Source organism: Pecten maximus, chromosome 2 (genome assembly GCF_902652985.1).
Source record: "Pecten maximus chromosome 2, xPecMax1.1, whole genome shotgun sequence".
Lineage (NCBI taxonomy): Eukaryota > Metazoa > Mollusca > Bivalvia > Pectinida > Pectinidae > Pecten > Pecten maximus.
Genome location: NC_047016.1, coordinates 40356915 through 40429003, shown reverse-complemented (window position 1 = coordinate 40429003; position 72089 = coordinate 40356915). Strand labels below are relative to the sequence as shown.

The following is a 72089-nucleotide window of genomic DNA, read 5'->3' as shown; positions in this document are numbered from 1 at the left end:
GTGAACTATTCACCTTGTAAATAAGAAATAAACGGAGTCTTAAAACACCGGTAGTGTTCCCATAAGGAAATGTGCTACTAACATAGTTTGGTTTGTTTTGAATTAACTCCATGTGATCACCGGATATTTTTTTTAATGCTATCGCATTGCCCTCTCACAACAAGGGTATGGTATAGTATTGATAGAAAAATAAGTCAACCCCTACTCCTGCTATTTCAACATAAATATAGTAGTAGGGGCTAATATTTTTTTCTATAAATGCATGTGCCTGATCCAGAATCGGACATAGTATACTGACCATAGTCTTGAGCATCACCCATGAAAATAGAGACTTTGTCGCCGTTCTTACTCAACAGAGAAATAGAGTATATTATACGAATAAAACCCAGGATGAGTCATGTGTTATCATGCAAAAGGCTAAACATCCCCCTCTCAACACATACACACACTACCAATCATCCTAATATAGATGCTTGTCCCATAAATTTGTTGCTAAAGTGTTCTAAGTTCTAAATCCACTTTGGACTCCAAATTACGTCATTCCTTTTGTTTGTTGGTCACTCGGGTACAACATCATACTGTGTAAGCACTGTCATCATCGCCACCCCACCAATTGAATTAACAACAAATTTCCTAATATTGATATGACAGGTGATATTAATAGTGAACTCAAGTAACTATAATCATACTTATGTTAACTTAATGCACTGAAACATGCTAAATTCGATTTGATATGAACTAAGGGTATGTTTTTCATGGTCTATGACGTAATCACGATATATATATATTTACCCTAGCTATTCTTTATTTAGAATATGTTCTGATGTCATTTACAGGTGTTTAGTGTTTGTTTAATCAATTGACGAGACACGTAAACTCCACTGAGTGATAGCAGTAACTCAGTGACAAATGTTAAACATCTTGCCAATACACGATCATGCCATTACGAAATTATTTAACAGCAGATGTTATCGTGATAAGTACAGCATCTCGTTTACTGATTAACATAATCATCTTTTATTGTGAGATGCCTTCTTCATCAGACCATTATACATTGTTAAATGCAAACATGGCATTTGAAGAAGTGGTAAAATTAGTTAATTACGTTCGATAAAGATATTCCTTAACGATGCATAAGTAAATAAGTTGTCACCTTTAATACTGAAACGTAAGGAAAGAAAACATTACAAATGTCATTATCGTTTCATATTGCAAATCATGGACTAAAAAATATAAAAAAAATATCAGTCAGAATTGATTACGATTTCTGAAATGTCCGCGAGCCTTTCCCAATCTGACCAATGCAGTGTTAATGAAATGTGGTTGACATGATAATTATGTAAAATGTCATTTTCTACATACGTGTGTGTCTTACAGTGGACATTGGCATTATACAGTTACCACCTTAATCAGCATATTTGTAGTGTAGATGCCCTTAACTAAAAATATTCAGTCAAGTAGGAAAACGTCAGAGGGGTAACTAATGATGATGAATAAACACCAGTCCATCTAACATTTAATGCCCAGACTTTAAAAATCGACCTGTCTATGTGTATGCGACGATAGCTGGCTAGCGAGGTGATCAAGGAGTAGGAAGAATAATGTATGACAAACGATCTGTGTAACGTCACAATGTTTTACATCATATCATAGAAATCAGTTGACATGTCATTGGCTCAGTAGCGGAAACAGCGAACATCACTGTACAGGCTTCAGGGGATTAGTTACAAGCTTTTCTCTGACCATCTTGGTTAGCTTTTAACAACACGCTTAAAAGTTCGCTTTATACATAGTTTTTTCATAGTTGTATTTAAAAACTAAAATTCAAGTGGCATTTACAGATATTCTTTTTTGTTTTACTACTTTTGTATTTCTAATTAAGGATTAAGATGAAATTACAAAGATGAATTAGTGTCGCGCATGCTCACTTGACCGAATCTTGTATATCGTTCTTCCTCTTGTTTTACAGGAATCCAGCGGCCAAAGCCGATCCAACCTTTAGGATGTTGAATTCAAATTATAAAGTATTGGTGATTACATTAATTGGAATCTTTATCGGACAACATCCATCGGGTAAGTGATTATATTACTTGGTCCATATTATAGTGTTTAATTACATATAACATATGCCCTACAATAGAATTACGTTAAAATCTACTTTGCCATAGACTTCAGGTTATATATAGGTTACATTGTATAATATCGTATACAATATCGTGTAATATATATTATATATTAATGTGTCAATGTTCCTACCTGTACGACCTGTCTTTTGTTCAAGAACGTTTTTTAATCAGAACTTAAGTAAAAAAAATATCAGAAAAAGTCGCATGTGAAATTAACCATTGTTAAGAAATTAATGTTAATGCGAGTTGTAAGGATAACATGGCCATTAAAGTGTATGCAGATTCATAGAGCACAATTAGTGAAAACTTTATGTGTGACATATCGTACAAGAATATATATATGTAATTTGTCACCTTCACTTCTCAAGTGGCAGGTAAAATATATATACACAAAGGTGTAAAATTGGACAGAATGACTCTTCATTGGAGAAGTCGACTCGGCTGCACATTCAGCATATGGACACCTATATATTACCAAAGAGCGAAATGACAGTATAATTCACAAGTTTATTCGGCTACGTATTGTTCTGTACCTTGTCATCTTAATTAATGGATCCGCCAAAGTGCATCTAGATAGCTGTTATACTGCCCACGTATAATGTATTGGTTACACGATTCAGTTCACTTTGATATGAGCTTTAATACCAGGATATTTGGGGCTTCATAACTCTTGCTATGCTCGAGCAGTGTCACTATCCAATTGAGGGATGGATATTTGATCTTAAATGTAACGTTTCACCTGTAAAGGCCCTGTTCTAGCCTGTTTTCACTTTAAAGTTTGTTTGTTTTCGCTCTTGAGCCTCTATTCCTGTTTGTCGTCATTAAACTTACTTGTTTTTTTTTTGTTTTGTTTTTGCTATAATCTATATTGTCAACTCCTCGGTGTAGTCATCTTTGTGTAGCCGAATCGGCTTGTCATTTCGTACATTTATAAAGCTTGATGCACATACGCTTCGCCCAGTTATATTTGTCTGATGCCGAATAAACATTTACTTATGTATGCTTATATTTAGCAATTCTAAGTAGCTGCTTTAAAATATCATTACTCCGAAGAACACAAAAATGTTAATGTTTAGGAACGAGAGATTTATGGATTGACAAATGTATGCAAATCACAACCAAGCACAGATACACATTACAATAATGTAAATAATAAGATGATTATGTATCTGACTATAAAGGAGTCAGTCTATTAACTTGGTGAATTTATTATTTTTACGTAAAACATCGACCTATATACCAGGGAATCCATATCGGACAAGCATTTATCCTTATTTGGTTACGTTTTCGCTTCGAGTTTAAGACTTAAGATATTGTTTTTTTTTCTTTTTCTCCCGTTGCATGTACATATATATATAAGTGTATTAAAAGACAATGCTATGACTTAAATCATATGACGACATAATTTGCGGTTGTTTACGATTGTCAAGCGAATATAGCGATATTTCTTAAAACCCATCATAACACTTTAGAGCTATGGATGATCAATAAGTCGGGAAATTATTTAAATGGGGCTTTTATTCAGTCAAATAATTAGTTGATAATATTAGTTTGAAACAAGAAAGCCGAAGTCACACAGGTTTCAATGGACACTCTTGGCTACAAGTTAGATTGTGTTTTACGTTTTTAGTTTCAGTTATGTAATAACTGAACTTGAAACCATTAAGGTTCCTGACATTTTTATTTACGTTTTATTTTCAAATCGCTTCATATACAGGGAATATAGTTTGGAATAGTCATGCTTAAGGTCAAACAAAGTTCAAAGAGTTTGTAATATTAGTACATAAATCAGTATACCGTTGTTGTATGCTTAGAAAGGAATTCGGATGAATAAAACCGTCATAATAAAGACATCTTTTGCAAGAATACAGCTTATACATATAGGTCAAATGACAAACCTGACAAATAAAACTTACTCCAATTCAGCTCAACGTGTATGGTGTATCCATATTTCTTTACACTGTAGTCGCATTTTAAAGCATGTTAATCATGTTAGTCAATGAAAGTAGTAATTAGGCAACACTACTTAGTCTATATACAGCAAATGCTATTTAACCCAATTACTGAGGTGCCCCATGTTAATGATGTGTATCTCCAGCAAGACCGTTTGAAAACGACATTGTAGGTCAAAAAAGATAAGGTATATGTATGCTAGCATGCATTATTCTACATATAAATGTATAAGGGAGTCTCTGTGAAGGTATTGTCGTTACACCTGCGCTAATAATTGACTTTACCTTATACAAAAAATACCTGCTACAATTTCGAAAGCTAAACAAGTGGACAAAAGCTTAATTGTTAGATAATGGTGTTAATATGTCACTATATGTATATAACTATTAACTACCCTGTTAGCCGTGTAATCACACCCATTACATAGATATTTTTTAATAATACGTGAAATTACCCCTAATGATGATGACACTTCAATGATGGCGTTATATGCATTGTGACGTCACCTTGGAAGTGAATAACATTGTTATTTTGAATTTCATATTAAGTTTGATGAATAAATATATTTACAAATATTTTCTGAATTAGCCTTGTGATGTGTTTAACAGAATCTGAAATTCGTTTTGATTTCATACGATCTAAAATAGACTGAACCTACTATAACGTCATGTGAACTATATGAAATGCCTAGGGTATGCAAACAGATAGAAACTCAAAGTAATTCTTCCTTGTTTCTTTTTTCTGTATAGCTAGAAAATACAAAATACAAATAGCACCGATAAAATAACTCACTAGTTTTTCACCGTAATGGACTTAGTCATGGGTATCCCATTTATGTACCTTTGTACCATAACTACGTGATAGCTGGCATACCAAATGGAGGATATGCTTTCTTCCTCTGTATGTAGCTACCTGTCGATAATGTCACTTAAGTGTTTATCTTATAGCTAACCATTATCAAGACCATGCTCATCACACTTCAGCTTCCTTTTCTTGCTGTAATTGATGCTGTTGCAATTCTCTCACTTTATTGAGATGCGACGCTGTCCTCGTCAAATTACTTTTTCATCGACCTTGAATTGCGGCCTTGACCACAACAGCAATAGTCATAACTTTATCTTTTCACAATCGAATAAATCGTTTAGTCAAAAATAATTTCCGGGATTAATTTCTTCAATATTCCTAAGCTTAATATTTTCCATTGGAAAACATTGCAAAATCCTGGTCTAAGATTTTCTTTGCTTCATTACTAAGATTTTCTTTGCTTCATTTTAGCCGCACAGCAATTTGGCGGCGGTGGATTTCAAGGCCAGCAGCTTTTCCAAGGACTACAAGATGTACAGGGACTAAATGGGCGAAGATTTGGTGGAAACCAATTTGATGGACTGCAGCTTGGTGGCCAGTTGGGGGGCGGGCGAGGCCAGTTAGGTACACTTGGTACCAACGGTATCGGAATTGATCGCTTTGGTACAGGGGGGAATATTGCTGGTACTCGATTCGGAGACTCAGAGTTTGGCGGTCGCTTTGGAACTGGTATGACTGCCACAGGTACTGGTAGAACCCGTTTCCTTGGTGATACATTTCAAGGCGGTAGGGGAGCGACTGCTGCTCTTGGAGGAAACAGATTTGGCGGAAATGGTCTCCGCCTAGGTGCTACTGGCGTTAATGGAATAAATGGAATAGATGGGATGAGAGCAGCGACAGTAAGAGCCAGGCTAGGCGCTAGTAGGATGGGACAAACCTTAGGCGGTACCCGTCTCGGGACAGCAGGTACTGGACTTGGAATTAACGGTCTAGGAACAACAGGTCTTGGCACTAGATTCAACGGCGCCACTACTGCTCTTCAAGGAGGTATATTGGATGGTGGAATGAGAGACAATGCGTTAGCACGCCGCAGAATGCGTGCCAATCGTCTAGGAGCTAACGTGGGTGGTGGTGCTCAGCGAACCAGTCTTCTTGGAGGACTTGGTCAAGATGTTAATAATATGTTTGTTGATCCGATTACTTTCCAGCGCGTTAGGGTATTAAACACTAATGATGCTAGCAATATAATCGCTAGAAGAACTAATAACGAGCCTGCTTCACGTCGTAGAGCGACCAACAGACTTAACCTGGGTAGGACGTTGGGCAGGACGAGTGATGCTAATCGTATGCTTCGTGCCGGAGCTCCAGGTAGGCTGCTTATACATTAACGCCTAGTGAAATCGTCTAGTTAACTTTTTTTTTAGATTCAAGCGAGTTTTATTTTATTTGACAAATGTATCGCAGTGATTTTGTAATTTTCACCTGCAAGGTTTTTATATCAAAACGCAGTTTTGGTTTTATTTTGAAATGTTAAAGTTAAAGATCATAGCTATCCGATAGCATTTAATTTTCAATACTTTTCTATACACATATATAATTTTGAATTATAAAAATAATCATATAGTAATTTTATTTTATTTTAAACATACTTAGCGGCTAAAATAACAGCTGCTGTTATACACCTCAAAATATGGGAAACATCCAAATATAGAAGGATCGGATTTTGATGACATCAACCAACCAACTAGTAACTAGAGCATACAGTAGATGCATCTCGATATATTTATACATACTTATATGCGCTGAATGCTTATAGCTCAATATCTACAATTATGGGGGGTTTTGGGCAGAAGTCTATCTCATTTACTTTGGTTTCTCGGCTTTTTAGCCAACCTTTTCCCTTCAATCACCATGCCGGTTTAGGAGAGACAATTATAAAAAATCCTTTATTAAAGCACAGGTTTAATCGTATTTACAAAAGCTGAATAAATGTCTACTCCCAACTGTTATGACAATAATTGCAAAATAATGAGAAACCGAATAAATTGAGATAGATAGCTTAATCACCAACGACTTGAAACAAAAGAAATATATTTTTACTTTTGATTCCATTAAGATACTTTCAACTTATAATTTACATGGAATTAAGAATAGTGTTTGATCCTTTTCAATGATAATGAATTAGCATTTAAGTAAGCTAAGAACATAATTTAACTAAACAAGCTTATAATTGATTCGCTCTAATTATGTAGTTCGAATGCTATAAAACTAAGGATTTACATATCAAATCGTCTGAATTTTATTTGAAAAGACAAGCGATTTATCTAGATTATTTTGTTGAAATGGATTCGTATTCAAAATGAATAACAGTATGACTTTCAGCAAACATGGTTTCAACTTATAAACGTTTGTGTGAATCCATTCAGGTCGTTATATAAAGGTATATTTGAGCACTATGCGTCGCTAAGCGTATAAATATGACTGCTTATTATGTATGGTAATATTTGAGAGCTTAGAGCTTAATCTAATAACAAGCCGAATGCTTATATAATGTACTCATCTTCCACCTACCATATATCAATTCAGTGTATCTCAATAACAAATTTAACTAACAACTACAATATAACCGAATTTATAAGCATGTTTTTTTATATACATAAACAATGATGAGTTGATTTTATTATGCTTTAGAAAATAATATTATGTTCAATGGCAAATTACTAAAAAATAACTTCATTAACTACATATTAAAGTGATACAATTTCAATATATAAAGTCATATTCACGAAAATCATATTGTCAATTAATTGTTTAAAATAATGAATTATTTAACGACAAATTTGATATCCTTCTTTGTATTTTATTTTTATTTATTGTTTATTAAACCTAAAGCGATATTGGTAAGTATACACACGATCTAAAGTAAATCTCCTATAAATGAAACGACAAACTAGCGAAAAGTATATATATTGACAGAGTGCATAATTTTTGAAATATGTATTTATATATAAATGTACACGTATACATCAATTACTGAATTTTTCTTTAACTAACATTGGTGTTATTGTCATCACAAAAACAGTCCGAAGAATACCTACCACAAATACATTACGTAGAAGATTGGGGGCAGGCGCAGCTACCTCTCCTGTTGTAGCAACACGAGGCAGAGCAGGTAAGGTCCATTTTTTAACTTCTTCCCTTTTTTCTCAATGGTCTATTTTAACACCTCTGGTGATGGTCTATAATGCCTCGTAGATTTAGTTTGATTTTTCTTTCTAATCAATTTCGTATGGATTATTGATGCCGACAAGAAAAAAAAATAGATTTGTGCAATATTCTTTACACAGTTAATTATCTTGCACTATTATCCAGTGTCCTTCCAAGGCACACTGGTGTACCAAGTATCCAATTCGGATTACTTCCAGCACCATCCAACTCTTTTCCCGATATGACTGGTGGCTTTCCTGTACCGAGAGAATTTCAGGGACGACAAGGAAGCCGAATATCCCGACGACCTACACGAAATAGAGCCATGCAACGATCTAGTGTAAACAATGGACAATCTGACCCATTGTTATCTCAAACAAGATCGAGCACTAGACAAACCGATACTTTCCGTTCTCAGTCAAGTTCAAATGTCGACCGCACAGCACCTGGTGATAGGCAACCTACTAGACAATTTGGTAACGCGCAGTCTGGCCAGTCATCTGGACATGCGCGTGCAGTGCATACAGGATCAACCAGTGGACGAAACGTACCAACATCTGGACAGACCGTGCCAACTATGAGGAACATAAGCTTGTGCTATTTTGTAATCTCTATCGGTGATCGATATGCAGGAATAATATACATATATCTATACGATGATGTGGTCCCTGTCACCACAGAAAACTTCCGTACCCTTTGTACAGGTGCCAGAGGATTCGGATACTCTGGTTCCACCTTCCATCGCGTAATTCCTAGATTCATGATCCAAGGTGGCGATTTCACGGCAGGAAACGGTACGGGGGGTCGTAGTATATATGGGCGCCATTTCATAGATGAAAATTTTTCACTGAACCACACGCAGCCCGGTGATGTGGCGATGGCCAATTCTGGGCCGGATAGCAACGGATCTCAGTTCTACATAACAGTTGGGGACGCCTCCCATTTGAATGGCAAACATGTTGTGTTCGGCAAGGTCATAGGTGGAATGAACGTTGTAAGACAAATAGAGAGAGTTGGCAGTGTTCCATCTGGTGAAGTTGATCAAGCCAACACTGTTCGTATCACCCGTAGTGGTGAAACTTTCATTACTGTACCCATACGATAGTTTACAGACGATACAAATACATTTGTCTGTGATGTTGTATTTCAAAGAAAAACAAATTAGCTCAGATTTTTAAAATGATCTTTAAAGCAATTGTACTGGATAACAATCAACTCAATAGAAAATCATATCTTGAAAATGTGTAAACGAGATATTGTAATGTGGAAAAAATATTAAATTCTGTTTTTTAGAAAAAAGGTAAAAAAGTTCGGGTTATTTTTCCAATAATTTTACTTATTCTACCTTCGAATCGTCGTCACGAAATGGATACTAATTATCTATGCTAATTTTGCACCAGTTCTGTATTAGCGGCACGTGGTTCGAGGCACTGCTTTTCCTGCCTTTAGCCCGTTATCATAGCGCGCATCATAGATAGATCTTTAGTTGATTTCTTCGCTTTGGTAAATTGTTACTTACCTGCTTTTAGTTTTCTTTTAAATGGTTGCCCACATATTATTTCAATAACGCAAAATAGCAAAAGAGGACTGAATAAATCCCACAGTTTTGATACCTCTAGTCGTTTAAATTCTACCAATAGTGCGAACGTATTCATATTTTACACCCATTTTATGTTGAAGTGAATCAAAACATGTTGTTTTTTATACAGTACATTCATGTTCAATATTAAAAACAAATATGAACAAATGTTATTTTGCTACATATTTATTCCCCATGAATTTCGCCAAAACCCTAAATTTTTATTTTACCCCCAGTTTAGAATGAAAGGCAACCCATAGTGTCTTCAGCTTAAAGTATGTATCAATTAATGCTATAAACATTATAATGATCATATAGTCGCATTTAAGTAATCAGTTTAATAACTGCACTTGAGAATGTGGTTATACAATGCTAAATTCCATTGTACCCGTTCTTCACTTAAAACTTTGTTATATGTAATTTTGAATTGTGTATAAAAATTGTACATGGAAGATGTTGATAAAGTACTTGTAAATGACCACTAATATATCGCCATGTTTTGTTCTCTTATAATAGTGTCCAGTGCATTTCCTGTAAGGACTGGTGTTTCAAATGTACAATCCGGGGGATTTCTTATGCAAAATGGCATCCCAGCACGGTCTAGTACATTTCCTATTCAAAACAGAGCGTTTCGTGTTCAAAATGGAGTATTTCCCGGTCAAAATGGTGTCTTTCCTGGTCAGTTTGGCAATGTTCAATTTCCTGTACAGAATGGCGCGTTTTTTGTGCCAAATGGAGTTTTTCCACGAATTCAGAATGGAGTCTCTGCTGTTCAGATGGGTGCATTACAGGGTCAGAATCGAGTGCTTGCTCTTCGGAATGGCGCGGTACCTGTTCCAAATCTAATGTTCCCTGCTCAAAGTACTGTAGTACCTACAAACGCAGGTCCATTAGGTAATCCGACAGGAATGACGTCCTCAAGTCAGATGCTCCAGAGTCAGACTGGAGCTAGCAATGTACAGGGTGGAATACTTCACAATCAAATTGGTGCCTTTCCAGGTTTTGACGGTGTCGTTCAAGGTCAATCTGGTGTCATCGCTAGCCAGTCAGAAACACAAAACCCTGGTGATACTACCAGTACGATAACGGATGGTATAACGATCAGCTCAGAACCTACACAAAGTTCTTCAATCCTTCAATCCTTCAAAAACAGGAGTCTTTGTTATTTTGACATATCGATCGGTGGAAAACCTGTAGGGAAAATACTTATCTATTTATTTGATGACATTGTTCCTATCACTACTGCGAATTTCCGTGCACTGTGTACTGGGGAAAATGGATATGGCTATACCGGTTCTACCTTCCACCGTGTAATTCCTAAATTCATGATACAAGGCGGCGACTTCACAACCGGTGATGGTACAGGGGGACACAGCATATATGGAGGTACTTTCAAAGACGAGAATTTCATACTGAAACATAACAAAGCCGGGGTAGTTGCTATGGCAAATGCCGGGCCAGACACTAATGGGTCTCAATTCGCCATCACAATGGCGGAGGCGTCCTACCTGGATGGAACGCATGTAGTGTTTGGTGAAGTCGTACAAGGCATGGACGTGGCAAGGAAGATTGAGAGTGTAGGAAGTGCGGAAGGACAGGTTGATCCCGCCAACAAGGTTGTCATAACGCAGAGTGGTGAAGCCTTTATTGGTACAAAGTAGTCCTCTATTGGCAAATGGAGTTATATATACATAGTTCTACAAATACCCACTGGCGGGAGGGAAAACTTGCATCGGTACTGTTTTATAACATATTGTGCAATGGATATATTTTATATCTGTGATTTTAAAACTATTCTTAGTATGGAAGTACAGCACAAAGCAATAAATAAATTTGACTGGATGAAGATTTCCTATCAATGTTATGATAATTTTTTTCTCAAATATGTGGAAACAAGTGATGGCGTGGTGTTGAAATGATATATACATCGACTTTTTTTGCAGATTGAAATATAAGACAACAGCAATGAAATTTGTTGAAACCAAAATCAAACTGATTTGTAAATTACAAAATAATATTTCAATATTAAAAAAGCAGACGTTTCACAAAATATTTTTCAAATTGTCGGACTGTTGACAATGGTCGATGTATATATCTTTTAAAAAACAGCGAAAAGACACCAGTGTTACTAAACTACTTTTGAATGTCAATAGGTTATTACACCATGGCGTCTTTCTCCTCAACGTGTTGTTCACATACAAGAGTTTTTATGTAAATGAAATATAACATATCGGACTACTCCGTCATCGACAACTAAAGTCCTTTAACTGACTCACGGAAAAGTGTCATCAAATACATAACTGGACCAGGTGGTAACGCTCTAAGTCTTATCAGCTGCTTTACATTGTTAAGTCAGTCTGACACGTTATCTAAAACATGTACAAGCAAAAACTAAAATGTCATTTTCTCCGCTTACGATCCACGCTATGTGTATAGCTCTTTATATTATACAACCGGTAACTAAGTGTTTCTATTTTCTAGAAAATAATATTTCAACTTATGATAGTTACACTCTCTAAACCAAAAAAAAACTGCTAATGTGTGATATTTGCATTTATATATTTTTATGAACCATCAATCAACATCCGAAATTTACCGATTTGTATTTAAGTGAGTCCGTAATTGCGTACCGGATGTCCTTGTTGATTCTTTGTTTAGATGTTTCGTTTTTTTTCCCGAATAAAAAAAAATGCGATCTCGATGTAGTAAATGTGTCAGCTTTCTTTCCAAACTAAACGTATTTCCCAGCGTACCCCTAATGATACAGCGTTTCGTTCCTTTTCAATTTGTCATCACAAGCCGGTGAGGTTATTAAAAACGATGAAAAAGTCCTTTTGATCTAAGCATTAGACACACACAATTAACTCCTGAGATCCTACATTACTTGGTAAGGTATATATCGTATAAGGAACTTTTACTAAAATATCTGTTTACACATACAGTCGAACCTTGTTATCTCGAAGTTAGCGGGGTCACCTTCGAGTTATCACGAGGATTCGAGGTAACCAAGTTTATTTTATGTAGAGTTTTTACTGCAGTACTGAATTTTTGTCCTTCGAGTTAAGCAGGGTCTTCTAGTTACAGAGTTCGAGTAAACGGAGTTTTACTTTTTCATTTCGAAATACAGCTATTTGATTTGGTCTGTTGAATAGTTGCCGTTAATGAATAGAAAAAGTGGACAATTAAACGAAAAATCTACATAATGTTGTACGAAGCGAAAACAATGGTCCTAATATTGATACGTCGATTACAGATGCCGATGAGGAAGAGAACCTCACACCTGATCAAAGATTGGCCAGGCGACGCTTAGAAGCGTTAAACAACATATTTCAGCCAGGTTTGAGGGTGAACGATGCGTTTTCAGATTGCGTCATAGTTAGAGACTGCTTTTTCTGACCAGATCCATTTTGCATGTTAAATGGATTTTATCAAATAATGTAACGAAATGTGAGTTTGAAGTTAGAATCAACGCTCGCTAGATACAGAAAGCGCATGCCTACTCTGGCGGAAGTAGTGCCAGTATGACGTAGTCCTTAGATTGATTCAACTTCCGAACTGGCAGAGCAACATCTAGGAAGCGGCTCTAGAAGTATAGTCACGTGTTTATTGTAAGTAATACTTTCTGTGCTATAGAGTCAGTCATAGTGCATGTGCTCAAATGTGCAATTGTTTCGTCAACACTGATTTATTTATTACGATATTATTATTATTATGAACTATGTGAAAGCAGATTTGATCAGATGAGGCAAGTTTATTCACTGAATTATCAATTTCACAATTTTAAGGAAATATTATTTATCAACTTTAATCAAATGAAGGCAATGACTACTATCAGACCAGATATCTGTTTTACGATATGAAAAAACTTTTTTTTCAAAAACAATGCTAACAGAACAATGGCGATTATGTCGTCTAAGTTCAAAGCATAAAAATGCGCTTACATAAGGGTGTTGGGGTACATTTTGGATATGTAAATGGAAATAAATAGGTAAAATGTATCAAAGATATGCTACTGTAGTTGTTAAGCTGCTGCCAAATATAGAATAGATGTACGTCTGTAGCATGGAACAAAGGAGTACTGACGAAATATATATATGTCAGTTAGATTTAGTCGGCAGTATGCTTTTTATTAGAGAATTTTGCAGGTAGACATTGTCAATTCAGGTTTATTGTATTATAAAGTTAAACAATGATGATTAAGAAAAAAAATCTTATTCAGAAAAAAAAATCTAATTTCAAAACGTATAAACTTAACTGTCAATTTTTTAAAATGCTACTATAAATAGTAAAATCAATAGTTCTTAACTATCTAAATTAATTAAATACAGTGTCAATATCTGTGTTTATTCGTGTGTGTATCGTCTCTCTTCATACGCAGTGCCAGCTCCCCTGAGCTCAATGTTTGCGAATGCTGGGAACATGTCGCAGATCAACGTAGCTTTTGGCCTACCAGGTGGGCATTTTTTGAATTCAAACAATATTCAAATGATGAATAATCAATATATAAAGCTGTGAACTAACAAATTAAACATTAAACAAGAGAAAAATATGTCTATCACTAAAAATAAATAGCTCAGATGCGATAAAATATCATTGTTAACAGAATATTTATGTTTTACGATATGGTTGTTGACTACTGTGAACAGCTTACCCAACCAGTAGCACGACCAGTACCACTAGTACCACTACTACCACCACACCTAGTCCGATTGCTGGAAACTGGAGGGATTTTCTCAACAGGCCTCTACAGCCGCCCAGGAGTTTCAATGGTTGGTTGGTTTTATACACTTGTCTGTTCCGAAAATTCTTCTGTCATATATTTGCGTCAGGTTAGCCAGTGTTTATGGCATGTTATTCTATTGTTTAAACCATTGTTTGTGACGGTCTGCTGCTTTGTCTTTTTGTATTGTAGTGAAATATGTTTTGAGGAATTGTACATAGATGTTTTTATCTATATATATCTTACATATTACACAATATATTTCCTCATATCCTATAGATGTATGACTTTTAATTTTCAACTAAACACAAAATATTTTAACTGTTTATATTGCTATGAGCTATTGGTCTTTTCTTTTCAAACTGATTTGCAAGATATAACTTAAATTCCTAGAAAATGTATTTTTCTTTATCATATTAAAACATTTACAGAATAGACATAAAATTAGTTTTTAATTTGACAGGAAATATTGGAAGATCGTTAACTCCGTTTGGTACCCGGTTTAGTGGTTCACAACCTCAGGCATTTGGGAATAATGGTGTAGGTCGAAACGGTTTGTTTGTGACCTTTCTATCATTTGTTTTGTATATATATTTTGTATATATATATTGTATATATATTTTGTATATATATATATTGATATTAATCCAATTGTGTATATGGCTTGTACAAATCTTCAGAATATAAACTTCTAAAGCATTGAAAATGTCACAAATATTAATACAGTTCCTATTCACATTCTATTTTTTTTTTATTATCACTGATAAAATGTTATTGTGTCTGTTATATACTTGTGATAGATCAGTCATTGTTTGCGTCTAATTATCTTTTCATTCAAAAGATACAATAAGAACATTCATAATTTCTGCAACAGTTGTATATGACAACTTATAGAGAACGTATAATATTATACCATTATCATACCATGAAATAGTAATCAGCAGTGCAGCCGCCAGAAACATCATGCAGAATGTTTTAGGTAGAAGTGGAGCCGAACAGGCATTAACAGGGCTACCATCTTCCTTTCCCTCTGGTTAGTTACTTTGTTCTAATCATCATCTCAAGTGTTGTTTCTTCTGTCAAAATCTCCCCTCTTTGTATTCTTCTTATCTAATTATGCTTATCACAAGTTTCTCCTATTTCCGGAAGAACATTTATTCCGTTTCCAGCATCTGATTTGACATAATAAATTTACATCTAGAAATATATTTCAATGTGTGTAAACGATATTTGAAACGAAATTAATACATTAACTTAAATATTAGTTATGGAAATTTGTCATATCAACACAAAAATCGGATATATTATTCTAGGAGACCTGAACTCCATCGTAGCTAGTACTGCACAACGTTTTACCCAACCGAACGGAAACGCCAATTCCAATCGACAGGGCACCAATCAATTTCGTACTGATGTGAATCAACAAGTCAACAACCAGTTCCCTTCCTCGCAGATCCCGAGCGAGTGGTTCCGAACAAGGGCCACCAATTTTCAAATTCAGGATCCACCTTCTGCTATATCCGACCGTTCGGAAGTGATTAATACCTTTGTGAATCAATTTAATGGTCAACAACAGATTCAGCCAGATAGCATCAATACAGTGGCAGATTTTCCATTGTTAAATAGAATGGTTCAGCAAGGCGTCAATTCACAAATAGGAGGTGACGGGAACAGCCTTGCCTTTCAAATGACTAGCGAACCGTCTTCACAAATAAGTTCGTTCATGCAAGTCGCTCCTCAAAACTTCGAGGGAACGTCGTCTACAATAGACGTTTCACAGCTACCTCATGGAGAACAAATATTTCCTGCAAGACAACAAAGAAGAAATTTTGTTACTATCACAAGCAATGTCCCGTTTAGCAGTAGCATGTCTCAGGCTCACTCTAATTCTGGCACTTTGACAATCATGCCAAACATGCAGCAGACCATTACTTCAGGAAATAGCATTCCCTTCATGTCACAGACTAGTCCAACGGAAACATTCATAACAGAATCAGGTGCGTCCCAGTATTGATAAGTTATGAAATACATCAGATTAATTGGAAAAGTTGTCTATTTCATATATTGAAATTAAAATGATAAAAATTCAGTAAAGGAAAGAGATTCCTTAATTAAATATTTATCCATGGACATATGATGATTTTATACAATTCATATGTTTATATACAATGATTTCTTGAACAAGATCAGTATTATATATCATTATATGAATATGTTTATAATGCATTTACTATGTTCAGGATTTCCAATATCTGACGGAACTGTTACTATTCAAACTCTCCCTGACACCATGTGGATTCCTGGTAACCGTCAATTATTTTACTCTACATTGTGTTATATTTCATGCTTATACTGCAATAAAAATCATGCCTTGTATGCGCATGAAACATGCTTGCCTTTTCGTTTTAAACTAATCGGCGCTTCGATATGGCTTACCGTAAATATTTGCTTAGAACGAAAAGCTTGAAATGTTTGGTTTGCATAGTGTTTCAACAATATCAGCATCGATATATAGATTTAATTTATCATGCTTAATGCACTAGTTATCAAAGAAATAAAGAAAAATATCAGCATGAAACTTTCGCTTTATGTTGTATTTGCGACTTGCTTCCATATCTCGTTTGAAGTTTGCAGAACCAATCTTTGTTTCAGAATATATTCTATGTGCTTATTTGTTAATTTGTGTGTATTGAATTATGATGGCATTATTAATACATGTTGTCTGCATGCTTATAAATATACATTACCTGTTTTAACTATGTACAATATTCCACTTAACAACAATGCGTTCTTCCCTCTTAATCTATTACGTTGTTCCTTTCGAAATGAACACTAGCATGCACGTGCAACCACAATACATTGTTATGGTGACAGGTGATTCATTGTTATGAATGTTGTTTCCGGATACTTGTAAGACGTCTATGTACAATTAATATTGCATGTATCTTTATATACCTACATCATTACTTACACATCAACCTATGTTAATCTGACCCCTCACATTAATGCCACGCGCTGTGTCATGCTGAGTTTTTGCATTCAAACGCCGATATCGATTAATCAGTAAATATTACGATTTCACTGCTTTGCGGATGTATTTTCACATTACTATTTTTTTCTAACGGAATATTAATTTTAAAACATGTTATGGATCGTAGAACATTTAATTTTGTAACCTGATTCTATCGAATACTGCAAACCCACGTATTTTAGCTGTAATCTTGGTTTACCGATTTTCGTCTTGTAAACAATCCGCTTAATCATAATTGCGCTTATTCCAATGTCTAAATTTTGATTTGTACGGCAAGTCATATGAGTTCGCCAATTCATTCACCGTGCAAATATGTTTGAATTAGGTTATGCGCTAAAATTTTAGTGTGCGAAAATAGAAACGTTTTCATAGTACTAACAACTGCTTTGTAGATTTGCGCTATATATGTACTTACAGCGGCGCCCACCCAACAGCGACCATCGTCAGCATCCAACAGTGTAGACTGGGCTATGCTTGATGAACTTATGCAGCAGCAATCCCGCCAACAACGTGTCACTGAAACATTAACATCCAATAGGGCACCTGCCCCAGGTTAGAAATTTAACGAGATGATACTAACAATTCATAACTTCCTATCTTAGCGCTTAGCATAACATATAGGTAAATGAATAACCCATGTTTTCAGAAAAAGGAGTAAGTGAGAGTAAAGTAGCCAAACTTGCTATGTTTGGTGTTTTCATAAATCATAAATATTCATGGCACTGTCGTTTATGTTACACGCATGCGTTTCAGATATTTGTATTTCTTTTACAAATAAATTATCAATTTAGCAGTTCATGCAGTCATCGGCTATTGACAAAAGTATTGCTGATATTATTGATGATATAATCTTGATTCGAGGTAGATTAAGTTATATTAAATAATTCTTAATACTCATTCGATATGTTATAAGGGTAGAATGCATGCTTTAAAAACCTTATCCTGAATAGTTAGAGACAAAGCTGAGTTGACTAGTAGTAGAATTCATTGATTTCATTTAATTAATGTACAAATTGAGCATTTTGAGATCATTAAGAAAGTATTCATGGTTTTATCGGTTTCCTGTTTTTGCAGCAGCTAACAACCCCAATGATGGGTTTTCATTGAACCAGATTGATCTCTCCCAGTTTACTACCAACTTAGACGCCCTAGGAGGCACAGGTATAGTAGAATGAAACTATCTAAATAGGACTTACGGATTCTCTTATACTTATTGATATGTATTTAGATATACTGCATTATAAATGAATTATAAATTATGTAGTAGTAAAGTAGACTGAAAAATATTTAAGCATTTAACTGTTTTGATATGATATTTATAGTCAATATGAATGCCAGATATTTGCAGACAAACGCCATATTGCGTACTAGCATGAATGACAAGTATTTTAGCATTGAATCTAGTAGTAAGACACTTTCTTGAAATTAAACGATACTCATAGAAAGCAATATTTCAATAAGATGAAGCCAATAATTCAACTAAAGAGGTTCAGAAATTGATTCGTTAATTCTAGAGAGAAATCGATTTTCATTTTTAGATCATATTATTGAATAACATTGTTCACGACCTCTTTTGCAGGACTGGATGCACAACCATCAGGTCAGCTACGAACACAGCTATGACATGCTAACCGTGTCATTTAAAATGAACAATAACAACGGCACTAGTCAGTGTTAGCATGATAGTAGCACTGTAACAAAGTCTAATAACAGTGTGGACATATATATATATATATATATATATATATATATACGCTCTAACACGTGCCACAGTTGACTAAACTACATGTAATATCAGAATTGATATATGATTACAATTCTGATGTTCGAAGCACGCGAATATTCATACTATATTTTGTATGAGAGTTCTTACATGCTATTCATTATTTGAATTTTTTGAATTTGAATTATGATAGCATTTTTATATGGGTTCTACATAAAAGTCATGTATATATTACATGTATATATATTATATTACATAGCACATCATATGCTATTAACGCTTATTAATATCAATTAGGCGTTTTGAATGTAACTTAATATTGAATGATTAGCTTTTTCCTTGACAATTAATTTATTTTCTGTATTTCTTGTATTTGATACTAAGGTGACTAATATGTATAATATTCGTATTTTGTGATAAAGATATTTTCATGTCTCTCTCAAAGACATTAATCATTAACCGGTTAGTATGCTATTTAATCTCAATATTATAATGAATACATGTCTTTTAAAAAACTACTAATACGTGTAGCATTTTGAAGAATGTGGATAACAACACGATGTATTTCCCTGACTGTTGTATAGCTAGGGCTGCACTCGATTGAATTATTTATACTATTAAATAAATCAAACCTAACCAAAATTATATTGAAAACTCTTCCAAATCATTCTATTGAAACTCCATCTCATCTCTTTGACAAAATATCATATGATAATGCCTAAATACAAGACTAAGCCTGTAAATAGATAAAGATAATTACTTAACATAATGTTTCAGACTGTTAACTTATAACTTTTATGAATTTCATTGTCTAGTTTCTTTAGTCATTTTAAGGATAAATTTGCACTATGAAATACTATCGAGTTGAATATCGATAGCATATTTTTCATTTGTATTATAATATTGTGTGTTACTCCGATCTTAAGAATAGTTCTCTGTGTTTATGAGCAAACCAATTTAGAAACAAATAAAAAACAACAACAATATACTAGTATGTTTTATTGTTTTATATCAAGGGAATGCAACCTATCCAATTGCGGTTTTATGTATGCATTTTTTGTTTCACATCGTCAGCCATTGTCTATATCATATTCTTATCTGTGTATTATTCGTGAAACAAACCTCTTGAACAAAGAATATGAAAATTTGATCCCGACAAAATGTTCAAAATTTATTTAATGTTAACATAATTTAATATTAATTTCTTATTTAGAGCTCTTCTGCGAAAACAAAAAAGAAATCAACTTGAAGGAACATTGTGTTTCTTGTGTATATATTTAATTAAAGATACTCGTTAGATATATGTGTTACGCCTACCGACCCATTATACTAATTGAATTAATATATATCACACCGAGGTGCCGCTATTGCACTTAATCTCACAAACGCTCGCTCATTATATCAGTATTTATAAGTTGCACCTGCTTTAATAATCATACATTGCGCAGAAGTATATACAATTTTATATAATCTTGTACTAACCACATTGTTATTTGACCACACATATTGATAATTGGGCTGAACTCTTTTCTACATTATTGATCCTGCCTTAGTTTTGGGAACCTACCATATGTTTCAGCAATCGGAATTGTAAATATTAAGAGAACCTTGTTAATGTAAGGTCTAGGTGTGGAAATGTAAATATTGTACATATATCATTTACACAAGTGATTAACCCTTATCTTAGCAGTTGTAATTTAGTAAAGTAAGACAATTAATCCCAAAGAAAAATCCTTCTTAATAATCTAAACAAAACAAAAAACAAAACAAAAACAAACAAAAAAATGTAAGGAATTAGGATTTCAATTATTGAAAGAGAATCCAGAAAACCACTGTTTTCACTATACATTATTACTGAAATCGCAAAATACATGCTAGGCATATATGATTTATATGAGCAAAACAAAATGGCAAACAAATGTGAATTTGTAGTAATAATCCATACAGGTAATTTGGGTAACATCAAATTCCTTCTATGTATATGTCGTATCGGCAACATCGATGATGAGAAACTGCGGTCGAGTAGGAAGACAGTGAGTATATACCAATCTTTATCTACCTAGGGTGAGTATACTTGTATTGACCACTCAGTTATATGTGATATACAGCAGAATAGTATCTATAGTTCAAAAATTATATAGGAATATATTTATACATAGTTAAAACTGATAATATTTAAGGTTGATCTCATATAAATGCATGTCCTACTGAAAACACTCACTATAATGCATGCTAATCGTACTAATTTGAAATAACAACGCGTAACTGAATATATAAAGATAAGGACATTCAACAATGAAGCAATGAAGAAAATTAAAGATATCTGAAAGTCTCGCAGTAAATAATTTTTTTTATAACAAATAAATTAATCTATCAACATGTTCTAAACACAATCAGTAATAGTGATATATCAGCAAAACAATGTAGTGTATCCATTTTTATTGTTTTATTGTTGCTGTTTTAGTATTCATGCCAGCAGCAACTCTTCAATCATCCCAATCATCAACTGCTACGTTAGCAGCACAAGAAGCAGCAAGAGCAGCGGCAGCACAACAACGAATCGCCATCCTTAACGCTCGCAGGAACCAGATAGCTATAAATGCTGCTGCTGCCGCCGCCTGCCGCCGCAGCTGCTGCTAATGCAAGGTCCCAGACTGCAAGAACTGCTGTTGCAACACAGGCACAGGCTGAAAGGTCAGCAGCTGCAGCTGCTCAAGCTGCTAGGGCAGCTACAGTTGCCCAGGTTGGTATATCTGCTGGATCAACCCAATTCCTCAGACCAGTTGCAACCTCTCAAGGTACACTACAGCAGGGTATACGGACAGTTGCGACAGATTTGTCATCTGCAGCAGCAGGAAGATCGCTTACTGCGACTTTACCTGCACGGAGAAGAGGGCCGATCTTTGCAATTGTTCCGCTGACATCACGTGCAAATATCGATGACATGAGAAAGTTTGTACGGGAACTATCAGCATGTGAGTAACTTGTGCATATATTACGATTTACAAACATTTCCTATGGTATTGTTGATATGTTGGTTTTTTTAAAATAAATTTTAGTGTTAGGAATAAACCGTTTAACTGTTCAAGGATGTAACTAAAACCAAATCCTAGATTTACATAACGGAAACAGAAAAAGGCTACCTTTTCGGAACACATGTTTTTGTGCTTTTTTAATGGTCTCCATTTTTATCATTTTTTAATTTGATGGTTTCCCTTGCACGTCAGTATTATTTATTTATTTTAAAAATGCATTCCTTATTTTAAATTATTTTAGCAATATCGCTGACAAGCAATGAACCGAGTCTGGGAAACAATGCTTTACAAACGGACCTACTTCCGTTGACAAGTCTGCAAGAAACAGGAGCAAGTGTACCTCAAGGTATTTCCATTGCCGGCGATTCGCTACCACCTGTTACGCCTGTCCAGGTTATAAACACGGTTTCTGCTGAAAGCAATATTCCTGGAGAGGGACCTGTGACCATTTTGAGCGACGAACCTTTTGCTGTTCCTATCCCCATCCAGGACCCGTCAGCCAGACAGGTATTTAACAGTTCACATTAATAACCATTTTCAAAATCATGTTTATAAAAAAGGTATCTATAATACGGTATTTATTTATTTGACGGTATTTTGCAATTTTTGATAATAAAAAGTGGAATAAGTATACATGGATATTGTATATACAAAGAACCAACTGCTGTAGCATACACTATTTAAGATAAAATAAAGACAAGTGACAAAACGTGTCTATGCTTGCCAATGTAATAAAAAATAAAAATTGCCAAGTCATTTCTTTAATATGTGACTTAGAATATTCCATATTTTAAGTGGCAAGATGATTTTTGCATACACAGCTTTTCGCTTGTGGTAAGGGTATTTGGAACTACTGCACAAACGAAGAGGTCAGCTACGTATACTGCAGTAGTCATTTTCTTATTACTGTTTTAGGAACAAAATATTTGAATATCACATTATGGTTGATATATTTATTGACATATCAAATTAACAAATAACAGACATTGTTCAGATATCTATAAATATTGTTGCTTTCCAGGCAGTCCCGATACCTGTATCAGCTCAGTGAGAAGGCAATGAGATTGTATTGTGAAAAATATCCTCCATTTGAAAAGACCAAGAAGACAAATATTTGGGAAAGACGTCATTTCTGGATGTCGTGGAATAAATCTAAAATAACTTATAGCTAATAATGATTATTTATCATTGGTTTTCACGTATCATTGTTTGATAATGCATGAATATTTTAACATTAAATTACATGATCATTTGCATATATTTATAATGTATGAAACGTTTATCCATGATAACATACAAAACATCAAAATTAGCAAATCACAACATGCGACTACAAATTTAGTCAATATATATATCAAGTATATATATCAGTGTATAGTTTTAATATGACTTCATGTAAACATTTTCATTGTTGTATATGAATCATTGTTATATACCACTGTGTGTATATTTAGGGCATCATGACCGCATCTATTTAGCGTTAAGGACATTGTAAGATTTTGTATATCAGTCATTAATCATGTTAGTCTTCTATCATGTTATGTTATTACTTTCATTTGTGGTATTCTATGAATATGTTTTACTTTGTATGACATTGTATTTTAATAAAATATAAATTGACTTTTTCTTTTGAAACCTGCTTTTGAAAATTTAAACTAAAAAAGAAAAAATGTAGTCTGGATGAAATAAATTATATAATAACTTCACCAAAATGTCGGTTTTTATAGGAAAGTTGGGTTATGCAAGATCGAGATATTAGTGAAGACATCCTACTCTTCCTTCAAACCAATGCTTGGTATATTGCCAGGTGTTTCTCTTGCATGACCGAAATATGACAGAAATACAGATATAGGATTTTAAAAGCGGGCTGAAGTTAGCAGAGGATTCGTTATTCGAATCCCCATTAACGAATAACGAATCCGCTGCTAACTTCAGCCCGCTGTTTTTAAATGAGTTTTCATTTCATTTTTATTGAACGAGTCTTAGGTTTTATGTTGCCTTAATGAGCAAAATTCAAAACTTCAATTCATGACGTAACGACGTTGTCCATATTATGAGGTCACAGTCGATTTTGTGACTAGCGCAGCCAATGCAATACGCCACAGGGTACATTCAGGGTATGTTAATTATGCTAGTAACACATAAAAAATCATTACATGGGAGAATTCGCTCTATAGAAAGTCGATTAAAAAATAATCATTATAATTTGGAGTGAGGAAGATCGATAACAACGCATGTCGCAACAAGAGGATCGAAGAAAGTATCAAATAAAAAGGAAAACTGTGAAATTACAGACAAAACTGAACGAATGCATTGTACTTAAAATTGACACGCATTTAATGTGGCACCGCCATATTTTTTTTTTAATTATGGAAGGCCACAAGCTATCTAATTCACAGTTAAGATTATTAATCCCTTACCGGTGAAACCGGGGACTATAGGTATGTCTGTCTGTCCGTCTATCAGTCAGTCAACTCAGTTTTCCGCACTTTTCTCAGCCATGCTTCAGTCGGTCTGTTGGTGAAAGTCGGAATGTAACTTCCCTGTGAGTAGCTTGAGATCATTTTTGTTGTTGTCAAGGTCACTGTTGCTAGTTTTAGCGGGGGCCGGTACGGGACATGCATTGCTTTAGTAATACCAGCATGCTTGTTTCAATAATGAATGACATAAAAAGTCCAATAGTCAGGAAAACGCAAAAAAAGAATCATCAATCAAGATTGTCCTGAAAAACCGAGATGTAAACTGGAGGATAACTTAGCGACCTTTAAAAAAAAATTGCTACATTTCTGATAGTGTCGGACAGTAAAATTACCAATTTGTTCGTGTTTCGATAGGTAGATATGAAGACATTGATCACATGAATGACACTTTGAATTACTTAAGTATATGACGTTAGTGAGATATAAGGAGTTTCAACAATATGTGAAAGATTGTTATAGCATTAAACTTTAAAATCACATTTTGTATTATTCTGGTCCACATAAATATATAGTGTATTTTCATATGTTTCTGGCCATATGGTATGGTATTTAATACATCTGAAACACACTTATCGGCCCTTCGAATGGTGAAATATATACGTTAATGTTATATGTTTTATATTAACCTCCTCTGCACACTCATATAAGATCGTTTAAAACAACCAATCAATAACCGGGAAATCTATCGATAAAAGTCAACCGATAAAACCTCCCTCAAAAAATGAAACTAGTGTAAAACTCAGATACATTGTTACCAAAAGTCAACTTATGGAATTTGATATAAACTGATCAAACAATGTAAACATCCAATAAATGAAATTCAACCAATTAGCTCCTTAGAACAATGAAATTCAACGAATAATAAATGAGAGCCAACTAGTGAAAACATGTGAAAATCAAGTGATGTTATTAACAAAAACTCATATATTATACATAAGAAAACAACATGATTATTTTTATATCAAATTATTGATAAAACAATTTATTCAATAATCAAGCATACATAAATCAACAAAAACTCGAAGAGAAAATATCAAAATGAAAAACAGTACATAAAAGCTGCATTTAGTCAACGTCAAATTCAACCTTTAAAAATGCTAGTTGTTCTAGGTATCATCTGTAGACATCTCCGCGAGTAACGAAAAGTTTATAAGGGTGTTGAACTGTCTTCACAGCACCTAAAATAAAATTAAGGATAGTATTAGCTTAAACGAAGAAGAAATAAGAATGTATAAGAACTGCCGTACTATGAGTTTATGTTACTCTATTGTTAGTTAAAAACCACAAAGCGTCTATGTATAAAAAATAAATAAATAAATAAAGTAAATTTGACAGATTGAATACAAATGGATACGATATAAAAAATATACTTACCTAGCACAAATAACTACATTAGAATTACGCCACTGACGGTTGGGCAAAATCGTCTGCTGAAAACGAAATATATCATATTGTTATATGTTAATTCGTTATACGTTTCTGATAGAAGTAGAAGTAAAGAAGTGGCAAAACTGGGGATTTAAGTTTACTTCGTAATAAGCTGAAATTCATGTAAAGTTTATTCATCTTTGGAAACTTATACTGTATCATGAATGATTTAATTTTTGGTCATTATCGAAAAGAAGTTTTGATCGGGAATGCATAGATATTTAGAATACCATTTGGGAAATGAGATGTACTGAGAGTTACAACAGCTGTCATTATCGTACCGATTTACAAAATACATCAGCAGAATACATGTACCCTTAAGTATGTCACGTGATGGAGTATTTAATTTAACGTCTTGTATTTAATTTCATTTCTGGTAGTTCAACATAGACAGAATATAAACCCGCCTACATGTCTCTAAGAGTTGAGGCCCTTCCACTAAAGCACCATGCATGCAATTGGAATCATTAGCAATGATCAAGAAGCGAGGTAACACTCAGTGATCGTATACGTTTTGGCCTTTTTTCTGATGGGGAATTTACGCATTTTGATTTGTGGAGATTTCTGTAGAGAGGAATATCATTTTAGAAATAGCGTTAATATTAATCACAATAGATAACTCAACAGTTTATATCGCTCTACTACTCGGGTTATATGCTGCTATACTTAGTTTGAACAATTCATGTTGTAAGATTTGTGGTTAATAACATGAAATTATCCGTTAAAAGAAGTGACAAAAGTCACACACGAATAGCGCTTTTGTTTATGAATTTAGTACTAGATGCAGTATTTGTTGAGTAATGATTACAAAATACTGCATCGTACAGCTATTTCGTCTTCCTTTGGCACATAACATATTCAGTCGGAAGAAAATCCAGAAGAAAATAAAAATATGAGTTATGCCTAAACAAATGCCTATAAAAAAGGTCAATACCTACAAATAAAAATAGATTTCCCACTTATTAGGGGTTGACTACCTGATGTTTTTAACAATGTATACATGGGAACGGCAACCTTCGGGAATAACGGAGAATAATTCAAACTTGCTTCTAACAAGAATTTTCGTTGGTTTAAAATTCATCAGTCCATAATATCCTAATTACATCGCTGTTTGTAACGTCGCCTTTGATTGGATGATGCAGCGGCGTAATAATTTCTAAGGAAAATAGTCCATAAGTAAAAGTAGATGGATACCGGGATTGTGTACAGCAGATTTAATTATAATGATGCATAAGTAATTATAGTAATAATAATATACTTATTTCGTGTTATTTACCCATAATACAAAAATGTAATCTACATAAACCATGAAACATAACTCAAAACATTAAAAAAATGTCTTTGTGAGCATATGATTACTTATAAAATAATGTTGTTGTTTTTTTTTTTTTAATTTTGTGAGCATAGTTACGGTTTCTTCCATGTTTGTCTCTCGTGCGCCACCATGCATTCCAAAATCTAACCTGGTAGACCTTGGAGTATAGCATCTGCAGGACTGGGGATCTCTGTTAGCTGAATAATAGCATCTGCTGGATTAGGAATGTCTGTCCTGAATGAGGGATTCCCGAGTAGACTAGGGCCTGACGGGAAACTTAGTCCTGGGAAAGGGTCGACCACCTCAGCAACTAAAAGTAAACATGGAGAAGAAGTGTTGGTTGTCAATGACAAAATATATGGTGCTATTGTCTCGATCTAGTATTAAGTGCTATACATGGAATGAGGTTAACTAAAAAAGTACTTAAAACAAGATATAAACTCTTGATTCAAGAATGGCAGATTATTCCTTATCAGAAGTATATAGTCCATGGACTACTACTATTATATCAAGATTAAAATATCTATTTGTAATACTCCACAGTGTAATGTATTTTAATACATTAACAATAACTGACCTTTCACTTGAGGTCAATATTTTGTCTATCAAGTCGATATAGTATCAGGCTGATCGAAATCGTACGTTCTTAATTTTCTTTGTACAAATTTACCAGCAATTTGAATTGCATTGTATGAATATATAATATCATAACTGAACAATCAGACATACTTCTTTTACAAAACATATGCACTTATTATCAGAGTGCTAAAAATTAAACATTTCAACAAAATATGCCTTAATTAGAATATCACAAGTCATCCTCTTAGACAAATAATAATATACATCATATTTGGTGTATATATTTGCAATAAAATCACAATGTTGTATTACGGGTTCAAGAAGTAGGAAAACATTTTTTGAATGTGATAATCTGTTTCATAAGCATTCGAAACATTATGTGTATCATATGGAAATGTTTTCCTGATTCATTGATTGTGCTACTACTTTCCATGTTCTGCATGAAAAAATTACAAACAACAATTTTTCGACATCCAAGAAGTGTGTTATTGGTTTGGTCTATTCTTGATTGTTTATTTTGGGAACTTCATTTCGTAATTCAATTTTGTATTATTATTATTATTTAAAAAAAAAAAAAATTCCCGATGACTTTAATAAGACGAGGTAGATATGAGAAGTAATATGTTTAAACGCGAGGTGTCTTAAGTGTAGGTGGAAAACGGAGTACCCGCAGAAACCCCATGTGGTCGGGCAGTTGACCCCATACCCTTTCACAACCGATGGGGGAACTGAACCCCGACCGTCTTGGTGAAAGGAAAGGGTGCTGCCACTGTGCCCCGACCACCCATGTTTGTAAGTAATGTTTAATAGACATATCAATACTGACGTTATATTAAGGTCTCAAATAGGGCAAACGCAATACAAGAGAACATGCTTATGCAACAAACATCCAATTTATGGCATGTTTATATAACAAACATCCCATGTACGGCATGTTTATATAGCAAACATCCAATGTACGACAAATTTACATGACAAATATCCAATTTATGGCATATTTATGTAACAAACATCCAATGTACGACATGTTTATATAACAAACATGTTTATGTAACAAAAACTCAATGAACGGCATGTTTATATAACAAACATGTTTATGTAACAAAAACTCAATGAACGAAATGTTTATATAACAAAAAATAAATGCACGACATGTTTATATAACAACAATCCACCATAAGACATGTTTATATAACAAAAATTAAATGAACGACCATTCCTTTCACTACAATAAGCTGGTTTTCGTGCAGTAAACATGATCACCGGCGTAGCCCCACGTCTCATGCTATCACTTATTATGTCGAGACATTTACGTAATACATGCCGAAAACATATAAGCGTAAATTTCACGAACACCAGCGAACGTTAGCACGAATACTGAATGTATCCCATTTCACCAGTAAAATGTATGAATGTTCAATTTGATAAAAGAAACTGATCTCTTTTGCAATAAAGACATAATTAACTTATGATAACTTATTATAAGAATCATTTAACGGCGAAACAAAGAAGGCATGAGTTGCCTCGATATAGATTTTTATAGTTTCATTTTAATATGTGCAAATTTACATGATGATATCCAAAAAATGGTTGAAGAACAGTAAGTATTTAAAATGTCGCGCGTGACTGTGTTCGTATTTAAGACGTCCTTATACCACTCTACAACTTTAACTTTATTATAAAGTAATGCTTCATTATTATCAACATTATTTTTTTTAATACATGTATTTTCATTTTCCGTAAAAGTGGGACCTTGTTTTCCTGTCCAAGATAATGTTTTGTCTATTAACATAAAATTCTCTATGTAACCATACAAACGAGATAACATTTCACGCGTAATACAACAATACAATCGGATTACTCAGAATCTATCTATTTAAAAGTATTGTGCTTTTAATGATAATCACTGGTAGTTTAAATATCTGTATTCTGTCATGAAGATTTTTATTTTTTTTTGCATATTGTGTAATTACTACTTTATACAGTTTTGATTTGTTTGTTTATTTGTTTCTTTGTTAGTCTTTTGGAAATACACAGTACAAACCGACAATAATCGACGCGTCAATTTCAGAGGAGCATTTTCATTCATGTTAAGCTTTAAGTTTGATAGTAAATTTTCCAAAATCATAATTCTTAACTATAATAATCATCGAACCGATATACACATGAACGACAGAAGATAATTATAGTGCATTACTGGTAAACATAAACATGTTCTAGAAACAATGACAGTGTTAAAACAACAAACATACTAGCACAATATATCATAATATTGTTTGTGGACGTCAGACAAGTAATATATCTATGTGACGTACCACGACAGTCAGACACGCATGCCGCGGGCAAACATTGTTATTACATGCAATATTAGATAACGTTTTATATTGATACATGTAGTCCGCCATTGATATGTGACGTCATCATTACAAGCGTACAAGGTGATCAATCACACAAACAACAACAACACAGTATAGGCGTGGTTGTTACTCACGGACCGGGCTTCTTAACAAGGTTTTGTAAAGCCTTGATCATGGCATTTAAGTTTGCATTGTTAGCATTTGTAAGGTCAAGGACAGCCATCATCATTCTCTCGCCTCCTTTTCTTTTCTTTCCACCTGTTCCATGTTTTTTTATATTTACATAAAAATATTGCAAATATAATGACCTTAGGTGTAATTTTACCTTTGATTAATTCATAAAAGATATTGCATCAAGACATTTTCAAAATTAAAGCTCATTTTATGTTTGATAGTTTCCCTTTGACATATCATATACAATGAAATATATTTACATACGTAAACTTATACAATTTGAGAATGTGTACATGTGAAAAATGAGAACATAAACAAAGATACAAAAAAATGATGTATTTTATAATTTGTGAAGAGTGAATGGCCAGTTACGCTAAGACAACATATTCTAAAGCTTGATTTAAATTTAATAAAGACTTCATCATTATATACATTGATTTAAATGCCAAATATCTGCGAAACGTTATTACATTAAGTGAACAAATGGAATTAGTGTTGATGCATAATCTTATTAAATAATCTAAATACATATTTAAAAAAAATAAAAATACGTAATATACGTATATTAGAATATATATCTTCTGCATCCCCATGACAAGGAAGTTTTGCTAATTAGTACTTATAGCATATATTCACACATGTCCTTTAACAGTAATAAGCAAAAACAGTCTGATGCGATTTTTTAAAATAAATACAGTATTATGTCGCGTCAAAATATGCAAAACCACATTTTACTTTATTGTGTTATTTTACCCTTGTTTTTTTTTTTTACATTTTCTAAACTGTTTGGTAGCAATTAACTTCTGACAAACATGTTACGTATTTTTAATGTTTTGATAATATTTTACCCACATTTTAGCAACTATGAGTTCAAATACAGTTCCGTTAACACGCATTACCTTGTTTACTTGTTTTTGTTTGTTTTTCCATTAATAAACATATTTGCTATTTTGCACTTTGAAAGGATTCGGTGTCAATTGCTTCCTAATACTTCGTGTGAACAAATGTTTGATGCTTTTAAAGACAATTTGGTACTTTCTTATGTCAATAACAAAGGTTACAAAAATCTAGCTTACTATTGGTTTTGCTGACGGCAGGCTGTGAGGGGATTTGTGGGACAGAAGACATAGTAGAATCTTGGGTAGGAGCGCCCTCTACTGGCACTCCAAGCACACCAGTGGTGCCTGGCGGGGGAACATCCAGTGGTATGGGGTCCTGTGGAGCAATGGCGACACTGGGCACAGGCTCAGATGGGACACCACCTGCAAAACAAACACATCATAATGGAATTGAAGTATTTAATAAAATACACACAACAGGAAAATGAAGTCGAAAAGACAATTTATGAAAACAAAATAAAAAAATAAAAACAATCGAACTTTCCCTTCCACTGGTTGATTATCAGTAGAACTCCGGTAAACTAGACAAAATGTTTACCTTGAGTTAATTAAATATCATTAAGCAACCATCCCAGTAATAGCGTATTATCACCTGAATAAGGCTATGTTATAATATTACCTGTGACAGCCGGTATAAACCCAATGCTTCCAGTATCACTGAAGACGCTTCCTGTATCAAATGAAAGGCATTAAAATGTTTTTAAAAAAAAGAGAATTCGAAGGCAGTTGTGTCGTAATTTATCACATTTTATACAGTAGTTGTGACCCCTGTGGAAATGGCTAAATGTATATATCTTTTTAAATCGATGAAATGTCTGCACACATTTTCATTCCGATTACCAATAATTGTTGAAACACGTTTTGCATCAAGATGTGATTTCATATATAACGCCATTTACAATATTGAACGGAAAATTCTTGGGCTTATTTCGTATACAAGTCACAACAATAGAACATATGTTAACGTCACATTGTACAAAATATTTCGATTGCACCAAAGAGAAGCTCCATATAAAACATTAATTGAAGACGAGGAAAAACAAATTGAAAGAAAATAGGCAAAAATTATACTTGAGCCTGGTGAAGGTCGAATTAACGGTTGCTCAATGCCGAGCTGTTCGGAGGTAGGTACTTCTTGGAACGGCATCACGGGTGGAGGGGAAGGGGGAGGGAGTGGACCAGGGAAGGGGCCTGGAAGGAAATGTGTATACAAACTAGCATTAAGCTACCACCTTATCATATATTATAACTTTAAGCTAACTGTAATGGTCATGTTTTGTCAGTTTATATATATCGAGGCAAAGAATTTTGGTATTCAATGGTGTTGCCGAAAGGAAAACAAATACCAAATGAGAATATGTTGTTTTTGTCGTACACATTTTGTCGTAAACATTTTGTTATCGCAAAAAATACAACCTGATTCGATGTAGAAGTACCACTAGCGTCACTGTGACGCATGACGTAATACAACCACGTAAATCGCAAATGAATTAACATCAATTTTCGTAATTTGAAGGGAAATAATCAAGTTTTTTTTTTCTTTTTCTATTTATCTATTTATTTATTTATTTTTTTATTTCATTCATTTATTTTTATATCTATATTTTGTTTATTTCTTTTGTTTCATTTCAGCTTTTTTTATTTTTTTTTTTACTTCGTTATATATTTTGCTGCAATCATGACAAAGGAATGTGGTAAAAGCGGTAGGGTTTCTAGTTGAACAAGCTACGTATTACTTAAATGATAAAAATATAGTCATTAACAAGTTATCATGATTCATATTCAGATCTTGTTCTGTTTGAATCAATTCTGACGGCATACTATGGCGGGCCCTTTTAACAGAACTACGTATGGCACAGGCTTTTTATTTACGCCGAATGGACGAAATTTTGAATTTTGGGGATTTTCTGTATCATTAATATTTCACATTCTAATGCGTACTCTGTTTGTTATGCCATAAAGTTGAAATTGACATAAATGGATAAACAGTATGGCTGATAAGCTTTCACATATATTTATGCTGAGAACTAAAGAACGTATACTTTAACATAATATTACATAAAACACAAATAAATGTTTAATAGCATCATAGAAATTGAAACCCGGTCATAAGACGCTCATTAGGTTTTGAAATTAAAGGAAATTCCTGTGAGAGCAACCAAACCAATAAACAGTTCATGAAACATACACATGATAATTATGTACGATATAGTTGCACATAACACCAGATCACTAAGTCAAAGGGCGACAATCTCCAAACCGTAAAGTCCAGAGGCTTAATAAGATTCAACCAAACAAATTGACTAGATATATAAAACATTTAATTCAGCAAACCTCGGAATGGATAAAATGATTCTTTGTAGTTAAAACAATTATATAGAAACACTACAACAAGTCCATGTTGGCGCTTTTCAACCAGTGTAATCAACATACCCTTGACATTCTTTACACTAAAGACGTATGAGTTGGAGACATTTGCTAGTGTCATAATAGCTTTATGAAGATCCTTTTCAAGGATGAGAAAGAATCCAATTGATAATCAATTGATTCAGTATGTTATTGTCATGTTCTGCCTATACAGCAGATTCAGACAAATACGACTTAGTTATTAACATACAGAAACATATCTTGTTAAAATATCTTATTAACAGTCACGCCAGTCTCGAAACTCGTGACGCTTGTTCACTTAAATTTTCCGATTGGATGTTTTATTGTAGTTATATCTTCAATTTAAGATTTTTTGTATAAGAACTTGATTTATTTTATCTTACGCTCCATAGTTTCTAAAATAAAACACCTAATTTTCAAATATTTGAATTTAATTATGTTAATAAATGTTGATGAAGCTAGGAGGGCGGATATAAATAACATAGAAATATGTAAAAGTTACCCCTTACATACAAATTTGTTCATTGAGGGATAAGATATATCATGTTAAAGCAGTAGTTTAGGAAGTTTCCAAGGTATATAGATAAAACGCAGTTACATGTTGTTTACCATTTATTATCGGCATGCTTCACAAAACATACACACAAATTGTCACCCGCTATGCATTCCAATATCCAACAATTTCATAATCCGCTAGAATGTCATTTGAACGAGTACTATAACCAGTGCTAAATAATTTCAACAGCCAGCCTGCCTCGTATAACATTTATGATATTATTTTGAAGCAATGTGTATTTATATGTTACTACACGATAAGAAATTCCAAGCTTTTCTAGACTGCGACAAGATGCATCGGTACATATCTCGCATCAAAACTCTCTGAAGATTATTTTGAAGAATATACCCGCTGACAACTTAGCTTAAAACGTAAAGCACTGCATGCGATATGTGATACTGCAGCGAAAAACACATTCATTGCGTAGGACAAAGCATGTGTGTCCCTCATATGCCATGAACAGATTTCCTTAACGTGCACAGCAGTGTGTTATATCTGGTCTGCTCCAGTACAAAAGACAACAAAATAGTGTTTGGAATATTTTATGCAAATTTTGATACAATGTTGTACAAGCATGTGAATTCCGGGCAAATACATCGGTGTTTTGCAAAACGTGCCTCCTTGCGACGTATATATGTTTATTTGTAGTGCATAGACAGGGCAGTGCGTCACACACAGATATTTTCTATTTACCAGCGGTGTTAAAAGGAAACGGATCCACTGGAGATTCATTTACAATGTCTGTCTTAGAATTAGACGGATTTGGAATGTCACCGCCTATAGGCAGAGAGTCTGAACTGGGGAACGGCGCAGCCGAGTCTAGACTTGGAAACGGTGCTGAATTGTCTAGACTTGGAAAACCACCAAGGTCCAATGGAGGAAATCCAGGAGGGGTTCCTCCTACGCCAAGTATCGCATCAGGTTCAGATGGCAAATTTGGTGAGAAGTCAGAAGAGGAAGGAGGTGGTGGTGTTATGTTTGACACTGGCTCAGCAGCACCAACACCTGAGAGAAAAGGGTTAGAACATGCAAAGTTACAGAGAAAAGAACAAAGGTTTAGTAAAGAGTAAGTAATAAAGAAAACAGGTCAAAATTGCAATAGATGATGCTGATTTTAACATTAACAATAAAGTAACGGTATCCGCATGTGATAAATTATATAAACCAGATTTGGCAATGAATATGAATGATAGCAATATCTTTCACTTAAATAATACGAAAATATCAATTTTGGCTTAATAATTAAAAATGCATAATTTATTATATTTTTGTAACAATAACAGCTGTGATATACATGTATATAATAGTCTATCTTCATAGCTAATTGACTACATAACTAACTAATTAACTAGCAGTAAGGTATTGTAAACACATGCTTTCTTAATAATCAATACATTTTATAAAACACTGAACAAGAATTACTGAAAAGATACCGAAATACCAAATCACAGAAAAACTAAAATAACTATTAAGTGGAAACGTGGAGCACCAAAGACAGGAAATTTAGAAAACATGCACCATAGAAGTCATAGTTCAATTGAAAGGAAGAGTAAGGACTTATCAAAGAAAACAACAAACAACATGTACAGTAAATAAAACACATATTTTTTTGTGGAAATTCCACTACAGGTTTTCTGACACGTTTCATCATATTATTGTCAAATTTCAAAGTTTACCTCAACACAACAAACGCGTGTGAAATTTTAAGCTTATGCAGAAGATTTGATTAAATCGTTATCGCACTGTGTTAATATGTCAACTTTAGCACAATCATGATACAAATATTTTGAAATACACAAGACTGGGTAATGCACCGACTACGGAGCTTTTATAGTATTTCAAGCAATTTGATTTTTAATGGGTTTTTTTTCTGATTATGCTCAGATAACGGTCTATCCTGTGTTTTCGTAAAAAGCCACTTTTCACCAATTGCCTCATATGACATACACAACGGGTATCCCGTATATTACAAAACTACTACAGTATCCCAAGTAAACAAACAAATTACACATGGCTGTCAGTATATCAATAAAGGGTACATTGTCGCTAACATAAGATTGAATTCACTACTACCAATTTCATCTGATTATAAGTGATGTGAAGAAAAAAAAGCACACAAGGCAAGAAGAACTATGTACATTCCCAAAGCTACACAATGCCTAAACATTTGACAGTCAGTATTGCTACAACAAACCTAATGTTAAATGTACTACATATAACTTATAGTAGCAATTAACACTATCATTAACTGCTGGACCACCATATACTAACTATTTACTATTGGAAAGGTTATGCGTTAATTAGCTACTACTTTATCTTACCAGGTGGACCGTCAAAAAATCGACCTCTCATGCCTGGAAATAAACCTGGTGAAGACCACACATGGGGTAGCCATATCAATTTTATTCAATTAAGAAGTCCTCTAATGTAAATAATACTTTATCATGATAATACTCGAATAGGTCACAGTTTATCCGCAGCGGAATATCGCAGGCACTAGGTACATAATCTCTTTTCGAAACAAATAGGGATATTCAATGAATGCAATTTCGATTTAGCTTGTCCAAAAACATATACTGCATAGCATGAAACATTCATATTGTATACATATTCTTATTCAATAGGACCTCAATAAGTATTTCAATAGTTTAAATTCAGTAAATATACGATACTGTATAGCGATTGTAAGTCACATTTACCAACATAGTACATCACTAAATTTTGCAATAACAGGTTCCAACAGATATTTGTGTATATAAAAAATGAAAGTATAGCAATAGATTTTTTTTACAAACGTGTATCTTTATGTTGAGTATATGATTTGAAGTTCCCGGTATTTTGGAACATAATTTCATTGGTCAAGTTTACGTCACGTGATAACTGACCTCTGTTTATTATGAAAACCCTATAAGGGGCATGTGATTTATCAAGCCATGCGTCTTTGGTTTCGTTGACCAAAACAAAAGACTCGAATAATTTTGCTTTCTCAACGACAAAAGTAGTTTAACCTTCTCGTCCCACCATTAATCAAGATTTGTGTTAGATGTATATATCCAAGAGATTAGACACATTTCGCTAATACATTGTTGTGTCATTTACTCCGAGTAAGCAAAACTTGCTGCCATATAAGGAGGTGTGAGGTTTATCTGCAGAAGTGTATTGTAAAACAAACCGAGGTAAAGTCAGCATTTTGTAAAGGTTCCAATTTTTCTTAGAATTGTTTTTTTCTAATAATGGCTGATAAATTTCTTCTTAGTATACAGGTCCATGTGTGTAATAACCACATATTTGTGAAAACAAATTAAGTCTTACCTGGTGGCGGGGACCCTGCGTCGGCAACGGCAAAACCTTGGAGATAAAAGCATCAATTATATTTCAATTTCGAATTCATATCAATAAGCATTTTGTTTTAATGAGTAGAAATACATCCACAATGGTTACAGGGTATAAAGTAATGTGTACTATTTCATTTTCGAGAAAACGTTCAGTTATGTGATACAGGAAAATTATCCATCAGCAATGACAGAAGAAAAAATAATATAAAATATGAGTATTTATTTCCTGTCTACAAGTTAATCCACAACCGACATCCCTTACTGATAAATTAGAAAACATACAGTATTATAATAAGCTATTTACTATCAATTCATTTCAGACCATTTGCGTATCATTTCACTAAAACAAATACATCAACGAATCTTGATCAAATTCATTATAATCATTTGAAAAAGGCAAAAACACATTCAATATCGTAGGCAATAGAAAAATAAATGGTCTCTTGGTTTTGGCGCAAGCGCGAAAGCTCCCATTCATTTATCTGAAAACAGCAGTTCTTAAGCCAAAGTGAGTGTGGATTGTATAAAAAAAACATGCATGATGTTTTCAATTCACAAATATGCGAGTTTTAATTTTTGTATCTTAATGAAATCGGCAATTCTTACGCATGTTTATGTACCATGTGAATGTTAAGACGCTGTTACATGGTATAGAAATTCTCAGAAAATACAGCATTAAGCATTGATATTTGCTGCAGAGCTGTAGCATTTTTGTATGCGTTCCTCAGCCATGATTCTGTGAAAGACGAATGGTACATACCAATTCTTCCTTGTAAGGAAATAGGGATTCCAGTACCTCAAATTATAAGTTTAGTTCAACGAAAACTTAGTATTCAAGAAGACGTAATATTAGAAATGGTGACGTGTTAATATTAAAAAAGATTAGTATTTTAAATTATTATACCATAATTAATGACCATTTCAACAATAGTTCAATGGTGTGCTGTTTTTTTTTAAGTTAGATGTATTCTTTGATATCAGTAAATGATATACGAGCTCTAACGAGGATCAGACGTACACAGATAATGATTGATTCACAAATACAATGTAAGTACGGTACTTATTTTGGAGTGGAAATAATAGTCAAATATACTATTAGCACTAGTAGGGAATTTCGTGTGTTCCATATTTATGTGTAAGGGAATCTCAATATCAACACTTATGTTAGTCACCAAATTATGTGCAAAGGGGACATCCCATTATTAGTGGTTTTTTTCTATAAGTATTGTCTTTCCCAATATGTAACATATTCACGAAATTACATACCATTCGAAGGGGGTAGTCCGGGAAGATCCAAACCTAGAAATCAATATGAAATACTGTAATAATGTTTCCGACCAGAGTCTATCATTAGATTATCATCATTATAGATAAGATGATTGGTCAAAACGGAGCATATGAAATGAAGAGGAATTGCTAGAATACATTTCTCTTAAACACAATTCACTCATCCTTAAACCAAATGAAAGCATTTTGTCACGGCTACTAAATAGCTACTGTAACACTTTTAGCGCGCCCTGATTATATGCACATGCTTTAAATACATCTTTTTAGTTTGGCTTCAATTGTGATCATTACTGAATTATCTTCGAACACGCATCTAAACACACATAATTATTATGTTTATGTTCTTATAAATGATACATGATATCCATTTAAAGTTGAAAATTGATTAGAAAAATCAGATACCTGGGAAAGTTGGCACTTGAACTGGTGAGGAATCTATAGACGAAGAGAAATAAAATATGATTAAAATATTTGCTAGTGTTATATGAAAGTGCAATTTATCATGAGTGATTATAGTATACATGATCACGAGTAAGTAAAACATTGAAGAAAAGTATAAGCTGACGTAACATGATATATCTAGATGTAAAGGTATTAGCACTAACCACATATTTTATTAAACGGAGATATTCTACTTAGTTGCGATGAACATAAATGAACGCAAAAGATAAATACATAAATCAGCGCACTTGAGATATACAAATGAACTAGAAAAAATATACATCACAGGACCAGATATATACAAATTAACGAACTAGAAAAATATAAATTAGCACAGTAGAAAAATACGAATGAACGAAGTAGATATACATATAAACGCAATAAAACAGCGCACTAGAAAAAATATAAATCAGCGCAATAGATATATAGAATTAATTATAAAAATATATCAATCATAGGACAAGATATAAACAAATGAACAAACTAGAAAACTATATATTAGCGCAGAAGAACAATGTTATTAGCGCTCCAGAGATATACAAATCAGCACACTAGAACAATGTAAATCTGCGCACTAGAGATATATGAATGAACGTACTAGATATGTATACCTTAGCGCAGTAGAGATATGCATATGAACGCAATAAAATATGAATTAGCGCACTAGAAAAAATATAAATAAGCGCACTAGAAATATGAAATTGCACGCACTAGATAAACGTAGATGAGCGCATCAGCTAGGTAGGATCAGGTAGGCATCACAGATGTTAGTAAGGAACTTACAGATACAATGAATACGTGTTTCGAGTACAACCAATGAAGAGCAGTATATCAATCCAAATAAATCAGCTATGTTATCGAGCAAATATCACTTCATTTTGTATTTACAACAGCTACTTTAGTCAAAAACGAACAAACATCATGTTACGCATCAACCACGTTAGTCGTGAATTATGCAAACAGAGGAAAGCGATATTTCAATTCCTGAAGCCATCTGTTGATACATTCATAACTGAAATGAAATGATCTTGGAAAGAAATAAGCATGGCCGATCAGCACCTCTTTAAAAAGTTGAAAGCAAATGTTAAAACATAGTTGCGTTAGTTAGGAAACGAAACTCGTCAACTACCTTGTTTAAACATAAGTAAAAATAGTTGTATTTAGAGTTTTATCAATACATTGCGAATTAAACGGTTAAATTATGCGTGTTATCGTAGCAAATATTTTAACATCAACAATGTTCACGCAAACAAAGTGATAGTCATACCTGTTCCAGGTAAGTTGGACATATTTTCGGATTTATTTTCCGGTTTCCCATCTGTTTTGTAAAAATTGATGGATATTACTAAACCGTGTATGGAAAAAGAATGCTGATCTAGATAATTAACCTGTAAATGCAATGGACATTTCAATTAAAATATTAGTAAATGTGTCTGTACTAATATGACGATAAAATATCATTAAGTATATAATTACAATAATCAACATGTGGTAACAGAAGTGTTTTTTGTTGATTTAACTAAAATCTAATGCTTGTATACTACAAAAAAACAACAACAAATAAAAGTGGCAATATGCCAAGATTAAAAAAAAAGAGAAAACGATGAACTAATTATCAAAATTACATGGCAAAGCAGGTGAACTCGACTCACTGAATGGGTTTGAGGGAATTGAAGACTCCGGGAGTTCGAGAGGGCGTGAAAGATCAAGTGGTCCTGGAAATCCAATGGGGTTCGGAAGGGGACCTGGTATTTCGACAGGATTTGATGTCTCGATTGGTCCCGGCAGGGCCAAGGGACCTGGTAAATTAGCAGCCCCTGGTAACTCGAGGGGTCCAGGCAACTCAAGGGGTCCAGGCATCTCAAGGGGTCCAGGCATCTCAAGGGGTCCAGGTAATTCAAGTGGTCCGGGTAATTCAAGGGGTCCAGGTAATGCAAGGGGTCCGGGTAATTCAAGGGGTCCGGGTAATTCAAGGGGTCCAGGTAATGCAAGGGGTCCGGGTAATCCAAGACGACCCGGCATGGCCGGGCCAGCAGGGGCAGGAGGAGCAGAGGTAGCTGAAGCTGGGCATGTAAATAATGACAATGAATGATAACAAAGGTACATTATTAATATTTGTTTATGTACATGTATTACGTGATTATACATACATATATTTTAACTATGTTTTCTTCTTGTCCTAATATTATACTAAGAAGAGATAATAATATTCTTAAGAAACTTGATCCGATTTTTTTCTTTTTGATCGAAATGCTGAATATGATAAGCACAAAATACGTAGAAAATACGTTGAAACTGGAAAATAAATATATAATTGTATACAGAACTACCGGTGGTTTCTTCAATAGTAGAAAGGATATCCATTGTATACAATATATAATGGAAAATGTATTAATTCCATTTCTGGATAAGAAATTTAACAAAGACTCAAAGCATACACTATATAGTATCGGACAGTGTATGTATCTCTAATGAACTTTTGTTTGTCATTTAGGTGTTACATCGTAATCTAGAATAGTGTCTTACATAGGACATACCTGTCCCAATGACAAAAGTAGATCTGACGTACCATATGGATGTGGAGCACGTATTTCAAAAGTAATTACCTGTTATTGGGGGTAGCATACCGGGGAATGGCTGTATTCCTACTAAAGTAAAGAAAAAGTTAGTCGAGGGCATGTACTAGCGATGGAAATATATAATTATGTTATGTCGAAATAAAATCATTACATTTTTAAAGACCATGTATCAAGTACTTTGTCTGACTCAAATAAAGACATAGAAAAAATTGTTTAACTGATTACCGCAGGTACTGACCAGGGAATGACGGTACGGGTCTGTTTAGGCCTCCGGAACCAGGCGCAGATGGTGTAGCAAAAGATGCTGGGTAAATGTAAATCGTCATTTAGAACTTGTTCAAAGGGCTGATCGATAGTTATACATTAACACTTTAGGGAGGAAAAGAAACGTTACTAACCAAGTCGTTCGTAATGAATTAATTTATGATTTCTGAAGAATTTTTAGTAACTGACAGGGAAAGCGAACCTAATTATACCGTGCAAGAAGCAATGCAACCTCCTCGAAATGATCGAAATTTGATCTCAAAATCGATGTTATTATGTCTAAATCAACAAAAATAATATATTTGTGTGGAGTCAGGTATTTAAGAAACAGTCTATTGTCAAGAATACTAATACGAAAATTTGTTGTTTTAAAAGCTATCGTATGAACTTTTTTATCAATTAGCTCAAAGTCTTTAAAATAGCTCAGCAGTTAATGATGAAAAGATCAATTTTCAGTTATTCGATATAATGCGGCTCGCCAAAAACAATTGTTTTACGTTTGAATTTTGAGAAATAAAGTAACTTCAAATGTAATCATAATTGTATAAAATGATACAGTACTGTAAACGTGGTTATTTTCATGGGGGGTTACTCTCGCGATTTCGATATGTCAACTATACGCATTGGGGTAATTTTCGCGATCGATCCACCCATTTTTTATTCGGGATTACGCAAACTGATTTCCAAATAATAGGCGTGGGGGAAAATTTTCGCGATCGAAAGGACTCCGTGTAATAAGTGTAAATTTTCCCTCGCGTAAATAACGACGTTTACAGTATTCTGTTGTAGATTCATTTTATGATTTTCTTCAGTTTGGTTTTCAACGCAAGCAAAAAAAGCAAACAACAGGATAGGACTAAAGCTAAAGTCAATACACCTATCAACAGATATAGCGAATACTCACGTGCTGGTAGGGACGCAGATGAAGGCTGCTGGGGGCTTCCAGGTAGATCTAAAATATAACAAAAAGAAGTTAAATGTTAAACATACTTAGCGTGTAAAGAACAAACCGGACATTATATATAGAAATGCGCCATACAGCTGTTTCTTCCTGCTCCGGGGGAGGGGAAAAGGATAGAGAGGGAAAACAAATAGGCCTCAAACAAATATATAAAATGAGGTAATTAACCATATAATATTATCAAACTTTTAAATCTTACACATAAAAAAGAATACATGAAATGCTCATATTTGAATGAATACAATATTTTAACAATGTCTGGTAATGCTTTACCAAACGGCTAACCAAAAATGAAAGAAAACTTACCTGGTATCGGCATGTTGTCTGGTAAATTTGGTATACCAGGAGTAGGGAGTTGGGCACCCCTAGCTGAAAACAAAACATCCTGTTAATTAAGGACAATCAGCTATACAGAAATAGATAAGACATTACATAAACATTTCGTCAATAAATGATGTATATAACTTTCATGAATGAATGTTGTCTCTTATATGAAATATATCAAGTCACACACCTCCCTGTTGTGGTAATCCCGTCGGTAATTGCATTCCTCGCATCCTTCCGGGCATTCCTTGAAATCCATTTGGCATACCTCTCGGCATCCCTGTCATTCCACTAGGCATATTTTGCATGCCCGGCATACCTGCTGACATACCCGGCATATTTCCAGGCATACCTCCTGGCATTCTTGGCATTCCTTGCATTCCTCCCGACATTCTGCCTCTGAAGTTGTTACCTGGGAACATGCCAGGCATGGGGAATTGTCTGGGCATTCCAGGATTCATGCCATTCGGCATACCGTTTTGTGACATTGCTGGGTTTGTCGTCATTTGGTTTGTTGCTTGCCTTCTTGGTTGCATCGGTGTTTGTGGCGCTGCATTGTTTGCAGCCATGTTTCCACCCTGATTAGGTAAACCAGACATAGCAGGGGATCCGAACTCTACGACACGAAAAAGATTACCAAGTAAATCGCAATGCAACATTAAAATTCCCAATCATGACTAGCAAACATTATTAAATTATGTTCAAAGATAGACAAAACTAAAATGATCAGAGGAATCTACTGTCTACTCACGTTGTCCGTTAGCGAAAGGTTGTTGAACTCCTGGCCTCATTTGGGGAATATTGGTTTGTCCTGATTTGTCAGAAATAACAAGAGCACAATATTTCACACACGGATAACTGACTCTTTTTAAAGTTAATGTTTTTGTTGTTTAAGACGAAAAAGTATTTTTGATATGGAAAATGATTCACAAGAACTTTAACAATATGAAGGATAAAATAGCATCCATGTGTCCTCATAATGAAAAACAATTCATGAAAACATACAGGGTGAAATATCCATGCCATGTCTCCGAGTTTAAAACAAATCGTGCAGTAAAAATCCATGATAAAATTTCATTGAAAGAAACAAAACCATTTAAAGTAAATCATGCAGGTTTTGAAGAAAAACTTACCATTCTGTGGCATGCCCATATTTTGCATGTTCATGTTGGGCATACCCATATTTGGTACGCCTGCGTTAGGCATTCCCATATTTGGCATGCCCATGTTCGGCATTCCCATATTCGGCATTCCCATATTTGGCATCCCCATATTTGGCATTCCCATATTTGGCATGCCCATCGGAAACATACCCATATTTGGCATACCCATAGGTGGCATTCCATTTTGTTGCATTCCTTTGAAATAGTCGAGGATCAGGATAGAAAAGAATGTAAGAAACGCATGCAGTTTTTACATAGACTTTTTCAGAAAGTGAAATTGCAAAATAGTTGAAATAGAAGGGAAAAGCGTGCATTCGCTTAGAAATCTTAATAGGAAAAGGATTCATGAAATGCATTTCCCTATACCAGTGACCATTCCGATCTACACAAAGTACTGGAGAGATTCAAGCATAGATCAGTTGTGAAAAGTTCGTTAGTAAAAGGAACATTTAAACCTAAAATATCTATTTAGTATTCTGGTATTGCAAAGGAAGAAAACAACATGCTCTCATTCAGGTACCATATCCGTTTTACAAGTAAACAAAAATACCAAATACCCTGCATTGTTTGCTGTTGGGTAGGAAGCTGCTGAGGCTGATTTTGAGTCATTGGTGTATTTGCTGTCTGGCCTGAAAATGATGTATTGATAATAATGACACGTTCATTCATGCTTCAAAAATATCTTGAACAATGACAATTTAAAAATCAATTGTGTTAACATTCAATAGTGGAAACAAGTCAAATTAAAACATCTCGGTCTAAATAGCCTATATTTCAAATTGGAATGTGCATAAATTCAATATTCACTAGAAGCAAATATGATCCAGATATCCCTATATACGGTATCACGAGAATCTACGAGATTATCAATCCCACACGCTTCAATTCAGGCGGACATGAATTTTAGATTATAAATTGTATTAGATGTATTGAATTAAATATATTCAGTTTAAAAGATATTAAACGATCCCAATTCTTTACCTGCAGTTTGCTGTTGGCCATTTTGTTGTGCCGGCTGTTGCTGTCCTGTTTTAGAGAAAACATCAGTTGAAAATAGATGGCACTGTAAGGTAATCTCATATTGCTTTTTAGATTTTAAATCAATAAGTCATCTTTTAAATTTCCTCAATTGAACTTAATTTAGTATTGTTGATATAAGTCATTTTTAAGTTGAAGTTATTTTCTATTTCTGATTGCATTCTTTAATTTCTTTTTTTTTTCTTATTTCTTATAGGTTTCGCTTTATGTTTATTTCAAAACTACAAGTTATAGAAATATATGCTTGATCGTAATCACCTGTCATATCTGGCATGACCGGTGGAGCACCCGGAAACATTGGGCCTCCCATTGGACCTGATACAGGAGTAAACATATATATAAAGGCTTCTGTTGGTTGTATGACATATACTGTAAAACTATTAAGCGGTTACCTTATTTTAAGACGATAGGCTTTCCGCTGAATTAGGATCGCGCTTATTATAGATTTGTTTTACTGCTTTCTTCAACAATATTATTATTTGTTAGCCCATTAAAAGTTGCGCTAAATGAAGTGCTTTACGAGTTCGTATATATAGTCAATGTTAAACTGCCATATAAAATGACCTCGCAGTTTTTTTCTTTGTGAATATACAGGTGTAATTGAACTATAACTTGTAACATCAGTGTTGTAAGTCATATATGACATTTAGTTACCTTGCATGCCACCCCTGAACATTGGGGGAATCATCTCTTGTGGTATTCTACCTGTAACATGTCACAAAGCAATAATAAGCCATTGTTATCGATACTGTTGTTTACAACAAGATACGTTATGCACATTTACCTAGTTTCAATTTTAAAGTATGGTCTAGGATATTAACGTGAAAAACATATGTACAGTTTTAAGGGAAATTACTTAAGTTAAATAAATGAAATAAAGAACTAAAAATACCTTACATTATCTTATAGTGTCTTAGTCCGACAGGGGTGTTTTAGCTCCCAGACTAACACACAGGAGAACACAGCTAAGCGAAGTCTAGGTATAAAATCAATTTAACATGGTTACATCTATATACAGTAAATAAACTTGAGGTATATTAAAATTTGTTACATCAAATATATATATACGATATACAATGTAAATTAATTCGTTATTGGTAAAGAGTATCAGTACTTTTTTTTTTTTTTTTTTTAAATATTTACCTTGTCCAAATAATCCTCGCACTTGAGGTGGCATTTGTAGGCCCTGGTTGCCTAGAACAACAGAAGAGTAGATAAGCACAAATATCCTCTATCATTCATGGAAACTCTTTATAAAATATTAATGGATGTTACGCTTCCTCAGTGTCGCAACAAAAATCACAGAACATTAAACTATTGACTCTTTTTATTGAAAAATTACAGTCATTCCAACCTTGTGTTAATAAATGATAAAGATCCCACAAAAAGAAAAACAATTGTTTTCAAAGTAAAATTTATTATCACATATAAATAGAGAGATAAAGAATATGCTAAAGTATTAAGTATAGATATATACATAAATAAACGCATATAGGTATACAAATTAACATCTTAATGTTTTAACTCCATATAAAACGATCAAATAATTATAAAATAGTTATTTACTTTGAAATTTTTCATGCTGCTAATTATTAAACGAATTTCCGAATGCATTTTTAAAATATATAAATAGAATCAAAACAAACAAAGCCAACCTGGCCAATGTTCTTGTACTAGCATGATATAATACATTTTTCATATTTTCTTTAAACAAAGAAATCGAGAAACCTAGATCCATAATAATTCTATAAAATGTATGTACCTGGTATCGGCCTCTGCTGCTGAGGTTGCTGAGGTTGTTGTGGTTGCTGTGGTTGCTCTTGTGGTTGCTGCAGGGATGGTCTCGCTTTAAACAAAATTTCAAAATTCAGATTGCTTATTTACGACAAGAATCTCGAGTGATTGTTGATTGAATAGTAAATTTATGCTTAAACAATGTTGGAGTGTTACATTTTAAATCAAACGTTTTTGGTCCAGCGATTTAGTTTCTAAATAAAAAGGTAAATATGTGATTCGATTTTCAGTGCATAGCTTATATGTAAAGTTAGCCTGTTAAACTGGTTATTTCATCTAAAATAAAACAATATCAAATAATTTCTACTTTGTTATACAATGAAGTATACCTAAACTGCAGATAATTATGTAATGCAATGTGTTATGCCACACGTAAAGCTATCATTGCGATGCATTTTTCAAAATATATCAAAGAGTGGTAAAGGGAGATAACTCTTGATATCAGTAAGGTACAATGTAGCTTAAAATAAAACATTTTAAAAGAATGCAGTGCTGGTACCAAATACATGTATATGATACGAGTTAGAGAGATCACAGAGTGATGGCGGGCATAAACATTTTGTTACATGATCAGATAACAATTTAGGAGGTAAATCTCCAGAACAGTAAGTGGCACGATATAGGAAAAACACGGGGAAAAGGTTTAGTTTACCTGCAGGCCCGGCGGCAGATGAGAGCGTTGGAGACCCATTGATAGCTGGAGCTAATGGAGAAGAATGAAAATTGACGTTGATAAAATCATCAGATATTGCCATAGTATTTATAGAATTACAAAGTCAAAATGACCAGAAAGAAGCCGATGAAAAACGTTCATGAATTTAATTAACATACCAGCCAGAAGGAAAGAAAGAATTTAGCAAAGGGTACGCGTATGCCACAGAATAAATATAAATTGCATCATACAACTATTTCGTTTTCATTTGTATTGTTAGTGATGGTTTGGTCAAAAGTCACGATTCAAAATGGGAAAACACGGGAGAAATGGATAAAAACGAAATATTGGACAGGTGCTTAACCTCGTTTGAGCAATGATTTGAACCCTAGAAGCATATTGCTATATATATTGCTATATATATAATTTTGTGTGAGTTTGACTAATCAATTTGGAGGGAAGTTCATAACACTTACCGATCGGTTGAGTTGGTTGTGATGGCATGACTGAAATATTGCAAAATGTCATTATGATTGTGTTATTCTGTTGCAATCTATTTGTAGTAATGTTTAACAATTAGAGAGAAAACTTTTAATTAAATAAACATGTAACAGTATTACCAGCTATCCTTTGTCTTTATCTTGCACCCTCCATTTCGTACAAAAACATGCGTTGCAATCGAACGCAAACGTTTCCAGGAAATGATTAATATGAATAAATCATTATATAATATAACATATTAAAAGAATACTTTTAGAACAAAACAAATATCACTACAGCGTCGATACTTCAGAAAATGTGCATGATGAAGTGAGCCAATAGCAGATTTGAAGCAGAAAATGAGATTTGAATATATGAATATACGATCGATCACGTGAAACGTGCAACCTTCTCGTCCCCAGCTAAAATCCTGATCGTGAATTGCTCACCTTAACTGTTAACAAGTTATAACGAAAGGCCAGTGACAGTTCGTTTTCTGTCATTGCAGCAGACCCATCATTTCATTTTCATTATATTGTCAATATGCAACATACACAGTCTCTGGTCAAATATTTTAGTTCATCAAGTTAAGCTGACAATGCATACAAAGCTGCCTTGTTAGTTTTTTTTTATCTATTTTCTATCATGAGGTCCTGCACAGCAAATAGGTTCAATAGTTTGAACGTTACAGTGTCGGTATCTACATATTATAGGTCTCGTTGTGGAGGTTTGTAGCGAGGATGACTCATCTCCTAGTAAGATAATACTTTATAAAGGGACAGTGGATATGTTTATCAATATATCTAAAACGGATCAATCTACAATCAACACATTTTATCAGTGTTTACCATTTACCATCAATCCCAAATTTCAACAACTTGGGTCTTTTAGATTTAAAGCAATTGTGTTAACAATATAGCACCTCTACCCATAGTATGAGTATCTTACTACCAGATATCTAAAAATGACAATCAGGGTATTCTATTCCATTTTATGTACCTTTAAAAGAACAGAACTTGAATTTTTTAAATCGTCAAAACTTAACTAGAACAAACGAGTTCAGATATACATCACAGAATACTGACATAATAACGAAACCTGTACTTTCTCGCAAAACTGATGAAATTAGGGCAAAATATTAACCAAAAATAAATATTTAAATGAAGATCCTTGAAAAGTACAGGAGAATTAGACCAGATGTTCAGAAAGAGTAAGCGTTTTTCGTTTATATGATGACACCAACGATAAATCCGGTCAACTCCGAGTTGTCACATGCTCGAAATGAGAACCAGCCTGGTGACAATGGAACCACTTTGCGTATCAACAAGCATCGGAAATGTGTGACGTCACATCGCGCAAAGATATAGAAGATTTCCAAACGAGATCAGGATGTGGACAATCAAACATTTCCATGATCTTCATTAGTCTGCATCTCTCGAAACCTTGTGTTAATATTTTATCATGAAAAGTTAACATATGTCACGGAATCGTAGTAATGGGAACAAGAATAAATACAGGACAGAGTTTGTCAAATTGTTAACAGTTAGATGTTAAAATGAATGAGGCGGTGATGAGTTATAATGAGTATTACTAATTAGTTCCTTTGTGTAATAAACCGAAGTGTTTATGCTTGTTAAGTAAATGATTTCACTACAGATATTTTGTATCAATGAATGTAACAACAAAAGGTCGATATATCACGTCAAGTTCCGTGTATGTTTATATCAGTTAAAGCAGGTGTATTTTTTCAACTCTCAAATTGAAACATTATGATACATCCACTGCCGTTTTGGTCTATTTATAAGCGTTGTTGTAAACATTTAATCATTTTCTATATGTGACAGTTTGTATTTAATCATTAAACCTCATATCGTTAAAAAAACAAGTGAGAAAAAATGTCACGTCATCGCAAATATTTATATATGTATATTCAAAATATATAGCTTGTAGACAAAATGATGTTTTCAGGTATTAGTTTCGTATATGTAATATGCTGATATTGACCGCATTTAACTTCTTGGAGTAATGTCATACATATTGACGTCAGAGCATTGGACACAGTCTATTAATTCATTCTTCCGAATATACAGTTACTACACACCCTTCTTTGAGCAGTTTGTGTTTCTCAGGAAGATGAGACAACGAACCATCCTTGTAAATTAAAACTAAATTAGATTAGCTTATGTAAGTGAAGAACAAACTGCATCCCTCACCAAACTCCGTGTCAGCATGACATAGTGTAAGAAGTTAGGGATTACTGTTAGCTGTCAAAAACGAGTTCCAAAAAGCAGAAGCACCACCATTCTCACCTGATACAACCTCAATTATCTCGTATAAAGATTCAAATGCTAACAAAGAGAAAGTTTTAATAGTAATATATCAAAATATTAATTTCATAATAGAAATGTATTCTCTTTTGAAGTATGTTTACCGATCTGACTTTTTTATTTAATATTTTTTAGATTAGATAATGATACAAGTTAATGTGATGTAAGTATACCAATTGCGGCATTATAATGACAATTTCATTTCATTATATAATAACTACTTGTCCAGTGGTGAGATAATCAGAAATCGAGAGGTTTGATAGGAAAGAGCATAGAATGGCATTAACAATATCTAACACGACTGTTCATTTACTTTTATATATATGATAATTGTATATATTACAGTGCATTATTTCCCTGGTTCCATATAGCGACGTGTCACGGAAGACACCTTTTTGATTTCCGAGACTAAAATCTGACCTCCGGTCAAACGTGGCGCAGTGACGACACTGTTTCCACAATGACAAGGTTCAATGCATAATTATTGTACGGTTGCATTATCGTTTTAGTTGATCAACAATATTCGCCAAAATAACTTATATTAAAAGATAAGAATAATGTATATACCTTAGAAATAGTCTAGGTGTATCCGACTTAATTTATTTACCATACACTATGCTTTTGTACTGCACAAATAGAACACATAATTTAAGGTATATGTTTGCAGATCAACAATTTTATATTGGTATTTCATTTGATAAAGCAAGTAAATATCCAATTTCGGCAGGAAATCTAGACGGATCTGCAAAATATTTAGACATTCAAGTTCTTTTTCATGCAGAATAGAGAATGTGTGTTTATTATTAATATAATAATAAGTATATTCCTATTGTTGATATACCTGATGAAAGGTATATTCATATTGTTGATATACCTGATAAAAGGTATATTCCTATTGTTGATATACCTGATGAAAGGTATATTCATATTGTTGAATATCCATCAATATGAATACTTGTTTTTTTTTCTATTAAAGATTATTACAAACCCTCCAATATGTTATGATTACATTTATTGTAACCATTTCAAAAAATGGAATAACCAAATATGCAGCCGTTGAGGGTCGAAGTTTTGACTTTAGATTATAAATCGTTGTGACTTCAGAATTAATACCTGAAGTTATGCTTTTTAGAAAGACTTCAGTGTCAGTCTAGAGGGAAAATGTAAAATATTATTTTATCTTCTTAACACAAGCACATCTATTTTTACACAAACAATTACCGGTAATTCAACCTCGTTCATCCAATCAAATACATTTAACACTTGGGCTTCTTTGAGTGAGTAAAACATAGTATAAACTTACTCACCTCCAAATCTCGGAGAAACACCTGCCATTCTTCCGAATCCCGACATTTGCATCTCTCGTTGAACCTGTGGGGGGAGTGTCTGAGGAAAATTTATTCTAGGTGCTGGCTCCGGAGGAGCTACCTGTTGTTGATTTCCTGAGTTGAATAAAGGAGCATTGCCAAAGAGATTAGCAAAAAAAATAAAACATATCGTGAAACATACCTTTAAAAAGAAACGATATTCTAGCAACGTAACCCAATACCAATATATAGCTACATAATTATAAAGTTAGCAATACTACATAAAACTATCAGCTTCTAAGAACTAGCAAAAATAAAAGCAAAGATAATTTTAAACAGCAAATTTTTCTGTAGGATTGAATATTCTATAAACAAGACAGTTGATGTTAATGTTAATACGAACATGCATTGTGCACAATAATTTATATCCGGAAACCTGATAAGCGTTGCTTTGCAAGTTAGTTGGTATTTTCCTTTCGTGGAATATTTTTGAATGGGGATAAATGATATAAAGCCAATATATATAATGTTCTGGACAATACAAGCACACATGGGCTTACAATTTTAACAAAACTTGGAAATATTGATTACAGAAAAAGTTAATCTTAAATCGTATTAAGTTCCTTATATATTATAAAAATTACAGAGATTTCTCTATGATTTACTTTTGTAATATAAAAATGTTCATGATACAGAAGAAAATACAAACATGAAATATCAAAATGACATTCAATGTATTCTATTTCGTCTTACGTCCATACATGCAGTTAAAATGTGGGTTTAATATACTGCAGCAACAACACATAACGAAAAGCAAAGCTGCGTAAACAAAATGTTGTTAAGATTGCAACAGGAATATTAGAATCATGTAAAAAAATCGGTTTTCATATGAATTCATGTTTTATGAATTTAATTTTCAAAAATAAGATAAGAACAAACTAAAAAAATCATCTGAAAACATCAGTAAATTCAAATTATTTTGCATGCAGTACGAAGATCTTTTCTCTCAGACATAAAAATATGATATAATAAAAATATATGTACCCATTGTCTTACCAAATATACTCAGGGTTGAAATCATGGCTGTCTGAAACAACAGCTAAGTATGGTATATATTTCTGCTAAAGTTAAATAAAACGTTAATGCTATACATACATATTTTAGTATCAAATTTACTTTTCGCTCAGGAAGCTGTGCACTATTTTGTGAATTTCATAACTGAAGTACAATATGTTATTTCTATATTAGTTGATGTGGATACACTAATATATCATTGTACTAATCTAGTCAAATTTGAAAACCCACTAGATTTTTTAAACAAAGTTTGTGTTTTTCCCTCAACAAAACCTTCTTTAAGAAGCTATCTTTTAATTTTAAGGTACTTGTTGAACTTTCGAAAGTCTGAAAAGAAAAAGATTTTTATTTTCAATATGACCTCTTAATTCATCTTAATTCATCAATGTTTGAGATGTCCATTAACACCCTATGGTAAGATAAAATGACTAAGCTAATGTCGCCATGCTTGTGAAACGTACTAATGAATCAGTCAATGGTGTGCGAGCTCGTGTGGAATGACGTGTGAAGCCTAACGCTAACTACCGTTAATGACAGATTGAGTAAATACACCTGTTTGTATGGTTACATATGTTATATATAAAACTATCAATACATTAATGTAATTAAGTGAATTGTCTAAAAAAAAAAAGGAAGTAAAATTGATCGTTACATGTTACAGTATAGTCATTTCATCTGAGTTGGTTTGGTTTATCTTATTTAACGTCCTATTAACAGCCAGGTTCATTTAAGGATTTTGGAGGTAGAGGAAAGCCGGAGTACCCGGAGAAAACCACCAACCTACGGCCAGTACCAGGAAACTGCCCCACGTGGGTTTCGAGCTTGCAACCCAGATGTGGAGGGCTAGTGATAAAGTGTCGGGACACCTTTACCACTCGGCCACCTCAGCCCCTTCATCCGAGTAATTATACAGTGCAAACCTATTAACTGTTCCTGATGAACGATGATTAAAAGATGGTTTCACATCTGCCTAATTATGGTGGCTGTACCTACAATAATGCATAAGCATTTCGTTTCAATAGGATAATAAAATGATATATCATATTTTAATGTTATACCATACCTAAAACTAAGTACTAATTCATAATACTTTTTATTGAAACAGAAATACTAGGACGTATACATTGCCACACTAAATATAGCATACATATATAGCATAGCGTATATATGAGCTATTATTTGATAGGTACCATCCATCGAGGTAAAACAGATTCGCTGGATTTGTTACTAATTAAATAAAGCGTCTATATAAACGCTATTGCATCCGGACAGAAAAAAGAGTATATAATATATGAAAAGACTCAAATTTCCAAAGTTTGAGCATATATATATTTATAATTATAGCGTTTGCAATTTAAGAAATGGTGAAATATAATATTCACCTTAGTTTTTAAACCTATGTTTATTTTGTGTGATAATCAATTGATATCTCAATATTGAAACTTCATTTCGAGAAATACTGTTGGTACATTGGTACTTTCCATACTAGCAAACACTAACGTAAAGTATAGATTCTAAACATTCTGCATTGATATTGTTAGTAAAGCAAAGCAGCCCGAGCCAGACTTACTTCGTCGTACAACAGAAGTCCTGGCCCCACCAGCGTTACTAGTTTGTCTACGTAAGTTAGCGAAAACCTCTGGTTGTGCTGCAAACGTGCTAAGGAGCGAGCGTGGAATACCAAGTAAAGCGAGCCTGCGCAATTCCCGTCTGTTTCCGTTCCGCATTGACATCAGTGTTTGAGCCATGCTATTTGGTAGAATGAGCATCTGCTCCCCTTCCCTCAGTAACAGATTGTCTATACCTCTTTGTGGGGACGAGCCAAACTGAGATGGAAATGGGGGCATGGTATTTTGTTGGCCAAACGGAAACATGGGCCGTTGCTGCTGTTGTTGTCTTTGTTGCTGCATCTGCTGTTGTCTCGCCGCGAGCATTGGGTTGAATCCACCACGCCCTCCGAAAGGTGCCATGCCCTGTGGAGGTACCATTGGCTGTCCCATACGACTGAAAGAACCTTGCTGTCCCATGCCGAACATTCCTGTTGGTGTCTGGGCCCCGACATCAGATGGGAAGGGACCTATGATGGGAACTGTTACTGTTCCAACTTGTCTAGGGACTTGCTGTGCGTTCCCGGGTTGAGTGTTGGACGCTGATGATGTCCCTGTTGTTGCCGTTGCTGCATTATTTGTTGCCTGTGGTTGCCTTGTCTGCTGTTGTTGTTGCTGCTGTTGAGTTGGCTGTTGTCTATTTTGTGGAATATTAGGTCCCGCCCCAAATCGTTGTCCAAAAAATCTACCTGCCGGGTTGATGTTTCTGAAAAAGTCTCCTTGGCCTGTCGGAAATACAAATGTTTTCTGATATTTGATAATACCATCTTTATGAAACTGTGATATTGAAATATGCTAATATATTTTTATTTAACGATCGCAATACATATTTATCGAACTCCGATAATAGCTATATAAAAGAAAATACAAGAGCCACATACAAATTGAAGTTCCATTTTATATTATGTAATCACATAAAAGCTCTTCTACATATTCAAGTAATAATATTGTTATGATATGATATACACACATTTGTATTCATTGCATTGACTTCATATCGCCATTGATAGAAACTGATGTTTCAATAAGACCGTTGTACTTACCGTGTGCTTCTTGCAGAAAGAGTAATATCGTGATAGTAAGCAGCTTACATAGGGATTTCTTCATTGTTAATCAATCTGCAAAGTAGACGAATTATATAAGTAGAAAGCAAATCAGTAAAAGCTCTATATACTATAACACGAATGTTTAGGCATATCGGTCAGACTTTCAATTTTGCTAAATATGTTCTACAAAACGAAATATAAGATAAAGATGCATTGTAAAATTTAGCATTGAAGAGATTTGCTGTGATAAAGCGTCAGGGAGAGGGGTCAAGAAGGGATTGAAACACCTCTTACCCGTCCAGTCACTAATAACAATGTGACAATACGCGAAGAAATACTGGGAAAATGGGCAGATTAATAGCGAAAACGCAAATGAGGAGGTGATCTTGTGACTTGCCGGCATAGAACGTCTTCCATGGCCACTTAAAAATCAGTTATTCATGAAGACGTTGTAACGATTTGTCAGTGGAAAGGAAGGCAATACTGCTTGGCGTACGTAAGCATCGCTCCGAAATGGTGTCATCGGATCAGATTCTCGAGAATATGAAATGTTGTTAAGTGTGTGTGGTATATGTAGGTTATAACTGGAAGGGCGATTTAGTTTCTCAGTGGTATGTGTTTACTTGATAACAATATGGATCACGTTCGAGATGTCTGGGTTTTAAAGACCTCTGACCTTTTAACTTTCTCTTGTACGAAGTTTGATTCTCCCTGTTCGCCAAACAGTTAATATGTTGTCCTGGTGTGGAATGTTTGCGACAGGTCAGCCTTATTTATACGGGGGACAAACAGAGAAAATTGTATCTATATCATACTCTTCAGTTTGTGTGGTTTTTAAAGTCTAATATAGCGACAGAGTGCATACTTATCTGTGTTTTGACGTCGTCACAGGTAATACTTCACATCTACATGTTGTAACAATAACATGACATCATAAATAAATGACCTCAGGCTATTGTTTCGGTAGTGACAAAAATGTCATTCCGTTTTGGAAATGCATTTGCAAGAATATATCATGAGTTATATGATGAACAGAATCTGAAATTCGTGTTAATGCAATATTGAGTTTGTTTAATGAATTGATAAATTCCGTATGAATGTCGTCAATGCATTGTTTTATATGGAAACTACCGTACTGTTTTAATGAATTTATTATTGTATGAATACTTCTAGCATACTTTCCCTTAACTACGCATATGTTACTATATATGCTATCCGCAAGTCATTTATGTTTCAGTATATTTCCAGGCCTTAATGCTTTAGTATATTCCAAGCCTTTATGCTTCGGTATATTCCAGATATTTATGCTTCAGTATATCAAGGCATTTATGATTCAGTATATTCCAGGCACTTATACTTCATTTTAATCATCTCATTTTCAGTATACTAGTATACTATCCAATACAGTTGCATATGTCGTTATATATATTACATTAATGTATATTATTCCGTTAGTTTATGTTTCCGTGTATAATATTCTGCGGTTCTTTTGCATAGTGTAACACCCACACACACATTTCAATAAGTGTGGCAATATCCTGATAAACGAGGAAACAGACTTAAGTATATAAAAGCCATTAGATTGATTAGCCACGCTGCTACATACAGGAAGTTCTATGCTAAGGTCAGAATCAATTCAGGTGTTTTACGTACAATTTGTGTTTACCGCAGATTTATACAAACCAAACAATGGAAAAAAGAGTCATTACTTGTTATTCCACTCAGTCGAGGAAGCATTATTACTGTCACGTGACAGGAATACAGAAATGAACCAATAATCAGTGATATTATTAGTTGTTGTTTTGTAACATAATTGTATATAAGATATTGATAATACATAACTATATATAAATATACAACACAATAGGGGGAACTTCTATAAATATGTAAAAACACGTACGCAAAAGCATGTATGCAGAACGCGTCAGGGTTAATGCTGCTCCACATTCCTTTGCTTAATGTATGAATATACATTGTTATACATTGTTGTAATATGTACATTCCGATGACGTCTCATTGTTTACATGTTGCCGGTTGTGTTTGCACTTCCTGACATGAAGGATGCATGTTGCTTTTTCAGTTTTATTCGGGGTTTTTTTTATCATTTATTTATTTATTTATTTTTAATTGCTGTTACAATGCAAATAGTATCAAGCAAAACCAAACGTGAATGTAATTTTACGAAAAACGGTTAGTTACTCTAACTTTCTCATTGTCAGTGCATTGTGATCGTAGCCGGGTTCAGCTGTTAAGGCAACGATGAGGATTGTGGTTTTGCCCACAGTATTGAAACCTACCAGTTTATACAATTGTCAATTTTGTCTTTCATGCGATACATTATGTCTGTGGAAATTTTGAAAAACAATTATTTAGATCTAATTCGATCATTAGCATTCGTGTGTACCTGTGTTAATCCATATGCTCCTAACAGGCCTTAATTGTACTATTGTCGCTATGTCAACTCCGTCCAGAATAAACTCTTTCTCAGTCGACCATGATTTTGTCTATTCCTTGTGGAATGTTAACAAAATCCACGTTTTCAAACTGTGCGTTTAATAGAAACTTATCATAATAGATCGTAGTTCAAGCACTTTAAGTTACTTAACCAACATTCTTTTCATGTAGTAAGCCAGCGACTTAAACACGAGTCACAACTACATTTTTATATCCTGCTCTGTAATGTTTACAAGGGTTACAAGTTTCGTTGTAGTCTCATATTGTACAAATACTTAGTAATGATTTAATTTATGCCATTTTAAATCAACAAAGAAAATAACGAAAGATATCTGGTATCATTTCAAGGAAAACCAAAATGAAACTATTTTTGTTTATTTGTTTACTGATGAAACAGAAATCAACCAAACGATACTATTCAATATAACCTCTGTAATTCCAATAAGTAAATGGACAGACGTTTAAGCGTAAAATTATACAGTATGGATGGTTAATATAAAAAATCGAAACCATACTGAATAGAACCATCAGAAAAAGTCTCTAATCTTTAAGTAAAATTGAAAATCACTCCGGAAATTGACACTATTTGCTATGACATATACAGTTATAAAGATAATACGATGAATGAAAGGAAGAGGAATGTTATCAATCCATCAATAAATATATGTTATTGTATACATAGAGATTACACAATGAGTGGTTGTTGTATATGGTATCTCTTTCACTCGAGTTACTTTTCTGTAATGATTATATCATACCTTGGGAGATGAATAACACCCGACTATTGTAGTAGAAGCAGAAATAATCTAGATACAACAGCAAACACATATTGTATTATAAACAAACAGCAACAAAATCGAGTCAAAACCTGTAATTCTTGACACTGCATGTCATTTTTTCGGTCCTTCTTATAGTCGTGATTCACAACATGAACAAAGTTTAATATTCTTTTCAAATTTTTTTAATTATTGACAACTAATCTGATTAAATTGATGATGTCGATGCATCTCACGTTTTACATATGTAACATTTGGTAAGAAAAAGTTTGATTCCCTGTCCACCCTTCTGTACTTTTGAACTTTTGACCTCTAGCATCACGAACGAGGCCTAGAAGGACGAAACAGTGTAAGAAAAAAGTCATGTAAGAACGGAAACAATTAATAATTATCGTATAAATGTGTCGCCATTAATATCTCTGTGCGTGATATTAATTTTTACATTATGCAGATCAAAACATCGGTATGTAGGCTCCCTAAATCAAACATGTGATTTGGTGTTTGATGTTAGCATCTTTCACATTTAGGGAAATTGTTTACATGGTAGAAATCTGTGTATAGTAATCCCAATCAAACAATTCAAAGTCCTTTACACTACATACGATACTCCTAGTCAAAGGAATCGCCGTCTTTAATCCCAAACATGCATTCCAATGTGTAGCGTTAGACTCTTTTCATAGTAGTTTGATGTTAGTAAATAATAGTCTGTCCCGATTTTTTGTTTTCCGGCTATTAATCTTGCAAAAAGATCTTTAAGGAGCCAAGTAACCTTCAAATATATTTCTACAACGAAATTTACATATATAACGCAGGGATTATTTTGGGTTACCAAATGGATTGGTCATTTTCTAGAAAAGGCCTATCTGTAATATAATTTATGGGCCATCTATAGACATTTAAAGGATTTTTCTGAATCATGTGGGTCATTCAGATAAATTGTGGGCCAATGGCCGCATGGTCCCCTTCCAAAATGATCCCTGATAACGCTCACGTCTCCTTACAGCAAGCTCTGTTTACTTGGAACGATAATGTAATAGGTATTGACGGAATGTGGCTCATCTCAATGTTTATTTCAACATATTTTAGGAGTAAAATATTTAAGATTGCATTGTATACTTGATGTTGTCATCCATGACATGATGGTTAAAAAAACACAAACATTAACCTTTATCATGTCTTTGAAAGATTAAAGTTATCGAGTAAGCTTAAAATTTAAAATACTTTATTTATTTAACTTATCCTTATTGTTGATAAATAAAAACGTTTTGTATTCAAAGGTGAGGATCTGTCTGCATTACGCTGACCTGTGAGATCTAGGCCAGAGGGAGTCTGATTCCGAAGTAGAGGTGACGAAGGTTGACAGCCTGTCAGGTCACTGAAGCATGACGGCACATACTAATCCTTATTACATCCATTGTTTGGACATTTGTCTGTGATGTCAGACAAGAATTATTCATCATTACGATTGTTAGGCTGACAATGTTTACGAGTGCTGTCAAATATTGTTTTTTTTCCCAATGTGGCCAGAAGGTCCATAATTATCCAACCATTAAATCATTATGTGGAATTTCCTTGTACCGTAGGTCCATTATAATCAATAAAATAGCATCGCTAATCACTCATTATTATCTTGTCACGGAGGGAGTAACTTTGGAAATAAAACATCCACATGACTATTTCATTTGGGGATGAAAAGAAAGAAAAACATATGCAACATTTTTGTTTTCATGAAGATATTTATTTATCGATAAACATAGTAAAATGTCAAATTAATTTATTTGTCAATAACTAAAGTGTTATAAATTCTCTATTTGCATACATCTAAAATTAGTACCGTAATTGATTTATAAGGTAGGTTAAAAATGAATCAATTCTTTGTCGTAAAGATGTGATTCGTTAGCATACTGGTCACGGTTTCAAGACAGTTTCGTATATAATTTAATCAAATGACTGTTTACAAGAAACGATTATAAGGCCAAAACAAATTAAAACTGACATGACATTTAAAACAGTTTTTTTTTTAAAAATTCTAGTCATAAACCATTCTGCATTATATTTGAGTAAAAAAATCAGTAAATTAAATAGAGTTTAATAATAATCAACTGATGATCATTTGAATAATGAGAATAATATTATATTTCCTTTAAGATATCAAAGTACGCATTTACATAATGTACATCAATATTACGTTAGAGCAACATTGGAATGACGTCAAACTGCATAACAGCATGTTCACACTTATCGCACTTCCGCTTCAGAACGACAGAGCACTGTTAACTTTAACAAACATCAGGGAAGAAAAGGGGGTGGGGTCTTTAATTAGCATTTAGAACTGCCTTGTTTCCTAGTTCTTGATTTGTCTTTTGCTGAACAATATTCATTAAGTCGACTTTAAACATCTTTTGAAACTTCTACGAAAATACTATGATATCATAATATGTTAAGTATACAAATGTATTAGTATTGATCCTGATTAAACTGCAATTCACCTTAACAATAATTGTAAAAGTTTCACGATCTTGAGATGACAACACCCATGCAAGCAAAGGTCAAAGGTTATGGAGTATCGGCGATCCTTTTTCATTTCCTCGTATATTATATATAGATTTTATCGGTTTAATTCGGTATATCGTGCTGAAGTTGTCTGATGAAACTCGTTAACGACACTGACATTTAAAGTCCATTAAGAGTTTATGTCAATCCAAACACAAACCAATTTACATGTACATTTCCTGTAATGAAATTTATTTGTTTTCACTATAGCTATTTATGTTACCAAGCATTCAAACCAGGTAATTAATTATCTATTTGTTTATTTGGCTCCGATATCAAATCGACAAAACCTACGGTAAATAGCTTAGATGATGATGATGATGATGATGATGATGATGAATGTCTGTAATACTTTCGATTACGTGTAATTTAACACTTAATCTTATATCAATTATGAAGACAACAAAGCTGACAGGAGCACATAAGCCAATCCAGATGGCTTGGCTTACCTGTCCCATACTGCCCCGTACTGCCTTCAGGTGAAACAATGCATGTGCATTTCATGTTTTCTTGTTTTTGTTTCGCCTGAAGTCAGTCTTGCTGGCTGTGTACTTAGATGAAATATATATCTTATAAATATGCCGTTATTCTGGACAGTTGAAGTAAGTATGTGTCCTCAGAGTTTTTAGGATAACGCTTGATGGACACTTCAGAAGGCCATGTACGATTTGTAATATTAAGGGTTGTTTTTTGCTGAAAACTACTTTAATATCGTGTCGATTATCATTTAATTCAACTTTTTTTGCAACAACAGTTTCGCCAATGGCCGTAATTCATCTTGTTTTAAATACATGGCATGAGCCTTAAACTTCTCATACGTGCACAGTTGAAATGCTTTAAGATGCATTTTCTTTTTAAGATATGGAAGTACTCTAAGCAAACATAGTCATATTATTAATGAATTAAGATTATTTAAGATATATCTTTGATATATAAATTATGAAGAACACAACTTAAATTCAGGAAAAAGTGCGTAATGTCCCGTGAGATAAACCCGTCACCAGTGAAGTACCACAGGGTGGTGTCCTAGGACCAGCCATGTTCTTAACCTAGATTCGTAATCAAGCTGTTTGTGGACAACCGCAATGATAACGGTTAAAATCTAACTATCGTTCTTGTTGGATATTTCCCAGATAGTATCAAATGAGTAGCTACACACATCATCTCTGCGCTGTCTGTTATATATAACACATTGACTAGGGACGGACATAAACAATCACTTAATGATTGGACAAAAAAACCGTGTCCATTCACAACATACGGGCATGTACTGGTACAGTGACATCTCTGTAGGAAGCCGACCAGTCGAGTGCTGACAGGTTTAAGACTTGTATATAGCTTATGTATTATATGATTAATAACGACTGACTTTACTATCATCTTGATTTCCTCGTCATCTGCCCTTGTTAAGGATTGGCATGTTTGACAAGGACAGGGAACCCAATATATGAATAATATCGTAATCCTAACTCAATAAAACAAAAGCAACATATAGATAAAATATATATTTACATGGAAGCCATTGATTTTTGAATGGTTTCTATATAAATCTATGTTCTACAAAATAACAGTTCCAATTATCTTAAAATACGACAAGTAAAATATACTATATCTTAAAGTAAAACTAATCCAGAACTACTACTTTTTAAATGTAATGGTATTGGATACCTCTGTTAAGAGCGAATGACATCGGTCTTAATTACCATATGTTGCCGTTGATAGTAGACCTTTTGTTATAATATCTATTGTTTATTTGGCACTTTCCCTGTTGTTTAATTCGTGTATCCCTTATCTTATAAACCAGGTCGGATTAATACAGATTATTCCTGAATTAGAAACATCTTATACTAGAAAATAAAATCTATAGACTATCAATACTTACATTTCTGGCGCGCGTGCTTTTGACAGGGTCTATATATTAATACTTCACTGTGACTGGTGTAAATGAAGCCTAAAGTTTGTGACATCATGATCGTAACGCTAGAGATCACAATATGTAACGGCGACCACCAATTAAACAAATGGCAATACAACTCATACAGAGATATATAAGAATTATGATGTCTAAATAAACAAGGTAGAGTAAATAAACAAAATGACGGAAGTAAATTAAAATACAACGGAAAACAATGAAGTTTAATGGTTAAAAGTTTTAAAGTTATTTCTATTTATTAAATTCACCATTAATTACTTTGATTACCATCATTAATAGAACAAATTAAACAAAAGACGAACTAATGATTAGAACATTTAGATAAGAATTTTGCAACAGATAAAGAATAAATTAAACAGAAGACGAACTAGTGATTAAAACATTTAGATAATAATTTTGCAACAGATAGAGTATATAATCCGAATACTGAATAAGAAGTTATCATAGGGCTGTTTTGAACTTGTGGAAATTCGTACGAAAAAAGGGAAGATAATCAAAAGGAGCCGAAACAGATGTTAAAATAAGAAGTAGGGTGTGGTTATTAGGATGTTAAGATATTTATCAAAGCGTACCTTTATCCGGGCGATACTTTCTCACGAATTATGTTATGTTAAAACAGTGGGATTCTATATAATACTGGATGCCTGCATGCATTTCAGAGTGGTAAGACACGAGCGTAATTACAAACATAAAATAAGGTTAATGTTTGAGATGAAAAAGAATGGAGTGACAAACTACTTGAATTTCTGTCCCCAATAGTTCCGGGAGAAAATCAACAAGATGAAAAAACAGACATTAGTCATGTCAACTCCCCGCCAGTGTTCTCGGTCAGAGAGCCTTTACTTCATGTACATCTACGTTAACATAGGGGCTTAATCTAATTAGTATGTTAGAGCGATAATAGAGGTGATTATTGGACGCATGCAAATGAGGCAAAGATACACTGATATACGTTTGTATGTACATACGTGTGTAAGAAATACCTTTTCACCTTTTAATCATCACGATATTTGTACATTAATTTTGATGGACTCGGCAATGCGTTTGATAATAAAAAAAATATGTAGTGTTCAGATTTTAATTTTCATATTTTTTTTAATCACTTAATAATGTAATTGTATTGTTTTGCTATAGAAGTTTTTTATCGGTGATAATATACATTGTTTTAAATGTTTCAAGCCGCAAACAATCTGTACAACTATTTCATAAGACGGCAGATTTGCGTAGGTGTTTTTTTTTCAAATCTGCTTTCAATTGTATAAATGAGAAAAAGAAATGAATTAACTCACCTGTATTAAACGTAGTTTTGTGTCCTAGGAGCCAGTTTGCAAGTAATATATCCCGAAAAATTAGTTAGTTCCCTTCAAGTGAATGTGACAGTCGTATGAACGACTTTATATTTCGATTTGCTGAAGCCAGATCGCAATCCATCAAACGTTTGACATCAACGAACGGTTGACAAACGAGACCCCCTACTACTCTGTTTTCTGCAGTGTGACACAGAATGGAAAAACGTGATGCTCATCGGCGTCTTTCATGCGTTTGTACTTCGGCAGGTGTAGCGTCAATGAGCCAAGATGACAATTACACCACAATAAAAAGTAAGGTGTAAGGGAAGGGACGTAATCGTTGAGTGTATAACGAAGTATAGGGCAGGTGCATGTCATCAGGTTACGGTCAATATCACGCGATGATAGGTTAAAGTGGTCGGAAAAACGTAATGTCGAAAACGATTATTTATAAAACATGTGGAATACAGTGGAGTATAACGAAACATCATACCTTCTAGGACTCGTTAGCGATGCTTGAGGGGCCAAAGTTCGAAAATCTAGACGGGGTGTCGGGAAAATTAATACGGGCCTTAAAATGTTAGAATATAGCAGGGATATATTTCAGCCATTGTTTATTTATTTTTATTTATTTATGATTTTAATTGGATAGTTTTAACATGATTTTTTTAAAGAATGGCCTTTAATGGCTAAAGATGATAGTGTTATGTATTTCAGGTGTTGAAAAGAAATACAGCGAGTATTGAAAATCTTAACTTTTTCATAGAATAAAAGATAGGACTTTTATGGGAGATATTATTTGTACTTGTCACAAGTACTTAGCAAGCGTAAACCCAAATGAAAGCTTTCCGAAAATGTTATGTTACAAAAACAAAAACAAGAGATTAAAAACAAACAAACAAAAAATAAACAACAACAACTAAATTGAAAATAGAGTAATAACCAAAAACAAAATAAAAATATTTACAGCCACCATATATAACGAAATGCTTCATACATTGTGTGTTCACCCCCAATACATGGAAATATAAGCCAATGCCAGGCAAGCATGCTCCTTCTAACTACAGGCCGATATCTCTATTATCAACTGTTGGAAAGGTCTCTGAAAGAGTGATATTTAGAAAATATATTTTAGCAAACACCGATAAGGATTTATGAATGTTCATTCTACAGTTTACCAGTTTATTGATACATACTTTTTGTTTTTTTTTGTTTTTTTTTTTGTTTAACGTCCTATTAACAGCCAGGGTCATTAATTGATACATACATATCACCATATATGTATATACTTACTACAACTTCAATATACAATGTAGTTTTTGCATTATTTCAAAGCTTTTGATAGGGTTTAGCATGAAGGCTTGTTGGTTGTATTGAAATTGTATGATATTCCTGATGAATTATGTTATTGGTTAGAAAATTGAAATGATTCAGATTCGATTATAAAAGTAATATTTGTGCTGGCGTTCCCAAAGGCTCAATTACTGGCCCTTTATTGGGTTTTTTGTTTTGTTTTTTGTTGCTGTTGTTGTTTTTTGGGTTTTTTTTTTTGCAGATATTTTTAATTTGCCTTTCGGCTTATTGAAGACAACACCTCATTATTATTATTAAAACTATCGCCTTCCTTGAAATTCGACTAACTTTGATTGGATACATGTGGTAAAACTTGGTTGGTTACTTTTAATCCTGGTAAGACAGATGTACTAATTATTACCAAGTGTGTGAGCATTGTTAAAGATTTAGAATTACAGCTTGATGTGAAAGTCCTAAACTTTACTGATCATTATAAACATTTGGGTGGATCTTTTAATTCAAATATATAAAAAATAAATACAAAATGGAGGGATCACGTCAATGAAATGTATACTTCAGTTATAAAAAAAAAATTACTGTTTTACGGAAACTTCCTTAGTCGCAATGCTCTTCTGAGAATCGTTAAAACATTCATTTTACCAGTCCTGGAATATGCTTGCCAATTAGGGTGGATGTGCTAGATTTGAATATGAAAAGTTAGAGAATGCACAGAGAGAAGTCAATAGCATCATAGCAGGACCTTCCGTCATGCGAACATATTAACACAACGCTTGTATTGACCCAGAAACTCTCTAACCATAGAAAGGGGAGATAACTCCAACTATTACACAAAATACAAAACAAAATGAACTCCTGATTAAATTTTCTGCTGTCACCTATCATTGGTGACAACCGTTATACCTTGCGAAAACAAAAATGATTGACTTGGCTCTGACTAACTCTACCTTTACATATTTTTACTCTTCATAGATTGGATGCCTTAATGACACAGTACGTTCACAGCCATCGTTAGAATTGTTCAATTCAATTCAATTTTAGTCCAGGGGCCTTACAGCCCAAAGGTTTACATAGTTAATTGACATTAATGAACATGTTGTAATAAACATAATTTCACATTTGGAGAGTGATCGATTGCGACGTAAACACAATTTTAAATATATGTTCTTATTAAATATATGTTCTTATTAATTATTCAAGTATTCTTCATATCTTCTTTAATATCGGATTTACAGTCTACCTCGCCTAATGTTTTGGGGCCGGTGATGCAAGTTTGATATTTTGCACGCTAGTCCTAGACACCATGTAGTTCCCTTAGGTATGATTTTTTCAGGACAAACTTCGTAAATAATACAACGTGTCCTTGTGGTAATCCGCATGCGAATGTCTTTCATTACTTTTTAGAATGTCAATTACAATTGTATTTGTTTTCATCTGGTACAAGTGTGACTTTTGTATGCAATAGAAAAAGAAGATTCGGGCTGGACATGCGCACTAATTTGAAGAGTTGTGTCCACTTAGTTTAATAATAACTAATTTAAAATCTCGGGCCGTTTTCGTTTCTCGCGATACTTGTAAATGGTTGGACCGATTGGATCAGAGTTGTTTGTTTATGAAACAATAAATGACGGACTGAGTGACTTTACGTTGCTTTTAACAACAAGCCTTAACAAAGACTTCCAAGGCCTGTATTAATATCTGAAATACACAATGTACTTAGATTTTTGGAAAGCTTTTGATACCGTTCCTCATCCAAGGCTATTGGAGAAGGTTGAACGATATGGAATTTCTGGGAACATCTTGAGGTGGATAAAGGACTTTCTGAGTGGAACGGTGCAGCAAGTTGTAATAAATGGCCATACATCGCGAACAGTACAGGTGACTACTGGAGTCCAGCAAGGGAGCGTGTTGGGTCCGATTTTGTTATATATATGAACGAACTTCCGGTTATAATAAGGAATGAAGCTGATTGCAGACGATGCCAAGATTTTCAGTGTAATCAAATCTAGTAATGAAATTGACTCATCAAAGGAGGACATCAAGAGTGTTAGACTCTGGACCAAGATCGGGCTCATGGACCTTAACAAGGATAAGTGTAAACTAAAGATCCGTATAGGCAATGATTGTCAGACCGTCAATACCTCCTCACTGAGAATAAATTTTCTGCATACCCATACACATAAATGTAAATCAATTGTTATATATTTACTAGAACATTTTCAATAGAGTTCATCAAAACAAAGAAATTATATATTTATAGTCTGTGACATAAGCAAGGCTTTTGTAGAGTTTTGGACAATGGACTGCTATACCAGCAGGAATTATATGTTGTTAAAGGTAAACATTTAAAATGGAATTTCCAGAAAACAGAGTATTAACTGAAGATTCCATCACTCTCTTTGATCATGTCAAGGCAGGTATTACACAAGCCTCGGTCCTCGATCCGTTACTGTTTTAATGCATCAATTATTATTGATTATATCTGGTGACGACATTACGACATTTATAACGTAATGGTGGTTTTGTTTATTTGTTTGTTTGTTTGTGTTTAACGTCCTATTAACAGCCAGTGTCATTTAAGGACATGCCAGGTTTTGGAGGTGGAGGAAAGTTGGGGAACCCAGAGAAAAACCACCGACTTACGGTCAGTACCTGGCAACTGCCCCATGTAGGTTTCGAATTCGCAACCCAGAGGTGGAGGGCTAGTTACAAAGTGTCGGAACACCTTAACCACCGACGTAATGGTGGTCAAGCGGGGAGAAACGCCATCATCACGGCTGGAGGGAAAGTGAACAGGCGGGGAACGGTTGGAAGGAAAAGTGAACATGCCGAGGAGACGCCATTATGACAGTTAAATAGAATAGTAAACAGATTGAAGAGGCGAAATTAGGACGACTGGAAGAAATGGTGAACAGGCAGGAGGAAAAGACATTACGACGGAAGGAAGGGGTGAACATGCGGGAAGAGACGACATTACGACGGTTGGATTGAATGGTAACATGCGGGAGGAGACGACATTACGACGGTTGGATGGAATGGTAACATGCGGGAGGAGACGACATTACGACGGTTGGATGGAATGGTAACATGCGGGAGGAGACGACATTACGACGGTTGGATGGAATTGTGAACAGACGGGAGGAGACGACATTACGACGGTTGGATGGAATTGTAAATAGGCTGGAAGAGACGATATTTTGACGTTTGGAAGGAATGGTGAACAGGCGGGAGGAGACGACATTACGACAGTGATGAATGGCAAATCAATAGCTCATACCATATGATTTTTTCTATGAATGCAGAAGTAATGTATACCACTAAAAATAATGCATTATAATACAATATATATAGTGTAATGTATGTATCAGTATCGAACTCGATGTATATTAATATTTTATTTACGACATTTATTCTTATTAATATCAGTATGACTAATAAATCAAATAAATTGATGACGCCTATGTCCGCATTTCAGGAGAATTTTGATTCTTGATTGTGTCGTTTTGTATGTAATTATGTATGTCCGATTTGCAATATAGGACGCATTTTTTAAACAAAAAAATGTCCTCAGTTTATTAAAACACACACGCAGACAAGGGAAGCCACTGTGGTGTACTTGGTCTGTTTTCTTTTCAAACAATGTTTTCAATTTTATTACTATGAAAATCAACTTTAATAGAATCGTATTGTTTCTACATTTTTTAAAAACCTTTCAACTCTGTGTTGAAATATTCTTATCATACATCTCAACATATGGAATACCCCAAATACATGTATATTACTTGTGGGCATCCTCAATACGAGATTATACATGGGGAACCACTACCAATAGTTTTGCCTAGGCAAATATATTTCTGCCTAAGCAAAAATGATTTTGCCTCAATTTCTGCCTAGGCAAAATTCGATTTTTGCCTAGGCAATAATCGAAACAAAATTATTTTTGCCTAGGCAAAAATCGAATATTGCCAAGACTGAAATATTTTTGCCTAAGCAATATTCGATTTTTGCCTAGGCAAAAATATTTAATTATGACATCCTTCCCGCGCCATAAGAAATGAACACAAACTTTCCCAACTTATCACAGACCTTATCTTCAATAAATCGATTTGCATGCGATAGATTATAATATTCTATCTAGGCATAGCAAATTTAGTCAAACCGATTGTTTAGGCAACTGATATATATGGTCCTCGATCATGGCTGTAATTCAGGGAAATATAAGGGACATACACGGAGAAAATGACGGAACTTTCGAATAAAGGGCAAACATGTAGATAGAGAAAATGATGTAACGATCTTATAAGGGACATACATAGATAAAATGATATAGCTATCTTATAAGGGACATAGACGGGGAAAATGATGTAACGATCTTATAAGGGACATAGACGGGGAAAATGATGTAACGATCTTATAAGGGACATAGACGGGGAAAATGATGTAACGATCTTATAAGGGACATAGACGGGGAAAATGATGTAACTATCTTAAAAGGGACATACATAGAGAAAATGATGTAACTATCTTATAACGGGGACATACATAGAGAAAATGATGTAACTACAATGTATCTTAAAAGGGACATACACAGAGAAGATTTTAAGAGACTTTATACTAGAGAGAATCAATTTACTTGACCTGAAAAAGTCGTAGTTACGGGAGGTAGCAAAGACAATGGGATACAAATATTTGCAGACATTTTCACTTCCAATCCCCTATGCCACAGTTGACACTCTGTTGAATGTCTTGTAAATGTCACAGAAAACTAGACAGTAGCGGTTTCCCACATTCTGTTACAGATTAACAGTAATATTCCCTGATTGGAAACCTGACTGATATCTATATAAATGGGAAATGCCAACGAAATAATTCTGCAAAAGAAGAGATATTGTGTCGGTGAAGGGTTTGTACGATGTACATCAAGGTATTGTTTTGAATATGGTTTCGGTGATTTTAAGATGATGCCCTGTTTTTCTTTCTTGACTAGTTGCAGTTAACGTGAAAATTCAAATAAAATGTAAAAAATAATAGAAATAATCAATACTACGTACATTGAGTGCTGACTGTAGTTTGTCACCGTTTACGAAGACGAAGATGGCGGCGCCCAGGTAGACTTACACGAACAGTTTTGCTCTGACAGAAATGGACGAATATCGGTGAACTGATGTGATGAGTATGGAAAATTTGGGTGTATTCTTTATCGGAGCTGTTTTGCATTTCTATGATGTGTCTCTTGTGTGTTTTTGACACTGATTAAGTTGCTTTTGAGATAATTATTTGTTCACCTATGCATTCCATATTGCTATAAATAGATTCAAAGGTGATATACACGCGTTTTACCTGTGCCACTGTAGTGAGGCGTCCACACGCCCGGTGATTCGTCACGCTCTAGTAGTCATAACTTTATATGAACAATGGCCAATTCAACATCTGAGGCGCTAGAAGGGGCGCGTTTGGTGTTACATGGAGGCAGTGACCCTGATATTGCAAGCTCGCTTCACCAACTTATTCAGAAAATGGGACATATAGACGAGAGACTTATTAGAATAGAGAATAAAGTGAACAAAATAGAGACAATTGAAATAGCCATCAACAAATTGTCGGGAAAAGTTCAACAGTTAGAGCTTGAAGTCCATGCTGTGAAAGAAAAGAACTTGGAATTAGAGAAAAGTGCTGAGGCAATAGGGGAATTTTATGACAATGTGAAGGAAAAAGCTGATCAAAACGGAAAAAAACATTT

The 72089-nt window shown here is 34.0% G+C and overlaps 2 protein-coding genes across 10 annotated transcripts in view; one reads left to right on the top strand and one right to left on the bottom strand.

Annotated features, from left to right (window-relative positions):
- LOC117322070 overlaps positions 1–23803 on the top strand; it is a 30117-nt gene extending 6314 nt beyond the window's left edge. The window contains exons 2-16 of one of the 2 annotated variants that reach the window (XM_033876809.1): positions 1970–2073; positions 5355–6251; positions 7966–8055; positions 12923–13006; positions 14048–14122; positions 14316–14438; positions 14853–14942; positions 15324–15422; positions 15703–16386; positions 16630–16692; positions 18495–18581; positions 19000–19020; positions 21608–22118; positions 22420–22685; positions 23200–23803. In XM_033876809.1, the coding sequence (XP_033732700.1) occupies positions 2004–2073; positions 5355–6251; positions 7966–8055; positions 12923–13006; positions 14048–14122; positions 14316–14438; positions 14853–14942; positions 15324–15422; positions 15703–16386; positions 16630–16692; positions 18495–18581; positions 19000–19020; positions 21608–21783 (2559 nt within the window). In that variant the 5' untranslated portion in view covers positions 1970–2003 and the 3' untranslated portion in view covers positions 21784–22118; positions 22420–22685; positions 23200–23803. Of the gene's footprint in view, positions 1–1969; positions 2074–5354; positions 6252–7965; positions 8056–10185; positions 11534–12922; positions 13007–14047; positions 14123–14315; positions 14439–14852; positions 14943–15323; positions 15423–15702; positions 16387–16629; positions 16693–18494; positions 18582–18999; positions 19021–21607; positions 22119–22419; positions 22686–23199 lie in introns of those variants that run through there. The other variant, XM_033876810.1, reaches the window with a different exon arrangement.
- A 1805-nt stretch (positions 23804–25608) lies between these two features.
- On the bottom strand, positions 25609–65297 carry LOC117322068 (collagen alpha-5(IV) chain-like). Of its 8 annotated transcripts, XM_033876800.1 has the most exons (31): positions 65039–65297; positions 56031–56105; positions 54951–55712; positions 52307–52441; positions 48669–48698; positions 48193–48243; positions 47509–47592; positions 46890–46940; positions 46401–46451; positions 46005–46061; positions 45690–45734; positions 45266–45337; positions 44679–44903; positions 44297–44356; positions 43736–44161; positions 43528–43590; positions 43165–43212; positions 42235–42300; positions 42024–42062; positions 41070–41480; positions 40685–40735; positions 39379–39411; positions 38956–38988; positions 38450–38485; positions 37667–37702; positions 32482–32601; positions 32030–32080; positions 31588–31773; positions 27550–27711; positions 26033–26088; positions 25609–25836 (listed from the first exon to the last, which is right to left on the bottom strand). In XM_033876800.1, the coding sequence occupies exons 2-30, from the start codon at positions 56092–56094 to the stop codon at positions 26057–26059; spliced, it is 3480 nt and encodes a 1159-aa protein (XP_033732691.1). In that variant the 5' UTR covers positions 56095–56105; positions 65039–65297; the 3' UTR covers positions 25609–25836; positions 26033–26056. The 8 variants fall into 8 exon arrangements, with proteins under 8 accessions (XP_033732691.1, XP_033732692.1, XP_033732694.1 ...); XM_033876801.1 differs by lacking the exon at positions 38450–38485 and having other exon boundaries at positions 42024–42065; XM_033876803.1 differs by lacking the exons at positions 32482–32601; positions 38450–38485 and having other exon boundaries at positions 42024–42065.
- Between the last annotated feature and the right edge of the window lie 6792 nt (positions 65298–72089).

What these genes read in the sequence shown, in the direction of transcription:
- LOC117322068 (XM_033876800.1), bottom strand. Translation starts at nt 56,094, where the DNA reads ATGAAGAAATCCCTATGTAAGCTGCTTACTATCACGATATTACTCTTT. An exon ending in GCGAGGATTATTTGGACAAG is followed by an intron (nt 46,452 to 46,889) that starts GTAAATATTTAA and finishes GACATGTTACAG; the next exon opens with GTAGAATACCACAAGAGATG. An exon ending in ACCTTTCGCTAACGGACAAC is followed by an intron (nt 44,162 to 44,296) that starts GTGAGTAGACAG and finishes TTCGTGTCGTAG; the next exon opens with AGTTCGGATCCCCTGCTATG.